The 70,608-nt window shown below is 38.3% G+C and overlaps 6 protein-coding genes across 10 annotated transcripts; 1 reads left to right on the forward strand and 5 right to left on the reverse strand.

Annotated features, from left to right (window-relative positions):
• Window positions 1-1,214: 1,214 nt before the first annotated feature.
• On the reverse strand, window positions 1,215-4,931 carry LOC126625876 (protein IWS1 homolog 1-like). The gene is made up of 11 exons (XM_050294991.1): window positions 4,788-4,931; window positions 4,296-4,701; window positions 3,915-4,034; window positions 3,442-3,662; window positions 3,227-3,356; window positions 3,078-3,140; window positions 2,916-2,993; window positions 2,436-2,527; window positions 2,237-2,293; window positions 1,943-2,096; window positions 1,215-1,472 (listed from the first exon to the last, which is right to left on the reverse strand). Exons 1-11 carry the CDS (start codon window positions 4,805-4,807, stop codon window positions 1,374-1,376), a joined length of 1,440 nt encoding a protein of 479 aa, XP_050150948.1. The 5' UTR covers window positions 4,808-4,931; the 3' UTR covers window positions 1,215-1,373.
• A 9,455-nt stretch (window positions 4,932-14,386) lies between these two features.
• LOC126625872 (ATP-dependent zinc metalloprotease FTSH 11, chloroplastic/mitochondrial) lies at window positions 14,387-31,184 on the forward strand. The gene is made up of 17 exons (XM_050294987.1): window positions 14,387-15,265; window positions 16,139-16,292; window positions 18,057-18,149; window positions 18,370-18,455; window positions 18,560-18,683; window positions 19,146-19,265; window positions 19,703-19,753; window positions 20,415-20,476; window positions 21,184-21,241; window positions 21,940-22,065; window positions 22,580-22,660; window positions 26,078-26,207; window positions 26,338-26,486; window positions 29,181-29,462; window positions 29,656-29,745; window positions 29,825-29,878; window positions 30,774-31,184. Exons 1-17 carry the CDS (start codon window positions 14,601-14,603, stop codon window positions 30,924-30,926), a joined length of 2,478 nt encoding a protein of 825 aa, XP_050150944.1. The 5' UTR covers window positions 14,387-14,600; the 3' UTR covers window positions 30,927-31,184.
• Window positions 31,185-33,664: 2,480 nt separating this feature from the next.
• Window positions 33,665-39,419, reverse strand: LOC126625877 (uncharacterized). Its single transcript, XM_050294993.1, has 5 exons — window positions 38,689-39,419; window positions 38,102-38,138; window positions 37,439-37,675; window positions 37,212-37,259; window positions 33,665-34,330 (listed from the first exon to the last, which is right to left on the reverse strand). The coding sequence occupies exons 1-5, from the start codon at window positions 39,027-39,029 to the stop codon at window positions 33,878-33,880; spliced, it is 1,116 nt and encodes a 371-aa protein (XP_050150950.1). The 5' UTR covers window positions 39,030-39,419; the 3' UTR covers window positions 33,665-33,877.
• A 19,979-nt stretch (window positions 39,420-59,398) lies between these two features.
• On the reverse strand, window positions 59,399-62,399 carry LOC126625878 (S-norcoclaurine synthase 1-like). 2 transcript variants are annotated; one of them, XM_050294995.1, is made up of 4 exons: window positions 61,925-62,399; window positions 61,488-61,735; window positions 59,940-60,264; window positions 59,399-59,786 (listed from the first exon to the last, which is right to left on the reverse strand). In XM_050294995.1, the coding sequence occupies exons 1-4, from the start codon at window positions 62,177-62,179 to the stop codon at window positions 59,541-59,543; spliced, it is 1,074 nt and encodes a 357-aa protein (XP_050150952.1). In that variant the 5' UTR covers window positions 62,180-62,399; the 3' UTR covers window positions 59,399-59,540. The 2 variants fall into 2 exon arrangements, with proteins under 2 accessions (XP_050150952.1, XP_050150951.1); XM_050294994.1 differs by having other exon boundaries at window positions 59,940-60,306.
• Window positions 62,400-62,533: 134 nt separating this feature from the next.
• LOC126625879 (peroxidase 20) lies at window positions 62,534-64,074 on the reverse strand. Its single transcript, XM_050294996.1, has 3 exons — window positions 63,797-64,074; window positions 63,450-63,641; window positions 62,534-63,284 (listed from the first exon to the last, which is right to left on the reverse strand). The coding sequence occupies exons 1-3, from the start codon at window positions 64,016-64,018 to the stop codon at window positions 62,688-62,690; spliced, it is 1,011 nt and encodes a 336-aa protein (XP_050150953.1). The 5' UTR covers window positions 64,019-64,074; the 3' UTR covers window positions 62,534-62,687.
• Window positions 64,075-65,104: 1,030 nt separating this feature from the next.
• On the reverse strand, window positions 65,105-70,008 carry LOC126625873 (type I inositol polyphosphate 5-phosphatase 2). 4 transcript variants are annotated; one of them, XM_050294988.1, is made up of 11 exons: window positions 69,774-69,977; window positions 69,521-69,644; window positions 69,332-69,418; window positions 69,120-69,207; window positions 68,917-69,021; window positions 67,361-68,204; window positions 67,043-67,227; window positions 66,744-66,852; window positions 66,109-66,257; window positions 65,673-65,900; window positions 65,105-65,506 (listed from the first exon to the last, which is right to left on the reverse strand). In XM_050294988.1, the coding sequence occupies exons 1-10, from the start codon at window positions 69,801-69,803 to the stop codon at window positions 65,687-65,689; spliced, it is 1,935 nt and encodes a 644-aa protein (XP_050150945.1). In that variant the 5' UTR covers window positions 69,804-69,977; the 3' UTR covers window positions 65,105-65,506; window positions 65,673-65,686. The 4 variants fall into 4 exon arrangements, 2 of the variants coding, with proteins under 2 accessions (XP_050150945.1, XP_050150946.1); XR_007624493.1 differs by lacking the exons at window positions 65,105-65,506; window positions 65,673-65,900 and adding an exon at window positions 66,482-66,636 and having other exon boundaries at window positions 66,111-66,257; window positions 69,774-70,008; XR_007624492.1 differs by lacking the exons at window positions 65,105-65,506; window positions 65,673-65,900 and adding an exon at window positions 66,482-66,642 and having other exon boundaries at window positions 66,111-66,257; window positions 69,774-70,008.
• Window positions 70,009-70,608: the final 600 nt, after the last annotated feature.

The following is a 70,608-nucleotide window of genomic DNA, read 5'->3' on the forward strand; positions in this document are numbered from 1 at the left end:
ACCACCCACGGCTCCAGCATCCTCAAAGGCATCATTCGATTTTAATCCAATCTGAAGGAGATGGAGGCCGTCGAGACAATTGTAACTTGTAATGTTTTTTTATTTCAAAATTATGAGTGAAGTCTTTTGTTACGAATTTTTACAGATAACCCTCCAATAAATTTTCCTAGATCCACCATCGACAGGCACGGCTGGTGCAGTTCCAGTCTTAGGTTACATAACTAGAAGCTTTATACAATTCACCAACAATAATAAAGTAGAAGATATTTAACGATTCACCAACAAAAGTAGCTTACTTTGGTTACTTGTTAGAGTGAGAAGACAACTTCCTCTTAAACTTAAGCCTATGTGCGTTGCATGCTCAATTTAGCAAGAAATCTAGCATAAGTGTTTCGATGAACAACCAAACTAAAAGGAAAGAAATGGGAGTTGGTGACTATAGAAACTGGTTGATTGCTTAACAAGCAAGCTCCATCAGCTTCATTATTAATCTTTACTTTTTTTTTTCTTTTTTGTTTTTTAAATGACCAACTGATAGCTTTGCTATAACAATCCACCTTTACGGAGGCCAAAAATACTCACAAAGGCATTTCAACCTCCCATTGACCACTATCGTGCAATTCACCAACAACAGGTATCGAACTCAAGACGTGCCGTGTGGAATACCGTCCTGAAATTCGTTTGCAACCGCTGGACCACCCCATGATGGTTCATTATTAATCTTTACTCGACCTACTAAGAGTTACCATCACAATGAGAAAAAAAAAAAAAAAACCTACAAATAGAGAACGAACGACATGGATTCACAATTCATTGCCCTGATCAACTTGGTTACATGGAACCCGCGTAGGGTTTAATTTTCAAGTCTATCCACGACCGGATACTTTTCCCCAGCTCTCATTTGAATTATCTGCCCAGATAAGTGCTAGATCTTAAAAAGTCCAAGAGATGAGCTAGGGCTTGAAAAGTACAGCATAAACCACTACAAAAGAAAAGATAGAAACAGGGTTTAGTTGACCAGAAAGTGGGGTTTCTTTGAAACCGGTCATTACACTAGGAATGAACTGACCGGAAACGCCCATCATGAGCCCTATACCTGGAGTAAGAGGGAGTTTCTACGCCGCTACACAGCTTTGTCTTGGGGCTAATTACTACCCAATGGATAAATCATCTGGCTTTAATAAAAACTTGAAAAGCGAAAAAGAACTAGAAACTTCGCAGTCAAAAAGATTAATCAATAACTTTGTACCTTCAAGCAAAAGAAATGCGAATATTTGTGACATAAAAGTACGTAGGCACAATGCACTTTGCAGTATTGTATTGCACCCTGGACGGTGGCGGAGTACAGCAATATATCTGAATGTTTGGTAAAATTATAAATACTTGACCATACCACGACCCTCCACGCTTAATCTTGTGGCCTGTAGCTGCTTCTTCTTTGGTGCTTTCAACTGCTGTAACTTCCTATTCATCTGCCAAATAAAAATAACCTTTTCTTCAATTATTATATCAATGAAGATTTTTCAAAGAAAAGTTCAAAACAGAAAGGAAAATCATTTAAGAAAAACCGAGATAAACCAACAAACAAAGATGGGACAACTCCTTCAGCCATTGAAAGAATGAAGATTGAAGCTCAAAGAAAATCTTAAACGAGGGCAAAAGCTCGTCTCCAAAATTTAAACAAATTGGGAGAAAATTACAAATGAAGCTCCATTCAATTTTAACTTCAGCGCAATATGAATAAAAACCTCAAGTACTTACTTCAACCACTAAAATGAAAAGTTTTTATACATAAAAGATTTCCATTTCAGATCGTTGGCAGCACTAGTAAATGTATAGAATAATGCGCACTCAAATGCCAACTAATCAGCACATCCTTTTTATTCAAAATTTTCAGATAGTTACCAATCGGAAAAAAAAAAAGGAAAAAAAAAAAGCGTACCTTCATACGGTGCTGATCTTGTATCCCTTGTTTAGCACGGGCCCTAATTTCATCAGGATCAATCTTGGATTGTGGCCGCACCAGGAAATCCATTGGCGTCGCTTCTGGCCTTGAGGCATGTTGCCGAGAAGATGATTGGCCAGATTTTCTTTCCCTGTACCAAAGTCAAAATTAAAATTTGAAAGAAATGCACCTTAGACAGAACTGGCATAGCAAATAAGCCAGCAATAGAAGCTGAATTCACCAGGATTAGAATGAACACTGAAGTATGCCTAATCTATCCTCAAAATTTACCTTGAAAATTCATCCACATCATCTCTAGATTCCATTCCTGTGCCATTACTCACTGGCCTGTGTAACAAAATACAAAGGATAATTTAAGAAAACCAACTAGTAATGCGCTAAATTTAGAGAAATTTATATTGAGTTCACCATGGATTTGTGTAAACCATAGTAGCAATAAGATATTGTGATGAAAAAAAAGTCTCAGTACTTTTTCATTGTTGGCCTTCTAAATGGAACCCTCTCATCGTCAACATTTCTCATATCCTCAAACCTTGTACTTTTATTAAATATAGGTCGACTCTGCAGTCATGTGCAATAAAAAAAATGTCAAAGTCATTCAAGGCAGTACAAAAGAATTTCATTTTGTAAGCATTAACTAAAAAAGGTATAAGAATTAGAATCTCGAGGCAAATTTATCAACAAATAATGGAAATGGGATCTCCTATATATGATCCTCGGGCAAGGAGAAAAACTATTCAATCACTGCCCCTTCCAGTAGGATATATCAGATTAGAGCCCCACAAACACACACACACACATATATATATATACATATTAATGCAGTGTTACCAAGGAGAATAAATTTGCAGAAAGGGAGGGGGTGATTGCCACATATTTGTAAGAGAAAGATAAAATCGTAGAACAACAGAAGGTAAGTACTAGAGGACATATAAAATTAGTAAATTACCCATTTGTCAACCAATTCCTTGGCAAGTTTTCTGTTGGAAGTTGTTTCTTCATCAGATTTTGACAAAAACATAATGACCTGCCAAGAACAAAGTAAATAAATCAAAATTGACACACGGATTGACAAACCTTTATATGCTTTTTCAACGCAAAATGACCTAACCTTTCCAAGACCACTCTTTTTCAGTTGTTCCCTTCTATCATACTGCTCTAGATCTATAGGGAACTGCACAACAGATACAAGAATTAAGGTCCTACTGTTGACAACCTTTACAGAATTTCACATACTACAAAGGTGACAGAAGTGCATACATCAGTCAAAATCTGTAAAATTGCTGCACGTATATTTATGTTTGGTAAACTTCCATCTGGAAGAGGTTCAAGCCAATTCTTCAGTAGAGTTAACACTCCATGGTCTAAAAACTCTTGTTGAAGCTGCTTCCTGTATGAACAGTAAAATTTAAGGGGATATTCTTACAAATTATACATATATGTGGTGCAAGAGAGATCACGTGCAGCCAGCTTACTTTGACAGGACCTCTGTAAGAAGAGGCAACTTCTTGAGCTTACTAATGGCAGGTTTTCCCTGTCTATTTAAATCTGCATCCTCTTCCGCTGTAACTTCGAGCTCAGCCATGACTTTCTCAACCAGGAATGCTACTTCTGCGGGACTTTTTTCATTCTTCTTCCTTTTCTTACCCATCTTAAACATATCCTTAATTTCATCATCTTCCTCACCCTCTTCAGCCTAGAAAAATTAAAACAAAAAACATATGGGAATAAACAATCTAGTAAACATATGGGAATAATCAATCTAGTCAAAGAAGTACGTGATATGGTAAGTCATCAGTTGTGACATGTGGTATCTTACATAAGTTGAAGGCAAGAAACACTGTCAATTAACCGAAGCTCTACTACATCTTGCATTTAAATTCCATGACAAGGCATTGTTTCATTACATATAGATAGAAGAACAAGAGGGAAAAAAAAAAAAACAAACCTGAGGATGGTGACTAGGAGAACGTGGTTCGTTGTCACTTCCATACCGATCAGAAGGATGCACACCAGTGTCATCTATAAAGTTGTCGTCATCATAATTCCTGACACCTTCTTGATCATCCTATTCCATTGAAGAGGAGAAAACATTTAGGAAGTTCCGATAGGAAGCATAATACAGCTATAAATTCAGATTCATACTGACAAATTGCGTTTACCGCAATTCAAATGGAAAAAATTTCAGTTGAAAATGGCAAACGCAAGAACCAATACATTTTTCTATATAAACAATTAATCTTACAAAAGTGCATAAAATTCAAACATAAAATAAATTAAAAACAAACAATCGAACAAGTATTTAAAACAAATTGCTATTTATGACAACCTCAGAATCGCCTCCGGCGATGGTGTCCCACATCTCCTTGACCTCACCATCCGTTGCCGCCTTGTCAGATGAGGATCTCCTGGGAAATTTGGACCCCCTCTTCTCCCCCTTATGCCTCTTCTCCTTCTTCAACCTCTTCCGATTGCCCTCGTCGCCATCTCCGTCATCGTCCACCAAATCGGAGCTCACAGGCAGTTTTCCCACGTGGCTCTTCTTGATCAGCCGCTTCCTCGGCTTCGATTTCAACGACGATGGATCGTCGTGGACGGGGGTCTGGGACCGGCCTCGGTCGGGCCAATCGTCGTTATCTTCCAGGACGTCATCTTGGAGGGGCTCGGGGGACGGGTCGCGACCAGCTCCAAAGTCGTCGTAGTCCATCAATGGCTCCCCATCTTCGTCACGGTACCTGAAACAATAAGGATAATTAGATGCAGGGAATCGAAGAAAACCCTAACCCAAACCTAATCGTAAGTTTGCGAGAGCGGTGCTTACGGATTGTCTTCGTACGCCATTGTGTGGTGTCAGGAATCAGGATCCCCCAACTGCGAGATTGAGATTTCACGAGCCAAGGAAAAGTGATTACAACAACAAGAACCCCCAAATTGCACTTCCGATCTCTTTCTCTCTGAGTTGTTCTCTCGTGCGCGCACACATGCGCCGATAGAAAATTTGGCTACCGTTAGATTAAAATCTAACGGCTTAGAAGAAAACCGATCATTTTTTACCATGGGCTGTCCGAGCCACCACGGTGCGGGTCATGAACTATTCGGGCCGTCCATTACACATACTTGGATTCTCCAAGCCACCCATAATCCATTCTCCAAGCCACCCATAATCCATTCTGTCAGCAGACCATAACCGGTCGGATAATACTTGGGTACCGTTCCGTACCCAAAATTTACTGACTCCATAACCAGTCGGATAATACTTGGGTACCGTTCAATACCCAAAATTTACTGACTCCCTCCAGACCAACAAAGACATTGCAAATCTTTCACAAAAGCTATTACCCGTCTAATTGAACCCATACGATTTAACTTTATAAAAAAGAGGTTCATGCTCTTCCTTGAGGTTCTTCTTCACCCATTGATTGCAACCACTATGGAGATCCATATTAATTAATGGCACAAAATGTGGCTTCAGGATCTTGCTCGTCGCCACAAACATCACTAGGTTGAGATCAAATGATAAAAGCGACTCTCCGAATTGATGATGACAAGTTGCAATCATTGTCGTTGTCAATAACGGATGACGACGATTGCAGTCCTGTAGAAGAAAGGGATTGGGGTGGGTTGCATGAAAGAGGGATTGGGGTCACCAGAGAAGAGAAGGGTTGCGGGTGCGTCTCCAGAAAAGAAGGGAGTCAGTGTTCGATGTGGGAGAAGAAGAATGTTTGGTTTGCAGAATAAGGAATGTTTGGTTGTATGGTTAGAAACTTAAAAATGGACATGTGTCTTTATTTTATTGGGCTATTAGGAGGTCAGTAAATGTTGGGTACTGAATAGTTAGTACCCAAGTATTATCTTAACCGGTCATGTGGACTCTACATAGTCATTTTTTAGGTGTTTGGTACATATGCGCTCTTGCTAACAATGACCTTCACTTTGACAAAAAAAAAAACAATCACCTTCATGATTATTAGTTGGTAGGACTGCGGAGACTGGTTTGCATTATCAAGGTCTTCCAAGTATGCTATTCACTTCAACCTTTGTTTCTAGCTACCTACTAGGGTTTTTCCTTGTAAATAGCCAAGTCAATTAGAGGAAACGGTAATCGCCACTAACTGCTCAAAACTCTCTCAAGTTTTCTTCTATCTACTACTTTTTCTGACATGGGCATCGGAGATCATTTGGCAGACACTTTGCCCAATTTTTTTTTTTTTTCGAGGGGTTCGTTAATTAAGCTAACGATGTTTATTCTCTTAAAAGTGGATTTTCGTCAATTCAGTTGTGTAAGAATTTGCATCCACAAATTGGTACTTTCATGAAAAATTAAGACATATTTAACGTGTGTTTAAAGATTTGAGTGAACAAACTAAACCCTAAAAGGCTTTCTTCAGTGTTCTTTGTTCGTCGCTCATCGTTCTTGTTCACATCGAGCACCTAAGGTGGATATGCGAAGAACTACGAGTAAGAACAATAATGATCAATCCTCGCAATCTGGGATTGCCATGGAATCTATGAGGCCTCAGAATGTGAATATGGATTTTCATTGATTATTGCCCCTGCCAAAACCTTTTATTCAAGGATTGTAGCCACTTTCACCACGAGACAGGATTGCCACGATTTCGTCAAGACCCAAATGGCCATTACAATTATTAACACACAACCATCATCCTACCACTATCGTGGTTACTGTGGTATTAGCTAGTTTGGCCGACTACTGCCGAACAACCACCTCCAGTTTGGTAACCACTTATCAATGTGCTACCACTGGTTCAGCCAAATTTTTTTATCGAGTGGTTCTAGCTAAATCAATTTCGCAGTCGAGTCCGTTGATTTAGAAACCCTAGCTCCCATGAGCTTTAACACATCATTGCAACCTCCAGTGGATTTTTGCCCACAGTGCATCTTGTGTCTACTAGCAAACTTGAGCCAGAGCATGCCACTTGGGATCTACCCATCTGGAAATTATTTCTTGGCAAGTTGTAGACTTGGCGCTCATTAGCAGACGAGGATTCTCAATCAAATCATTGCTCATCTTAATCTCGTTAGAGACCTTGATCTTAGCTTAGCAAATTAAAAAAAGTTTGAGCAAGAGTCCCTATTTCGCTGAAGTCCAAGAAAATAAGTCGCGGACGACATAGTTCTCATTTATCAGCAACAAAGGCAGAAGCTTAAAGAACATCCAACAAACAGAGAAGGAGATCGAGTAGCGAAACATCCATCAATATTCATTCCAAGCTAGGACTCTGTTCCAACGTGTTGTCACGCCCCAACCCATGATTAAAGACCTAAATTGGAAAATTGCAATCCACATGACATAGAAGGGTAGTCTCCATGCAACCACTCTATCTAAATACTTCATCAATGTTTTCAATTATTACTATAATATTTGTGACATATTCTACGTCTTTTCAGATTTGTTTTACCTTATACAACGATTAAGGTCTTACAAATTTCGAGGACGAAATTTATTTTAAGAATGTTAGATTGTAATACCGGTATTAAAAAAAAGTGTGTGTGTGTGTGTATGTATCAAAGTATTTTAATTTGTGTCCCTAATATTTAATCTACCAAGTTCTTTTCTTCATTAGTTAACTAATACATATATATTTCACTTGATACGATAAACAAAGTAAGATTTCTTTTTGTATTTGTACTGGAAATGTTTATTTGTAGACTGAATTGTTAGGCCTTGTATTTATGATTTACGTGCCAATAAAACTGATTCACCTTACTAGCCTTTTTTGGTCATAGTTTAAAATGTAGTTAGCAACAAGGAGTTGAAGAGTTAAGCTTGAAGTGAGATAATCTAGCTAGAGTTGGTCTAATATTTAACCAAATAGTGAAGTGGCAAGTTGAGTTAATGTATGGTGATGATTCATACCCCAAAATTAGAGAGGTGGGATTCTATATCCCTTAGAGTTTGGATGTGGCCTTTATGTATTTGTCCACATGCATTGTAATGATTATAATCATGATTAATTACTAATGTTTCCAATATTGATGTCTAAGTGTTGCAAAAGAATTGAAATGTGTCCTTAAAGGCTTAATTGAGGATTCCATTTCTTTCTCTATAGAGGCAGAGAGGAAAGAACATGGGAGGAAGAACACACATCAGCAAGAACCTAGTAGCAACAAGAAAAATCTCTCCTTCTCAGACCACTCTCCCCACCATCCCTTCCTTTTACCTTATGTAAAGGCTCTAGGCCATCTTCATTGTATTTTTTGTAAATCTCTCTCATATAGTGAAAACACAAATGCATATGCAACTCTAGTGGACGTAGCTGATTTGGTGAACCACTTAAATCTTTGTGTTCATTATTACAATATTTGCAAGCTTTCATCGTAATCTCAAAGCCAATTCTTCACTTCAAATCCCAAACCATAATTTTGACAAACCATTATTAATAGAATGGTATTGAGTTTCAAAATGAACTACAACTTTATACATAAACAGTCTAGGTAACCAACATTTGCCTTTTCCATCTTTTCACCTGTGTCTGACCACCACCATGACACAACAACTGCTACGTTTGGCCAGTCACACTCACCAATGGCAGCCATGATGAACGAGATGATGGATGACACCGTGACTATGCTTCCATGAGAATGGTTCCATGTGCCTTATCCATTCCTGCCAACTATCACCACCTTAGTTATGCAATTTTGACATATTGAGATGATGAGAAGGAGATGAGGTGTTTGTTGAGGAGAGAGAGAGAGGACGAGGAAGATGAGGTGGAGGAAAAGGGGGGTCAGGTTGTATAAAAGAAATGAGATGGAAATTTCAAAGAAAAAGGTTAGGCTAGTATGCAATGGTTCTCGAGGGAATGAAAATGAGAAGCAAATGATGATAAAAAAACATTAAAGGGTAGAGTGTTGGGTGGAAGGAATAGGACAGTCGGGTGAAAGAAAATGAGCAGGTTTGTGAGTAAGAAAATAAGAGAAATGAGATGAGAAGAAGAGGAAGTGATGGATTGAAATAACAAATAAAAAATGAGGTTTGGAAGGGGCTAGAAACATGGTTTCATGCATTTGTCGCTTTTGAGACGTTTATTTCACTTTTGATTTTCTTCACTAACATGGACGTCTAATTCTTGTCTAAATAATAACAAGTAGTAGATAAACGAAAGTGAACAAGACAATGGTAATTCTATGGATTGGTTAATGATCAATATTTTAAATGATAGCATCAAATATGATTACATTGGTTACTAATTAGTTTGTTCTATGCTAATATTCACATGTGGTGAGTAAGTGATTATCAATCTTTATGTACAGTACATATACAGATTGTCACATCCCGGCCTGGGCCCCCATCATATCCCGGGCTTGACTCCACCGTAACACGATATTGTCCGCTTTGGGCCCCAACCACGCCCTCACGGTTTTGTTTATTGGAACTCACACGAGAACTTCTTAGTGGGTCACCCATCATGGGATTGCTCTCGCGCGAATTGCTCAACTTCGGAGTTCCGATGGAACCCAAAGCCAGTGAACTCCCAAAAGGCCTCGTGCTAGGTAGAGATGAGAATATACATATAAGGCTTAGATGATCCACTCCCCTGAGCGATGTGGGATGTAACAATTCACCCCCCTTAGGGGCCTGACGTCCTCGTCGGCACACATCAGACCAAGAATTGGCTCTAATACCAAATTGACACACCCCAACCCAAATCGCACCGCGCTTATGGCTACGTCTCCCTCACGTGATGGTCAGCATGCCTCGATTTGGGTCGAGGTGTGTCACATATGCATTGCGAATCAATAAAAAGAGTTGTGGGTTGTGTCAAGTGCTCACTTGCGTAAAGTGTTTGAGTTGAGAAGATATTCAAGGGATGGAGAGTGCCTTGAATATGAATTAATGAACCTTGTATATGTCAGGCGTCGGAGGAATGACTTGAATATACAACAGGGCATCGGGGGAGGTGCCTATTTAACAAAGTGAAACTGAGAAATTAATTACAAAAATTGGGTTTAAGGGGTGAACAAGAGTTAACTTATATTCTAAGGTATTAGGAGCCAAGTGGTATAAGCATGGTATGGGACGTGCAAGCTTGGATGCCTTAAGTGTGTGTTAGCGAGATTAGAAGGGAGTGAGTACATTCATCCATATCATTTGCATATATTTTATGTATTTGAAACAATTTTTACAATTTTGTTATTATTTAATTGGTAGGTTTTATTGTGAATTAATTTGTGCACTATTGTTATTCCGCTACGTATTCTACAAATTTTATGTAAGATTTTGTTATATGATGTATGGTGTAATTGTTATAATTTTATTTTATTTTCCACCATATGTTGGTTGTAGAATTTATTTCTATAGCTAAGATATAGCTCACACCCTAGCTTGTGAATAGTCCTTATTCGCGGGTATGGGCGTGACAGGTGCCTACCTTTCTTAAGTCCATGGCAAGTGTCCAAACTCAGCTCGATCTCGAAGGAAATGTTCATAATAAAAAAGTCTCAAGTCATTGAACCATCTAGGAAGATGAGGTAGCACGTCGGTTCGGTGGAAGCAAGCTCTACTAATTTTCTAATCCAGCAGTATGAGGAAGCAAAGCGCAGACCACCGCAAAACTGCAGAGCGACATAGATGTAAGCAAGAAGACAACCCATCTAATTTGAAGACATATAACAGTTGCTTGATGAGTGATTCACGGACTTCAAGCCATAAGGACACTTGGAAGAGTCATGAAGGAAAAATTATGTCCTAAGTAAAAACATCCAAAAGTATTGGCATACAAACATACATATTAACACCTTAAAGTAGACATGCACTCAAAACAATTATATGACTCATGACTTTCAAAGCCTAGTGAATGGTGAACCATAAAACTCTTTACCAATTAAAGAGAAGAGAGAGTTAGAGCTTTCATTACCCTTGAAGCTTATCCTTGATTACAAAAGGGATTCACCCAAGTGGATGACCTTTAAGTTCACTCCTAACTCCTTGAATGTTTCCTTGTGTTTATGTTCTCTCTCCTTGGATGGTTGCTTCTTTGCTTCTCATTTGCTCTTTGAGGATTTGAGGAAAGGAACTCTAAAGTTTGCAAGGTTGCAAATCTCTAAGTCTCCACACCAAGAATGTGGTGTGAAAAAAGATGGATTACTTGGATGAGCTTTGATGCTACTAAAACTCCTCAAAGTGGCTGACCCCTATGTAGAGAGAGAATGTTTCACTCTTTGCCCTAAAGAAACCTTAATGAGGGAAATGCTATAAAGTCACTTTTATACCTCCCTTCATTTGATTGGCAAATTTGTAATAAGTCTACTCCTCTTACCTTGGCTGACATCTTTGTTTAGTTGGGCTAATTGCTCATTTTATTTTAGTTGTCATACACGTTAACTCTATGTGCTAAGTGTAGCAAAATCCGTTTAGGTCTTGAAACCCTAAACTAACTTAAAAACCTATACAAACCTTTCATATGATTAATTAGCTGAGTAATTAATCTTGAGCATGATCAATTAAACTATTTAATTGCTTATCCAACTCATATTTCTTCACATTCATCCTTCCTCGATGTAAAATTCATTAGGTCCCAATTAGTGAGGCAGTTTGTGACTATAACTCTTAACAATTGATTGTGTATTGAAACTCGATAGTTTGTTTCATGTCTACTATCCAATGTGATACTTCTCTATATGATTCTATTGAATGTGATTTGGAACGTACTTCCTAAATGTCATTTATATGCCTAGACGAAAGACTTCTAAATCATATCTCAAAGTATTATCCTTCTACCATGGAAGGTTAGAGATATTTTGTTGTGCATTCACATGCCTACATGATCAGGTAGCTTAACCCCAATAATGTCGTGGTCATTCTCAATGGAATGCCTTTGACACAATCAAAGATCAAGGACCTAACCACTAGACAATTATAAGGCCATCTTCAACTAAAAGGGCTATGTTTAACCTTTGTCCATATTATAGCCATGCAAAAAACTATTTTTTAATGAACATTGCCAAGCCATATTTATATACCATCTCCAACCGAAATGGGCTAGTTTTTAGCCCCCTCAATAATTTATTATTTTAAGTTTGTTCTTTAAGTTTACTGGTTAATTGAATTAAACTACCATATTAAAATAATGTTTCCAGACATATTTTTAGTACCACTTGAAGATGTGGTCATTTGAAAATTATTGAAAAGAAATTAAAGGAAAGATTATTGGAAGAGGTAAGAGAGGGTGTAGGAAAATAGTGTTTGAGGTGAATAGAATGTGAAGAATTGAAATAAAATGAGGTAAGATAGTATGGAAGGGTGAAAAGGATGTGAGAAATTGCTTAGAAATGTCTTAGGTTTTTTTAGGAAAAAAATAGAATTTTTAATTTATTTTTAAATTTCGTCTTTAAAAAAAAATCCAGCTGGGCCTAACTGAATGGGCTGGTTGGTTGGCTAAGAATGGGTAACCCGCTGGTTATATGGCTGAATTTTGGTCCAATGAGTCCTAATGTTTTTTGACCCAGACTTTCATTGGAGATGAGTTTTGTGTAAAAAAAAGCTATCATTTGGTCTATGGCCGGCTCGGTTGGAGATTGTCTAATGCCTTAAGTCAAATAACTACTTTGCATTATTGCAACTTATGAGTCATTTCTTGACATGTATGTTTGAACTCTCTCTTGATTGTTGTTTAGTATACTCAATACCTTTTTGAGCATCTATGTGTTTGTCTTAATGTCTAACATGTAATGATTTGATACTAGTCATACTTTCGCTTGAGTTAACATAACACATACTAACGTTAGCGAATTGTCAATGCCTAATTGACAATCTTATGGCTAGGAATGTTTTACGAATGAACATAAGAGAAGTGTCTCGTTAATCTAACTTACTTAGATCACTTCTCTCTTAGGTTGAATGCATTTTTCAGATTATGTTATTGCTTAAACACATGATACAATAAATAATGATTAACAATAAGTTTTGCCTTTCCGTTAAACAATAAGATTTTAACATTATAAGTATTTTGAAAGATATTACATCAAATGAGTGGCTTTAAGAGCTTACTTCCAACAAGACAAACGACCACAATAAATGTTTCATCACTACATATGAGTTCAAGCATACGCGACTTCTCTAGAGGTTCTCACACAAACCTTCATGCCTTTCAAGGGAAATTTGGACATGAAGCACTATCAGAGTGTTATGATCTTTCTCCTTTCACTACTCATTTTCTACCTTTGAAACCTCATCCAACCACCACGACCAAAAGTGCAACCCGTACTAAAATTTCTTACAAAGTCTTCTTATAAATTCAAGTTTGACTACAAAGAAAACTCATGCACTCTCATTTGCTAAACTTGTGGATCTTTAACTCCCACACTTCAAGCTTTCATGAGAAGCTCAATTATTATAAATTACAAAATGTGTCAACTTTATCATCTTCAAGCCGCCGCATGAATTATTTTAATTCATGCGGGAAGCTCTTCAATCTACAACTGCCCCATCATAAGCATTCAACAAAATTGACAATAACAGTTTAGAGCCGCTAGAAGAACAACATAGCATCCCGACAGAGAAAAGCGTTGCCTAGGACTTGTTCCCTAGTCGGGATGCTTTGGGCCTGGTTTTTGGAAACTCATAGCAGGGGGCACGAAAGCTTCATCCAATTCTTTAAACAAGTCCAACAAAGCCCTCGAACAAAAAAAGCATAACAACTTATTATTAAAATGACTAATTTATCCCTAATATATTTAATTGCTTATTCATTAATCAATGGCAATTTTGGAATTTTCAAACCATTATTAGGATGACTAATTTGGCCCTAATATATTTAGTTGCTTCTTGTTGAGATTTTTATTAACTAGGGACCTTTTGGGGTTTTTCAACCATTTTGTCTTTTTTGAGCACAAAGATATTTTACACTAAAAGGAGGAGAAGTTCGTCTAAACCACACAATGGACAACGTAATTTGGTATCAAATTCGCCATATACGAGATTCGAACCTAATACTTCTCACTTACAAGTAAAGAGGAATACTGCTAAACCGTTATACTAAGTGACAACATTTTGTCTTTTTAAAGAGTTCTAAATCTCTTTCAGTTCATAGGGTAAAATAAAAAAAAAAGTGTATAAGTGACATTTAAAAAAAATCCTTATAGATTAATATCACAGTGGTGAGTAACTTTCATGGAATGATCTTACCGTCCTGTAATATGTTAGTGATATATCAACCATTAGGATGTTAATGAGTAGCCATTAACAATAGAAGTTTTTCAGCCCATGACCTTGTGACATAATATAGAAGTTATATTGCTAGTAGTGATGATAGTATAAGATAAAATTAAACTAAATAGATTTTAACGAACATTCGTTACCAACTGAATAGGTTTTGTCACATAGGACAATGTCATAGGCTGAAAATTGTTGTCATTGTTACCGCATGAGACGAATGGACTAGAGGGCCAGCCGTCCGACCAAAAACAAAAGAAGACGGCGCCAATTTCAATCCCAAAGATAAGGTTCTTGCGTTCTCTCTTTCCCTCTTCTAATCCTCTCTCGCGCAATTTTGTGGCTCTCAATCTCCTTCCTTCATATACCACCCACACCCTTCTGTCCTGAAGAGAGAGAGGAGAGAGAGGGGGAGAGAGGGGGAGAGAGAAACAAAGCCATTCTGATAAACCCTAAACCATGACTACTCTACAAGCTTCGCTTCTTCTCAGCCTTTCACTCTCTGCAACCCCTTCTTCTAAATTCAAACGCTTTCAGCTCTCCCGCTCCTCCGCCTCTTTTACTTGGACCCCTAATCTTTATCAAGCTGCGCCTCCAAGTTGTCAAAGTTTCGGATTTATCCATCGTACTTTATCGATTTCTTGCACATTTCACCCTGACAATGCCAGTACGAATCAAGAATCGGACTTGGCGGTGAGTTCTGAAGTCGAAGAATCGAGTTTTAATGAATTTAGTGGGGGGAGTAGCTCGGTATCCAATGTGGGTAAGCAGGAAACTGAGGAATTTGGCGGAGAAAGGTTGGATTTTGAGGTGGAGAGTACGTCTGGGGAAATGGGTTTGGAGAATGGGGACGGAATGAGTGAGAAGGTGGCGGAAACGGAGGGAAAGAGTGGGAATTTGGTTGGGCAGAAGAATGGAAATGGGATGCCATTGGTGGTGTTCTTGATGGGGTTGTGGGCAACTACAAGAAGTGGGTTCTCGAAGGTGTTGGCTTCCGATTGGTTCAGTTGGTGGCCATTTTCGCAGCAGGAAAAGCGGTTGGAGCGTTTGATTGCAGAGGCTGATGCCAATCCCAAGGACGCTGTAAAGCAGAGTGCTTTGCTGGCTGAGCTCAACAAGCACAGGTTAAGCCATAGAGTTTAATAATTATACTTTGTGTTATAATTTCTATTAACTCGGGAAAAGATAAGTTTTCCATTTTCTAAAGTTTATAATGTTATGTTGCTGTTCGTATATAATGGGATAACCAATTCAAGTGAACCATACGACTGAATTAGTCTCAGTCAACTGTGTAAATAATCTCATTAAACTACGAAAGTTCAAGAGCTGTGCGGTTATGTCCCTTCTTTGTTTGGTGTTCCTTTGATGGTTTCATATTCTTTGTTGAGTGGCTATGCTCATGGAGTGGAGGTTTTGTGAAGAGGAATAATAGGGCTGTTGGAGGTCTTGAAAGATTATCCTCTTGGGTACTTTTTGTACTCTCATTGGTTGGAAAGCAGTAGGCATAATTTTTGAAGTGGAAGTTTCTGACTGGGAGTTAACTTAGACTTAATCAGTGTTTTGAATTTGTTCTTTCTTTAGGCATTCAATTTTTGAATTTGTTCTTTATTCATGTTTAACGATTGATAGGAAACTTGGTAAAGGAAAAGAGAATGAAGTTCTTAACTAATTACTAAAGAGGCTTCAATTTGATTTAACTTTTCATTCATATCTCTGGAGATTAAAATATAAAACTTTTTTCTTTGTTGAATTAATAGGATAGATTTTCAATTTTTGGCAATCCAAAGATGATTTCATGTTTGATTCTATCAAATAGATTTGGTTTCATATTTCAATATATATACAAAATACTTATGCATAATATGTAATTTTTCATCTTCCTTGGAGGACTAACACACGAGCAATTGGTTTGATTTATTTGTTAGTCAACCTTTGGGTATTGTCCCCTCTGCCTAGCACTGTTCCAGTTAATTAATCTTTTGGTATTTTTCTTTCAGTCCTCAGTCTGTCATCAAGCGCTTTGAACAAAGGGATCATAGTGTGGACAGTAAAGGAGTTGCTGAGTATCTTCGAGCTCTTGTGGTCACTGATGCTATTTCTGATTATCTTCCCGATGACGAATCTGGAAAGCCTTCTAGCCTTCCTTTATTGGTAATCATGTTGCCCTGCATTATTTTTTTGTTGCTCTTCCCCGTTCCCTATTAAAAGAAAAAAAACTCTTCTTTATTGTTTTTATCTACTATAATATCACATCCTTTATCTTCCTGTTTTGGGTTCTTAGTTCTTACATACTGATCCTTCAGTGTCACTTCCTTTCGTGGTTTAATAAAAGTCCAAGTTATATGAATGAACCACTAATATGCTAGAGGAGAAACAAAAAGAGGCACTAAGGCCTTTCACAATAGTTTGAGTGAGTGTGATAACTATATATAGGAATCAGGCAGCCTGAGTTTATACTTATAACACTACTGCTACACTAGTGCAAGTTCAATAACTGTAAGAGTCATATTCTTTTTTATAAAATTAGATTTTGCATAATTATAAGTATCACACTCATAAGATTAGTATAATGATCATGAGTTCAATACATTGGTATCACACTCAAATTTTTTGGCCAACTGTAGGCAGTGATTCCTATATGAGTTCAATATATTGGTATCACACTCACTTTTTTTGTCTTAATGTGAAAGGCCTTAGACTATGAAATTAATTCGGATCGAAATATTTAATGGGTAAGTAAATGTCCTGATGGTTATGTAGTTGTAGATCCATATAATATAGTAGGCTACCTAAGAGTGTTTAGTCTAGTGGTCTGGCCCTTCATTTGCTCCCAAGTGGTCTGGGGTTTGACTCTCTCCCATGGTACCCACCTAGCAAATGCTAGAGTTTCTTGCTCCCCAAATGTTGTGGGGTCTAGCGGGGGGCCTAGTGATTAGTCGGGTCAAAGACTTGGAGGCACTAGTTTCAAAAAAAAAAAAAAAAAATTAGGGTAGGCTTGAAAAGATTGGAAAATGGGTCAAGGCATATATAAGCTCATTTCATTAATGCGGAAGTAGGATTGTTATTTTAACCCCAGGAGCTTCCCATGGACACTTGCTATTCATATGGTGTTCCATGCATTCAGATTCTACGTGAGATGAGTGTGTGTCGCCAAAATAAAGCACTGCATAAACTCAGTCATTGTATAAGAATGATATGTACAGTAACTTGTCTGTACATTTTAGTTGGAATGTTACCAAGACAAGATCGTAATGGTTCTATGTCACTTCCTGCACAATAGATAGAATTAGAAGCTCTTGATGCACCGATATTATGACTGGAAGACCGATTCTTTAATCACAGTAGGAACAGATTCCAAATGATAAGCATCGGAAATTAGAGAGATTAAAGCAATACAATCAATGCAGAGTAGGTCCACACAACAAGCATCTTCTTCTTGTTTTCAAGAAATAGTTAGATATCTTTATTGAACCTCAGTAGAGACATTTAGGCAAAACAGAAAAGATGTGATGAAACTTTTTGTTAACTACGTAATGTCAATTGTTAATAGATCTGTTAGTTGGTTTTCTGTTCTTTGTTTTTGTTGTGGTGTTTGGGCTGGTCTGCCGGACCACCCTCTCCGTTTGCCTTTTTTCTTTCTCCTAATAAAATTCTCTCTTTATCAATTTTTTTTATTAGAATTGTACTCATATTTCCTGCTGTACTCGAGTAACCTCAGGGAAAAAAAGCTCCCACCACCTTTCTATTACTCTTAACTGTGCTCTTGCAACATTTAATTTCTTCCTAATTTTTATTTTTATTTTTGTGGCATATTTCCCTTGGTTTGGTACTTTCATTCTCTGGACATGCCTTTATCTTCCTTTTGTGTCCCCTGTGATGTAGTAGTTTTATTTGAATGAGTGAGTATATATGCAGCTGCAAGAGCTGAAGCAGCGTGCATCAGGCAACATGGACGATCCCTTTCTGAGCCCTGGCATAAATGAGAAGCAGCCATTGCATGTGGTGATGGTAAGTTTCAGTTCGAACTGTAATCTTGGTGCAGACAAAGGTTGTCAGCGTTGTGTTCTTTTGTACTGGTTTGTTTTGTTTTGTTTTGATTTTCATTACATACTCTCTCTCTCTCTCTGTCTCCCTCTCCCTCTCCCTCTCCCTCTCCCTCTCTCTCCCCACCCCCTTACTTTTCTTTTAATCCTTATTCCTGAATCCTAATATACATCTCATTTATTAGGTTGAACCTAAAGTATCAAATAAATCTCGTTTTGCACAAGAGATTATATCAACTATCTTGTTCACAGTTGCTGTTGGATTAGTGTGGTACAAACATTTCATTTTCGTAGTCTCTCTCCCTCTCTGTGTATTTACTGGTTGCTTGCATTTAATCTCAAGTGCTCATGCTCTTTAATGTGGAACTTGGTAAGGTTCGTGGGTGCTGCTGCTCTTCAAAAGTACATAGGGAGCTTGGGTGGGATAGGTACGTCCGGTGTTGGCTCAAGTTCTTCCTATGCCCCAAAAGAGTTGAATAAAGAAGTGACTCCCGAGAAGGTAGATGCTTAATGTTCTGCAATCAGATTATTGATAGTATCTAAGACTTTCTACAATTAGTTTCTCTCTCTCTCTCTCTCTCTCTCTCTCTCTCTCTCTCTCTCTCTCTCTCTCTCTTCTCTTCTCTTTTGGTTCTATGAATCAGGAATTAATGTTGTATACGCTGTTCGCTTGAAGTTTGCAAAGAAAATTTAACATAGAATTTAATAAAGAGAAGCCAACCTTTTAAATGGGATAATTAGTCTCATGTTGTGCTGCAAGTTGTGTGCTATTTAGTAACTAGATTGGTACTTATCAAGATCAAGACAAAAACGAATGCTCAAATTGTTACTGTCATGATTTTGCAGTTAAAATTTGGTACTCTATGCATTACTTGCAGTTTTCTTCTTGGTTTGGAGGGGCCTATGAATCAGTCATGGAGTTCAAACTGGTTGACAAACCATTTTCATTGTTTTCTTGCAGAATGTTAAAACATTTAAAGATGTAAAGGGTTGTGATGATGCAAAGAAGGAGCTTGAAGAGGTTGTGGAGTACCTGAAGAACCCAACTAAGTTTACTCGCCTTGGGGGCAAGTTACCTAAGGTTTGTGTTAGATTTGTATGTTTCATTCTTCTTGGTAGATATACTTTTATATTCTTTGCTACTCAACAGCTGCAAGGAGAATCTTCTTTCCTTACAATTACTGTATTACATTAGTATTTGTCCCTCCAACACACACACATACTTTTTTCATGTTTTAACTAAAATCTCATACTTTGTTGTTGTTGTTGTTGTATTCTAATTTTGCATGTGTCATTGATGAATTATTGATTGGTTTAACATCCGAAGTCTTATTCAGGCCCTTCATGCTTTGAACGAAAGTTTCATTGATGTCAATATTTCCACTGATATATCTGTGAATTTCGACCCATATATATTTCATCGACAATTTAATCAGGATTATGTATGAGTGATTTTTATTTATTTATTCATTTTTTGCTTGATATAACATACGGGTCTAAGATATACTTAAATTGCAGGGAATTCTTTTGACAGGAGCCCCAGGAACTGGAAAGACTTTACTTGCTAAGGTAATTTGATTTATTATCCTCAATTTTCTTGAAAATTTATGGTTGGAGTTATCAAATGTTATATTTGATCTCAGCAACGCTTTTTGACGCTGTTATAAATTAATAAGCTCCTTAGAATTCATATCCAAACTTCTCCTGCTGCCAAATGACAAGCATTTTGTTAAGATGTTTTAAATTTGGTTTTAATGTAACACATGTTAGCACCAGAATAAAGCTTCTAGAGTCCCATATTGACCGCAGACGAAAACAGGGGACTCTCCTCAACTATAAAAGGAGATCTTTCTCCACAATTTACCCCAGATGATCTTATTCTACTTAAATCCATTATTAGAACTCACTAAATGATGATGATGTCTAAACCCCTTGTTTCATGTAAATTCTACATAATGAGAACTCCTCTATCCTGGTGGACATAGCCTAACTTAGGGTGAACCACATGCATCTTGTGTTTGCTTCCCTTATCTCTTATCTCGTTACATACTATCCTCACTAGGTGACTGAAGCAACCTAGCAAGGGTCATATCTTGACACTTTATGCTGTTCCAAAGTCAACTCGGTTTTGTGCATCAACACCTTTCTTAAATGTTTATTATGGTAGTTTATTTTTTTTGTAATGTACAAATTTAGTTATGTATAATCTGATTTGTGTTGGACCTTGAAGGCTATTGCTGGAGAAGCTGGTGTACCATTTTTCTATAGAGCAGGATCCGAATTTGAAGAAATGTAAGTCATCTTTGACCTTTTTTTTTTTTTTTTTTTTTTTTTTTTTTGGAAAGAAAAAAAAAAAATCTTTGACCTTTTTTTTTTCATAAAAAAATATGTCAACCTTAAGTGTGTGTTTTTTTAAGCTTTATGGTTTCCCATATTTCTTTTTCGGTGTATCCGACACTTTTTCTCTGCTTGGGTTGTAGGATGCACTAAAAAGTGTAAGAAACAATTTTCTTTTATTTACATAAGTAGGTTTGCTTACTATTAAGCTAGATTCTGCTGAGAATAATTAGCAGTACTGGTGTAATAATTTATACTATTTATTGGAGATGGTTAAAATCAATTATCCTATGCAGTACAACTCATATGTTCATCATATGTTATTTTCTGTCATCTATCTCAGGTTTTTTAAAAACATAGTTTCCTTGTAACATTTCTCACCAATGAAATACCATATATCTTATAAATGTTTTATATATTTATTTTTAAAATTTCATCTCTGTAAACCTTTTCCTGCACTGTTTGTTATCTAACCCATTATTATGACGTCAGTACCTGAAAATTGAATTGTAGCCCTTGCTCATTATTTAAATTGTCCAGTACTTTTTTTAAGTATGTTTTTTTTCTTTCCTTAGTTGTCTTGTGTGAACTGATATTGCTTTGATATGGGAATTACTTAATATTACCATGTCCGTATTGATCTCATGTTATTTGAATGACAGGTTTGTTGGAGTTGGTGCTCGCCGTGTAAGGTCCTTATTCCAAGCAGCCAAAAAAAAGGTTTGTGGTTGATGAGGCATTCTTTGGTGAAAATTTGGCATGCATGGAAACCTTGTTTGTTAGAATATGGATTGGAATTGATTCAGAGAGTAAGACTTTTAACTGAGGCAACTAGTCATCATGAAAGAACCGCAACAAAAAACATGAAATAATTTGACATGCATGCACATACATAAAATAGAGACAAAATGATCACAACTGTGCCTGTATGGTATTCCCTGTGTAAATCGGGACAGGTTAGGAAGGAAACTATGAGAGATTAAGAGAAGAGACTACAGAGATGGAGTTACAAGCACTTAGAAAAGGATCTTAGTATGGTAGGTAAGGCTTCTAGAGGTGGGATGATGAGAAATGAGAATCACATAGCAAAATAAATGGATAAGTTATTCCACGAAATTCGACTGATGGCAATGTTCTTGATTCTCAACACAGTCGTTGCGAGGGCCCGTAAAGGAGAGAAGAGGAACCAATCCAGCCTCAGCCTCCATAATGAAACCATAAAATATTCTCATGCTCCTCGTCATTTAACCCCCATTTCGCTCACACAATAGTCTTCATTTTGTTTTCATAGGGTAATAGCATTCCCCAGAATTTGTTATTATTATTTTCTAAAATTGTGCACACTTCAATACAAATGATTTGTTATGTTCTTTGCATGTGTTTCTTATTATTTATTGTAAGATTTCAAAATGTCACAGGCTCCTTGCATCATCTTTATTGATGAAATAGATGCTGTTGGGTCCACTAGGAAACAATGGGAAGGGCATACGAAGAAAACGCTGCATCAACTACTTGTAGAAATGGATGGTTTTGAGCAGAATGAGGTATATTAAAGCACTGACAAGCAAAGTTCAAAGTTTAATAAATGAAGTCTTTCTAGTTTATATAAGTTAAAGGTAGTTACACATTTATCTGCAGAATTATTGTTTTGGGTTTCTCTAGGTGACAAGATTAATGTATAAGGTGTCATAAAATATGTCTTCGAGTTCCTAAGTGTATTAATGTGGATATGTCAGAGTTCCTAAGCATATTAATGTGGATCTTTCCTGTTTCTTACCAATTAGCCTAGAAAAGGTTGTAAGCTTTTAAATTTTGAATTAGTAAACCAAGGTCTGTTATTTCCTGCTTGTTTGTGCGGCATCAGTTGACTTGGAGTGATGCCGTATTTTTTCTAATTTCTGTATGGAATTATTTTGATACACCTTTGGTGATGCCAAAGGCTGGAGTGAGTCCAAAACTATATTTCTTCCCATCTCTTGTTACTGTCCTACATCAGCCATGACCTGTATTGATGGTTTCATTTCTGATGTATCTAAATTGTTATAAAATTTTGTGAAGGGAATAATTCTGATGGCTGCAACAAACTTGCCTGATATTCTTGATCCAGCATTGACAAGGCCTGGTAGATTTGATAGGCATGTAAGTTATTTATATTATCTATCGATTACACTATTTTATTTTTGTGATTTCATTTCATTTTATAAGCATCAATTCATTACACTATCTTTTATCTTGGGAAATGGCTGTGAAGATTCCAAGTGCAGATGAAAGCCTTTTGTTATGTTGGCATTATAGTACTTAGATCACTTAGGGATAGCTCTTTCTTTGAGAATTTTCTGAATTTGAATATACCTGTTGTTTATTGTTTGTGGTATTCTTTGCTGGTTTTCTTTTTGTAATTAAGGTTGGTGATGCAGTTTGGTTTCCTGTTTTAGAGCGTCCTAGATCTCTGCTCCGGTAAACATGTTGTCCATTATTTCTACCATTTCCTTTAAATTTGTAGAAACTGAAGCCACAAAGATTAGTGAGCAACAAAACTTTCTTCTAGCAACGATCAAGGTCTCCTTGCTAATTTCCACTTCCCATCACCTATATGGTGTTGAAAGCCTTGTTAATCAAGACCACTTAGACACTAGGTTGACACGCAAACCAGAAACATGGCTCGTAAATTCGTAATCCTTCAACATCAACTTGTAACCAAGATCTCTCTAGAAGTACCAATTCCCAATATCTAACATATCGGAAAATATAGGAACGCCATAGAGCAGCATCAAAACCAAAGAACACAACAAATTTGAATCCATCATATTAATTAAACTCTCAAACTTTGTAATGATGGACTGGAATTTGAATATTACAACAGAAAACTAGGCTTTTAAAATGCCACCATAACCTAATCCTTCTTGGTAATATAACAAGGACTGTGAAATTGGAATGAAAAATCCTAATTAGTAAAGGGGAGAGAAAAACCAAATAGGAAAAGGAAAACTAATGAAGTCTTTTTAGGATAATCATCCCAATCGAGCTTTTAGTCCATCACCACCTCCACTAGGGAAAAGCTTGACCTCAAATTCTCTTCTGCATACAATGGCATCCCAATAATATGGCAGGTAAATGACATAGGTATTGTCATTAATCTTCCTGAGGATTTTGTAAGGGCCATAATTACTAGGCTTCAACTTATTGTAAGTACCAACAGGGAATCTCTCATTCCTTAGAGGAATCATTCAATCATCACATAGTCCCTTCAGTGAACACCTTGGCTTTTTCATATGTAAATTTGGACCGGTTTCATACTTTACATTCATGTCCTCTTAACTTCTTTTTAACATCCCCTTGGATTACTTTTACACCTTTCCAAAGGTTTTAGCTGTCAAACTAAATCCATGGACATTGGGAAGCCTCATTAAATCTACAACATGCTTAGGAACAGAAACATAAACATAAACTGGTGATGTTATCGGTTTTAGGTGCGTAATGCCAAACACCTTCCATAAAGTAATATAGAAAAGGCCAAGAAACTTTTTATCATGACCAGATGTAATTGAGGAAGTCTATGTAATATTTTTTTTTTTTTTTTGAGAAGAAACAATTTTATTAAAAGAATAAAGAACAACACAGAAGTGGATAAGAGTCCACTAACTGACAACAAAGAAAAACCCATTAGAATATGACCACTACTCAAATGAACAACCTTGCTATGTTTGATGTATCAACAGTCTTTCTATGACGAATAAATGTGCAATATTCAAATACCCATTAACCACCGCAAGAAAATATTCTACTCCTCTTTGTGTACCAGGCAGTCCCAAAATCACTGCTATGTTATTTTGTACAATTCGCCTTTTGGGAACACTTCGTATGGAGATGAGGTGGAGATCTCACATTTACACTTTGCAGATGACACTATATATTTTCTACTTGCGAAGGAGCAGGAGTTTGGAACTTATTCATGATTCTGAAAATTTTTGGTATATTTTATCGGATGAAAATGAATAAGAAAAATTGTTCAATTGCAGGGATAACATACCGGAGTTTTGGTTTATGAATTACCATTGTCTTTGGTTTGTGTTATGGGAAGATGGCATTATAAATACTTTGGTCTTCCATTAGGGTGGAGATGGTGAAATTTTTTTCTTTCTAAAGGTGGAAATTTACCATTGCCTTTGGGTCGTGTTATGGGAAGTAGCATGCCAATCTATTGTTTTCATTGTTAGGATTCCGATAAATGTGGCTTAAAGGCTTGAGTATTTTTTTTTTTTTTGAAAGGAAACGAAAGAATTTTATAAAACGAAAGAATTTACAAAAGAGAAAAAGTAAACCACGTGGAAAAGATATCCACCTGGAGCTAGAAGAAAACTAGCAAGGACCCCTAAAGAAAACTAATTGAACAGAGGAAAAGCTAGACCGAATCAATTAATGGCTGGTAACAAATCCCTAAAAATAGAAGAGAAATTGTAATCTCTAAACTCCACTGAAAATTTTCTGCGGGATGGGTAAATGAAAGAAACAAGGATCATGTGGTAGCTCAAGTAAACGATGGGCGTCTTAGGGGTGGGAAACTTGGCGAAGAGGATAAAAACTATGCTTGGAAAAAAAGGCTGAATCTTTTAATACTTCCATGGTTAGTTTGTATTTCATCCCTTTTCCTTTATCTTTGGATTTGGGGACAGTAATTTGAATGACAGAGCAGGAGGAGCTAACTGAGCAATTTTCTCTATGAGAAATTATTGTGCTGATCCATCTAGACAGGATAAAGAATGAATTGGAATCTCAGATGATTCTTCTTGTACGTCAAAAGCTAATGGACAAGGCTAAATTACCACCTGAGGTCAAGATTCTAGTTTGGGTTATTGCTCAAGGGAAGGTGAATACCTTTTGGTATTGGTGAGGAAACCTTATTGGTGTCTTTATATTCAATCAAGTGCAACATGGAAAAGTGATCTGAAATGTTTGAACCAACCACTGCTTCTCACTTTTGAGTTGTGTTTTCGTTGTGGTTAATGTTAATGCTGCTTCGGAGGCCACTTTTAGTTTGGCAATTCCATCTACTTGCGATGCGTTATTAACTGAAGAATTAAAGTTTTCTTGAGGATAGAAAAGGGGTTTGGTGCTAGGAAGATAGGCTGCGCTGGCAATACATTGGGCTGTTTGGTAGGAGAGGAATAGGAGAATTTTTAAAGTTGTACAGTCCAGAACTTGAACAACCAATTGGACAGAGTTCAACTATTGGCATCCTTGCTGCATTGGGTTTGTTCCATGTTCAGGAACTAATCTTTTCATCTGTCTCCCTCCTTGCCCTTAGCTTTATTGAAATGCTGCAGTAGATTAGCTTATTCTTAGTTGTTGTCCAGGCTTACTCTGATATGCAAGTTTGGTGACAGTTTTCATGAGCGCGTATAATTTTCATCTTTTCTCAGTAAAAGAAATTCAGTCTGTTTAGAAAATCAGTTCATGACATTTGTTTTAGATTTATGTAGGTTTTATAATCAATTTATCTGTAGAAATTTTTGTTTTGCTTTGAAAGATAGTAGACTGACAAATAATATTAAATAGATTGTTGTTCCTAATCCGGATGTGCGGGGTCGTCAAGAGATATTGGAGCTCTATCTACAGGACAAACCATTGGGTGATGATATAGATGTTAAAGCTATTGCTCGTGGTACGCCAGGATTCAATGGGGCAGGTCAAGACCTTTCATTCTATTAAATTAGCATTTCTTTCATAGAAAATTGTGTTTTTGTCTCAAAGTTTGTGTCTGCTGGCCTGAACCTCTCCATTTCTGTATTTTCTTTTTTCATTCTCTTCTTGGTCAGATCTTGCAAACTTGGTAAATATTGCTGCCATTAAAGCTGCTGTTGATGGCGCTGAGAAGCTGACTGCTTCACAGTTGGAGTTTGCGAAGGACAGGATTGTTATGGGTACTGAAAGGAAAACAATGTTCATATCTGAGGACTCGAAAAAGGTAAATTGAATTTCATGTTACAACCTCCGTATCAGTTTGTATTGAACGTTTTGTACATTTTGAATTTATGCTTGATGATCGTTTGTGTTCTTAAGTTCAATTTACACGTGCGTGATGATAAAACTGTGTTCTTAAAGTTCAATTTCATGTTGAGAATCAGTTAAAACCTGTTCTGCTTTTGAAATCATTCTTGAAATCTGGGTACTCTGACCACACATGTGATTGAAAAGACTAGAATACTATAATTGGAAAAGATCTAAGGACACAGATTTTCTTTAGGAGATATGGCATATGATAGCGGTAACAGTATGATAATTTATATGAGTAGAACAAGGATAAAGATTATTGCCCGAGCATCACACATTCACATGTGTATGACAATCTAAAACAGATCTTTGCTTAGGACTTGCTTCTTAACTGTTGGGACATGGTTTATATTTTAGAGTGTGGGGACCGTCCAGTGTTAGGCTATACTTTTTACCTCGACACTCACAACCCAACTGAACCCTAAGCCTAATTGGGCAAGGAAAAAGAAGTGCCTTTTTGTTTATTGGTTTTAACATTCTTTGCACTTTAATTAAGGGCTGCATTTTATCTAGTCATGCTTTGAGGAAAAAAAAAAAGAAGAAAAAAGACAGTGCTGTTTTTGTTTACTGTAATGATCCAGCTCCTTTTTCCCTCTCCCATCTGATAGAGAACCAAGCCCACAATTTAAGTGTTTCGAAACTCTATTTTCTCTTGAGACCTCCCAGTTCATGCCACCTATATCTTCTCTTCAATGTTTCAGTCTGAAGAAGGCAGTAGCTTGACATACATTTTGACACACTTGCTTACGTCATACAGCCTAATGTATTTCAACAGCCCAACGGTCTATCTTTTAGATCTATTTCAGATCATCTCTACTAATAATAAACCTAATCCGAAACTAGTGGCAGCCATTTTCTTCACTACAAATGAATGTCTCAATGGTTTTGAATCTGTCTAATTTTTTGCTAGGATGATCTTGAATGATGAATTGTCCATTATGGAATGGAATGGGAACCACTATATATATATATATATATATATATATATATACACGTGATTGGGAGACATTTTTTGACACATCTTAACAGACATTTTAGACTGTTGGATTAAAGTACTTTCAATGGTTGAGATTGAACCCATTGTCATAAAGTAATTCAAATTACCATAACAATTTGACAGTTGATATTTGCATTCTTCTCTCTTTTTCCTCGATTGCCGTGCCCTAATTTTACCTGTCTTAATTTTTCTCTTCTTGTTTCTCGCTTTTCTACTTCAACTTCCATTAGTTTCCCTAGCCATTGTTATACTGTTTACATAGATTTAGAATCTGATCATTTAAGTATTAACTCAAGAAGTAAGGTCATCCAAGTGAGGGAACCTCAATTCACTGTTACAATAGAATGAAATTTTTGAAGCCACTGAACCTGTAATCTTTCACATTGGATAATCCCTTGAAATTTGAATAATTATTTTAAGGGACACCTTGTCACCTTGTGGGACTCACTCCAGATTTTATTTCAAGTTTCAACAATCTAATTTATTTTTTAGGTATCCCCTTAACGATGAATCTTGCAAATATCCAAAACCACTAAGCCATCTATTTGTACCCCAAAAAACATAGACAAATAAGGTATTTCAAGAACCCTGAAGGACAATCATCTAATTAAGTGGGTTAATGGTTTCGGAGTTGAGTGATTTTTTCCAAGGATGATCTTTGGGGGAAGACGTAAAAATAGAAGGTTCAAATTATTGAAATACAATATAGATGGGGACTAGTTCTGGGGTACACTCCATGTTCTTTTACATTGATGCGAACCATTTATTTTTCAAATCTCCATTCATAGATTATCCTTGCAAGAAATCAAATCAATTTGAAACCATTACCTTTTTTATTCTTATGAGCAAATTTGAATGTTTCTTCGAACACAATGTTCGTCAATTTCTTTGAGCACAATTAGATGCCTCAGTCACATCTGATTTTGCTAATATTTGCAAGGGTGTTCCGTGAAGTGAAACTTGAATAGACAGTTTGGATTGTTGAAATTCAATGTGGAGTGGCCCCACAACTAGTCTCCCATATCTTAGAAAATATGTATGTACATAATGTATATATTTGTCCATCTTTGGAACGGACGTGCTTCGACCTTATATCGATAATGCATCAATAGCGTGTCAATGGATGCATCAACATGTTGATATGTTATGTTGGTGACAATGATCATGACAAATTATTGGTGCCAGCTTTAAATAAAGAACGGACAAATGTTACATAGACGGAATATTAGCAAGGGTTGTCAGACTTAGGTGAGAAGAGAATGAAGTTGGATGAACAGATAGAATTTGTGAGTTTATTCATATGTTGTTGTGGGAATGGCAGTAGTGAGTCAGTGATTGTGATAGCAGCTTCCTTTTTCTTGGTTTGGTTTTGTCAGTGATAGTAAAGAGTTTATGTATATGTATGTAGGTGATGTAGTCGTATTGTCATTTAGGATCTTGAATTTTAAGAAGCATGCATTTCTTATCTGGCTAGAGATACGTTTTGCCTCTATATCTTGTGCATCTTCTGATTTGGACCATTACTTCTAGAAACGTTTTAGCTATTACAGATAGTCTGCTTACAGTTTGACCTTGCATTGTTATTTGCTAATATGCTTACCTGTCATTCAGCTCACAGCATATCATGAAAGTGGTCATGCAATTGTTGCTTTGAATACTGAGGGGGCACATCCAATTCACAAGGCAACAATTATGCCTCGTGGGTCTGCTTTAGGAATGGTCACCCAGCTCCCATCAAATGATGAGACATCAGTTAGCAAGAGGCAGTTGTTAGCCCGTCTTGATGTCTGCATGGGAGGAAGAGTGGCAGAAGAGATCATCTTTGGTCAGGATCATATCACAACTGGAGCAAGCAGTGATCTTCACACAGCTACAGAGCTTGCCCACTATATGGTATTTCTATTTTTCCTCTTATGTAAAAATTCATATTTGTCAAATCCAGTATTCAGTCCCTTAGAAGTATTGATGTAAACACGTTAGTATTCCTCCTAATTAATTTTATCTGCTCCTTGGATAGTTTTGCAAAGTTTTCAGTCAATGCAATTGTATGTTAATCGCCTAATGCTGTTGTCAACTTTATGATAAGGTATCAAACTGTGGCATGAGCAACGTCATTGGGCCAGTTCATATCAAAGATCGTCCGAGTCCAGAAATGCAATCTCGTATTGACGCTGAAGTATGTTCTCGGAATCCTGGGTGATCATTATGAAATGATATTAGTTTGGGACCTAAATTTGGTTTAAATTGTTCTACAGGTGGTGAAACTGTTAAGAGAAGCATACGATCGTGTAAAAGCACTTCTGAAGAAGGTTTGTACCATATTTTATTGATATATTTTGCACTAGATGCGTAGAACAGGATATGGGATACGGTCCCATAAAACAATATGGAACATCTCCAAAAACTGGAAATGTCTGTCTGTCTCTGTATCTCTCTCTCTCTCTCTCTCTCTCACACACACACACACACAAATGGTAAACCTGATATGAAATTTGGATATATCATCAAGAGACGAGGCTTCCAATCTAGAAATTCATATCAATCAAATAGATGCAGATGGCGCATAAGGGAAGCAAAAAAAAAAAAAAAAAACAAAACAAGTTGATTGATGATATTCAATTTTATAGTTCAGACCCTGCCTCTGGTTGCCTCTTTCGTTTTTGGTAGAAGAGAAGGGGAGGAGAGTGGAGCAGAAAGAAAGAAAGATGGACAAGGAAAGGAGGTTGTAGTGGGTGGATTGGGTGGCCGTGTTTGGGGGGGGGGGGGGGTTGATTTCAGTGGGTGGCTTTAACAAGGGATATGGATAAAACAGGAATTTTGATGATATTTTGTAGGTGGGGAATGATTTCAGGAGATGTAGAGGAGTCTATAGAGCTTCCTTTAAAAAAATTGCGAAAACCCTTATGGTATCCTGACTGTATCCGTCATGTATTCTTCTAGTTGATTCCTAGCGATATTTGAAATTCTAATATGTCAAGAAGTTACATGGCATATATCCAGATACTTCTTTCGGGGAACATTTTATCTGTACAAAATCTTTTACGGTGCAGTCATTCTGTTGCCTAGGCACTAGAGACGTTACCGCACAAGATAGTTTGATGCGTTAAGCATATTATGTTGCCTTTACACTTGAAAATTGCACCTCTTGTTTGTTGCTTTGTTACTTGGACTTGACTGACTGTCCTTTTTTTTGACATTTTTCAGCATGAAGAGGCATTGCATACATTGGCAAATGCACTTTTAGAGTACGAAACCCTTGGTGCAGAAGAAATCAAGCGTATTCTTCTTCCATATCAGGATGGCCGGCTACCCGAGCAACAAGAAGAGCAACAAGAGGGGGATCTTGTACTGGTTTAAACTTCATACCCTTTTCTTTGATGTAATTTTATCCTCTTTTTTTTTTTCGGGAAAAGAGAGAGGGGGGGGGGGGGGGGCAGAGGCGGAGCGGCGGTTGTATAGTGTATCTGTTGCATTACACGGGTGCTTACGTAACTTTTCCGATAGCATCCACTCTGCGTTTTAGGAATTGTGCCCATTTAGTTGGAACATCACTTTTGCTCTCGACTTCAATTGAAGGAGGATACAAATAAACACAAATAAAGAATATTTCTACCATCTTGGCAGAATTGTTTTTATACTTTAAATTTTGTACAATGAAATGCATTATTTTGTACCATGCTATGTTGATTGCCTTGGATGATTGAGAATACAATATGTACCGATCTATCTGGATTATATTGTATCGATTGTATTCTCAATCAATTGCTTTGGAACAATTGAGGGTAACACATAGTAAAAGAAGGGTCTGTATCACCTGAGTTCATATGGCTTCACCACCTCATAGTGAGAATGATAACTCACTACTCGAGGATATTTCACGACTATGAGTAACACCTAGCTGCATATCTTATTCCCCAAGTTAATGTAAAACAAGTACAAAGAACCTATTCAATTGAAATTATAATGCAATACGATTCTTCTTAATAGGTGCGGATAATAATATCAAACCCCTAATGTGATTAATCGCTTTATTTTTATGATTCAAACTTAAGTCAATTTGATAATTATTACCGAAAACACTTAACGTTCTGGTCGAAGAATTTCAGGATCATAGTAACGAAGTATTCAACCTTCTCTTATCGAAAGTTCGATATCCCTTTCCGTAATTCACATATCATCATAGATAAGTGGATGACCTGACACAATCCTTCTCTAATAACCAATATTCTTAATCTCATTAACAAGTACGGATAATAATGTCAACCCTTAATGTAATTAATAGCTTAACTTTCATGATCAGAATTTTAGTCATTTGATATTTGTTACTGGAAACACTAAACACTCCGGCCGAAGAATTTCAAGATCATAATAACTAAGTATTCGACCTTCACATGTCATCACGAATAAGTGGATGACCCAAACGATACACTCGATAGCCCACTTAGAGGTGTAGTGCATAACCACAAAGTTATTGACTTATCCGTATGGCAGACAATGATGACTTAGGTTTGAGAATTAATTTGCATTAATGCAACTTGTGAGTTTAACACTTAACCATGTTGAAAGAACTCCAAGCAAGAACTTGGCTAGTTTGATTGCGTTTGGTGTACTCAATCTCCATTGAGCATTTACATACTTATTTTAGTGCATAATACTAATGGTAAGAGACCCATCATTCTTTATTCGAGAGGATATAGTACGTACCGATCTATCTGAAATAAAGATATCCACAAATATAATCCTATCATCGCCAATAGTTTAGGATTACACATACTTAAGAGGGTCTCTTTCACCAGAATTCCTATGAGTTCTCCTCCAACTGAGTTGGACTACCTCAATTACGTGTAATGTTATTATGGATCCACTATTCCGTATTAGTTTCTTAATCTCCAACTAGCAGAGAGCACACATTTTGTGTCATCCCACGTTCTCCTCAAGCGCAACCGCTTCAATTCATTCAAACTATAAAAAAAAACATCATGATTTCACTTACCTATATGAAAAAATTTCGATATAAAATTACTATTTTGCCTTCCTTATGTAAATATTGTATATCAAAAGTGATGGCAAAATAGGAAAAAAAGGAAAAAAGTTCAAAAGATATAAAATTACTATTTTGCCCTCATGTAACATTGTCTATTCAAAAGTAAGGGTAAAATTGAAAGAAAAGGAGGCAAAAAATTGACCAGCCCTTTCCTCTTAATAGAATAGATTGGTCATTTCGGACCACATTATTAATTATGATTGTTAAAGGTTTATCGTTTGATGATTGACTTTTAGGCATACAGCCAACATGGCCAACAGGTTGTAGTACGACTCGAGCCGAACAACCCAATGCCCACCCCCAACCACCCCCCTCCTTTTCCCATGTAATGGAAGTGAGGGACCTACGACAATTACAGAATGTACCCGTTTGTCAAGCAGAGTCTCACAAAATCTTCCCTCTTTTCCTTCAATTACATCTGAAAACGACTTGTAAACCTTATTATCTCCGTTCCAAAAATTTCTACAATAAAATTAGTTAGGTCACTAGTATAGTTCCCTATCTATAATTTTGCTATATACTTGAATATAAAATATAAATAAATTTACTGAAATATTAGAGGAATCCCTTGGATGGGTAGTACATACAATTTTGAATGTTTTGCTTATGTGCAAAGTAACAAATATTATAATTGATTCTTTTGACCACTTTTTAGTCATTCATTGAATGATAAAATGAAATTATTCAAGAATAACCATTGAATGCTAATATGTTGTTCATCTAATTTGGGTTCTCCCTTCCCAAACACCTTAATTCCCATAATTTACCGATTCATCTGATGCGAATAAATTTGAACAAACTCACTCAGCCACCATTGACATGCGGATGTATAACATATAAACTCCCAAAATCTCGAGAGAGGACACAAATCAACTACTCTTTGGTCTAGTCGTACTTAACTTCCTGACGTTTAAATAGGTTCTAAGAAAGTACACATAACCAACTACCTTTTGGTCTAGTCGTACTTAACTTCCTGACGTTTAAATAGGTTCTAAGAAAGTACGCATAACCAACTACCTTTTGGTCTAGTCGTACTTAACTTACCGTGACGTTTAAAGAGGTTCCAAGTTCGTCACCCTCCGTCATTGATCCAAAAATAAGTCTATATAACGTCTGAATTCCAAAATAAAATAAAAAGACCCGAATCAAGAGACAATTACTTGTACTACCAAAACCTGACAGCTACTTGCTCCTGTTCCTAACAAAACTGCACAAGAGATGGGGTGTTAGCAGTTCAGAAACCTATACAAGCACATTGTTACCATCATCCATCCTGCTCGCCGTTTAAACCGCTACCACAGCACCGCCAGTTAACGTTTCTAAAGCAGCAGCTTGATCCTGCACATTTTGGGCATTTCGGACGCCAACAACATTTTACGCACTTTGGCTTCCAGCATGGAGGACATTTTAGACACTTTGGCCTTGAACATTCGGGGCATTTAGGTCGGCAGAGTTTTATACTACAACACATGCTTGCACACATTGCACACGATCTCTTCTTCTGCAAACGCATATTCTGCCGAATCTTTTTGAGACGGATTTCTGTGGTCATGTTCTCCATTTCTAGGATAAACCTGCAAAGATGGCGGATGTAATCAGGGTAAAGCTCCAAGTTGCAGTGTCCACCTCCTTTAATCCACAAAGGCTCATACGGATCCCTTGCCATTTTCCACAGCGCATTGCCATGTAACCAATTCACAATATCATCGTCTGTACCCTGGAAGACGAATTTTTCGACACATTTCAAATTATAATCATAATGAAACAAATCTGATAAGTTCAGTTGAGTTAGAGCACTAGTTGGATAATCATATGCGGCACACAAATAGTGAGAAGCTTACTTTAAAAGGTACAAAGATTGTGAACATATACGAGGGAGCCAAAACAGAAATAGCAGACAATCAAAGAAAATTCAGTGGAGGAATGTATGCGCGAGGGAAAAATCACTGAGGGTGGAAAAAGTCACGAACAATGACCAGTCTTAGATCCGATACCACTGTTAAATGTAGTAACACAAGTTAATACATACAATGGCTTTGGTTCTATATACCATCTAAAATGAAAAGAAATCACATCCCTTTATGTCTAAGGGGAAAAGCAAAAAGCAAATATCAAATACCAAGTAAATTTGGGGACAAGCCCAATGCTTGCACTCCATGCTGAGTCGCTGACGTGTCCCTTGTATTCCCATCCTTTCATCTGCTTAACCCAAATATATCTAGAATACAAACGTTGTAAAAACCCAAGACCTAACCGAAAAGTGCTAGCTGGAGGTGACTATTAAACTCGTGGACCTTACTTAAGCACCAATATTTCATTTCCGGTACAAGATTCAGGGTATCACAATCACCACATCTTGAGAGCTTGGGATCCTCTCCAAGTTGTCTTAACCACTAGATGGACCTTTCCGATGTGGGAATAATTACTTATCTACATACGGATCACATCATTCTAACCACACTTTCCCTGTATATTATCAACACAGTAGGAGTGTAGGACACACAGAAGCATCTCCTTCTTCATTGGACACTCATTTTTTGCTTTAAACAAACAAGTTATAGTGTTCTGATTAAAATAGAACCCCAAGAACAGGTCCAAATAGACATGACATATTAATCTTAAAATGGTCATGTTCACTTGTTTAATCTGCTGGTGATTTGAAAAGCTTTTTTTTTTTTTTTTTCAAGCAATTCAACAGTTCCGTTGAGGAAACGGAAAGGAAGACTAATTGGACATGTTTATTTGGTCCTTAAGAAGCTAGGTTATTTAATCGAGTTTTTAGCATATTTTAAAGAGAGAAAATGTAAGAAACTCGTAAAGAGAAAATTATCACACATGGCCAAGGATCAGAGGTTACATAGTCGTTGAGGAAAATAAAGTCTCTCTAAAACCGGGTAATTGGACTTATCTGGAAACGCCCAAGGTTAAAGGAAAAATCACAAGTCAAACTCCATGAAACTTCTTCGATAAAAAATGGGATAACAAGTAAAAGTCTCTCTAAAACTAGAGGATAACACTCTAAAGAGAATACAGACTCACTTGAAAGGAGGCTATTCTGTAAAAGGCTCTACACCTTCTCTTTCACAACTCCATCTCTCCATTACTCCAAAGGAACTATGCAGGAACTAAATAAAGATGCAATTCATAAAAGGAGCATGATAGAAGAGGAACTACAATTTTATATACATTAAATAATACTCAAAGCATCTAAATGAAAAACGGCTCATAAAATTGGATTTCTTGAGAAGTTTTTAAACTCCTGGAATAAATTAATTCTAGCTTCCATGTTTTGCCTTCTTAAGTCCTCAAACTTCATTGAGCACTTACTATACTGTCCTTCACAGATCATCAAGAAATTGGATTTCTCAACTTATACCCCCAAAACCCTAAGTGTTTGATGTGCCTAACTGCAGTAGATCACTTTCTTATATGCTAAATGCTGCACAGACTTTCACTCAAAATTGTCCCATTACCTCTAATAAACTTCTTATCTTTACCAAAAAAAAGTTTTGTGCATCTTCAGTTAGATGAGATCACGAGAGCCATGAGGACACATAATTTCTATCTACAAATTTCTACCTCCCATGCATTCCCTGATAGTTCTCTATTAGTCCTGTATGCCAGTATCAGACCCATGCATCGTATCTGAACCAAAGCTCTGTTGGTATTGAATATTTTGCAGGTTGCCAATCAAATCTATTATCTAATGTTCCATATAACTATGACTAAATTTTAATATATTTTAATATGCCCACAAACTTATCTCAAATACATTTTAATATCAACTAACTGGGGCTGGCTCTAGCTAAGCTGTTTAGAGGTTGTTTGGTATTTCATTTATGACGAATTGGGTTTAGGATGCAAGAAGGATACCAAACAGGCTTTTATTTTCTCAGAGCATTGTCAAAGGAGCTAAGTTTTGCACTGGCCTATGATGTATAAAGTACAACGTCCTTCATTCAGGCTTGCAACTGTTAAATTTAAGCCACGACACACAATGAAGAGGTAAAAATCTGAAGTATACAACTAAAAGAGTGCATCTTTCCTTAAATCAAGAATCACCACATAAAGCCAGAAGTTCAGATTATACCAAACAATTTGACGATCTGATTCTGGAAGAGTCCTACACTACCAAGAAGAGTGGTTGACCAGCCAAATAGGGTTTTCCAGGCCCAAAAAACAAGGCAGTGACATATTTGCTTAAGGGGAGAAAAGGTCCATATTTGCTCGAAAGCATTGACATATTTTCTTAAGGGGAGAAAAGGTCCTTACTCAGCTAAATGACAATGGGGTCAGAGGTCAGTGAGGTACTGGCATATAACCTAATTTTATTTTTCAAGTAAATGATGGTGTGCTGCAAAATATGCAAATACAAAAAAATAAAAAAAATGAATAAATTCAAGTGGATGGATATTGTAACTTCAGCGGGCCAGGCCTTCAAAAAAGATCTAGCTTACTACTGTTTTAGGCACACGAACAATATGCATTCACATAGTTTTGTTTCACAGAAATTCAAACAGATAAAAACAATGGAAAACTGAAAGGGATCTTTGATTAATATAATTTTTGAACATTTCAAGAAGACAAGAAATACTTACATGTATTACTAGCACGGGGCACTTCACTTTCTTAATTTTATTGATGTTCTGCACACCATTAGAATAGTGAACAGCTTAGAATAAAAACAGAACGAGCTTCAGCAATACATAGTATTAAATCACTCTAACAGTCTATGAGGACGTCACCACGTCAGCGAGTCATTATAATAAGTTAAAAATAGCATGGTTGATAGTTGATAGACTGTTAAGCAAGATATAATCCGTACCTTGTAAATGTCAAAGCAGAATTTGAATTTCACATGGCAAAGAACACGGAGGCCGGAAAGAATTGCACTGTGCAGAACTACACCCCTCAGCCTTGGCAACTTAGCTGCCAAGTGCAATGTTGGTCCACTTCCAACTGACTGCCCATACAAGATCAAATCTTCCTGGCTGACTCCATACTCAGTCTCAAGGCACTCATATACCGCCTCTATGTCAGCATATGTATTTTTTTCACTAGGCTGGATTACATTTGTAAGAAGAAACATAATTAAATATTTGTGCTAACAAACACTCAACGAATATGAGCTTTTCGGGATTTATATAAGATGACAAGCAAATCTAGAACAACTGAACTAACAAAGCCTCATCTCACTAAATGGGGTTGGCATAACCCATAAGTTCCAAAGACAGAAACAAAAGCATAACAAAATCCAGAAGATCAATCCACTCTAATACATCAATAGCTAAATATTGTGGCTACCAACTCTCATGTATGCATAAATATAAATAATTGAATGTAGATACATATACAATGCAACATTGCTAAGCCATATTAATGATGGTGACAGAGAACTGAATCCCAAACTGTTTTTGGAACCATTAATATATCCGATTCCTTGGGCGATAAATGAATCCCAAACTGTTTACATAAATGATTGCCGTACCTTGCCAGTAGAGGCTCCATAGCCAGAATAGTCATACCTGCATCAAAAAATTACATCGATCGGCGATTAAAGGAAAAAAAAAAAAAAAAAGAGTTGATGAAATGGGCATTAAAAAATCTGAAAATCCCATCTCTCACGGTCTTATAATTGCGAAGAAAACGCAGATAATTCGCCAAGAAAATCACAGAAAGCAATTCCCTTTTAACAGAGAGATTAAAATAAAGAAACCAATGATATTGATGGATCATATATCTCAAGTGCCGGAAAGACAAGGCACAAAAAGCCAAGAAGAAAAAACCAGTAAAGCTGGCAGCTGCGTCTCCATCCAATCCATCCAAAGAAAACAAATTAATGACTTTATAGAAAGGGAAAAGGTGATAGCTAGAGATCTAAAACCCCATCCAGAAATCACTCCCAGAAAAAAAACAAAAAAATTATTTACCCAATGGAAGTAAATAAATTTGATTGCAGGAAAGGCAGGGCAGTAAATAAAAGTAATTGATTCAAGTGTTATTGTTGTTTTAGCCTCAAAATAAATAAAAACCCCACAAAAAGTGAAGAAAAAAAGTGTAGAGAGAGAGAGAGACCCAATGAGATTGACGCGCAGAGAGAGGCTGAGCTGGAGAAAGAGGTCATAGAGCTGGCCGAGGTCAGCAGCATTGCCATGGGAGTAAAGCAGAGTGAGGCGGGCGTAAGGGTTTCGCAGATAAAAAGCAACGATCTTGTTCCCCCGCTTTGTGTCAATCACCAACACGTCCAAGGATTTGTTATCAGGCGGAACAGCCGGCAACGACGTGGTGTTGGTGGTGGCCGATGCTGCTACTGCGCTGAGCTTGCCGTCGCGCTCCCGCTTTTGGATCTTGTAGGTCGGTGGAGATGGCGGAAAGAAGGCAAATTTCGCTGCTACCTGAGACAACATGCACCCCATTCCATTCAACAATATTCCAAATTCCAATCACAATCCCCCCCCCTACCCTCCTTACTATGAATCTAATCCAATCCAATGCATGTGTGAAGAGACTCCCACCCACCCAGGTTCTATCTGAGCTAGTTTTTGAAGCTAAGGTGGAGAGGGAATGAGAAAGGCCTAAGGTGGTGGAAGTGGTGGTGGGTGGCGGTGGTGGTAGTGGTAGTGGTGGTGGGTGGAGGTGGTGGGGCAGTACAAAATAGTGCAAACTTAGTTTGGGGGGGGGGTTCTGTTTGATACAGTACACAACACACTTGAGAGAGAGAGAGAGAGAGATGAAGTTAAAAAAGCTGAGTCAAATTAAATTGCATGACTTCATTGCTTGTCAGCTGGACACTGTTGTCTGCAGTGGCAGCGAAAGAGGTCAAAATTGTATCTCAACTGGTTTGCTTGCTCGCTACACGACATCTCGTTTTTCGGTCAATTTTGAGGACTCGTGCTTATTCTCTCTTTTAAGTTGACACGACTCCAAGCATTATATTGTTTTGGTGATTAAAGTCTTTTATTTAATTTACTTTTTTTGGATTAAAATTTTTTTTCCTTTCCCTTTATTACTCGTAAAAAAATAATTTGAAAAATTTACACCGTTACCGTACTCGTTATTGTTTGTTTAGATTTGTAATCCTTTTATCTAAGGTGACAATGGTGACCGCCTACATTTTTATTACCTTCTCGATATTTTACTGAAAGAAAAATATTATGATACTTCTATTATCTATCGCACATTTAACTTATTTATATGATTAATTTATAATTTTGTACTATTTAAATATAATTTTTGGAATAAATTTATAAGATATATATTTTTAGCACCTATCGTTAGAGACAAATATTTTATATTGACATGTGTAACATTGAGAGCTATGTAGTAAGATTTCATATAAAATTTTAGTCCACGTGGCACATTTTTCATAAATTGCATCTTTATCATTTATGTAATGACCCAAAATAATCGGAAGCTAATTATGGGGATAGACCAAACATACAACCATGGTTAACCTTTAAACTATTAACCACAATAAATTTTCTTATTTGATAATTATTCATAAAATTTATTTCAATTACTTTATTGTTGTATCTAACCTTTTTGTTTGGCTACCAACCTACCCTCAAACAGGATCAAGTCATTCGAAGTTCCCAATTATATTTAAACCGTTTATCACTTAAATATTCAAGTGGCGAACTTTTACAATACAAGATTCAAACAATCGAATCACGTCAATCGAACATTAAATATGAAATAAGAATATCAAAATTAGCTTAAAAGGCAAATTCAACTCACCGGCGTGCGGTAGTTTCCAGCAAACGGAAACTCAATTTTCCGATTAATTCCAAAAATTACCAAATTTTACAGGATTGTAGAACAAATCAAGGGGAATAATTTTCATATTTGGGCCAAAGTTCAATTTGGCCGGGAAATACTTGAAATTGCCCTTGATCCCTTGAAAACCCTAGAAATGGTTGTTCCCAATTCAACGCCAAAACGAACTCCAACACCTCAACTAGTGCATGAGCCTTGTTCCTGAGGTTGAGGGAGTCCTTTGGTGGTGGTGATCAACGGTGAAGGTTGTAGGTACGGCGAATCGCCGCCATGAAACCCTCGGAGCCACTGACTCTGTTCTTTTCTCAAAATGGAAGCCAAACCTTGTTGGGTTTGGGTGGAAATGGAAAAGGGAGGGTTGTGGGGTTAGTTCCAGGTGGTGGCTTGGTGCAATTCACTGGAAATTGGCTCGGGAAAATGTTGGATTTCATGGCTACTGTCGGGTCAAGTCGCACAGGGAAACGGGTCGAAAGTGGGTATGGTTCCCTCATTCTCCTTTCTTCACTCCTCTTCCCACTGGGCAGACCACTCTCTCATTTCCCTAATTTCTCTCATCTTCTTTCCATCACAGCCACACACGTGGCGCCCTAGATGGCTGTTCCAGCAAAGTAGCATCCTTCTAGATTAATGGTCAAATGACCATTTTGCCTTTACCTTTGCTCGTTTATATCTCTTTCGTTATAACTTCATTTGGCGAACAGTTTTCGCTTACGTGCTCATAGGATTGACTTCTATCCAAATATGCCAAGAAAAACGGCAAAACATATAAGGATAAATTACGTCTTCGTATAATTTTGTTTAGCGAACTAGGGACATTTTCATCTTTTTCACTTATCGAACAAACTTAAGCCGTAATATAAATGCATCGTAACTCCGAATACGACTACAAAATACTTAATTTAATTAGGGGTGGGCACTTGAAACCGAAAACCGAAACCGAAACACAAACCAAATCGAACCGCACTGAACGGTTTGGTTTTGCGGTTTTGAAACGGTTTTGGTTTTGAAAATGTAGAAAACGGTTTGGTTTCGATTTTGGCTTTTGAAAACCACATCGAAATAGAAAACCGCATAACTTTATTAAATCTTAAATTCTAATTGGTTATTTCATTGAGTTTAGTTCATGGCATCGTCAGAATAAAATCTGGGGCATTGGTTACACTGTAAGACCTGCATCCATCTTCCTCATACTTTAAGCAATGAGCTTCGTTATGAGTAACCGGAAAGTAAAACTTCCTCCCTTCCCATTTTTATCGGTAGTTTTCTGTTGCATCATATAAATTGATTGTGTTCCTCTTTTACTTGCTTTCCAATCATCTGTAACAAATTAAATCCCTGAGTTTTATTCAGACCTTCAGTTCTGAAATTTTCATAGTTTTAAAATTGGAAGGTTCAAAACGTGTAGATTCAATTCTTTGATATCATAAATCTCATAACTCTACTTATAGTGGCTTAATAGGGTACAAGTAATTTATAGCTAACGTTGGTTCTGTTGGTCTTGCGGATAAGGAAAACTTGCCTCTCACATGGTCAATATCCCCATGTTACTATAGCTCTCAATGCACTATGCCACATGATGAAAGCTATGTGAACATGAGGATATACACCCCGTTACAGGGGAGTCCTTCTCCATGGGGAAGAAAAGAAAGATGAATAGAGGTTGAGTATATCATACGGAGCATGTAGATACATAGTTTCAGCATTTTCGATGCTGTGAGTCTATGACAACATTGCTCGGAACAATTGTGGTTTGATTTTGATATTGTTAAATGACCATCAAAATGGTAGTGTGTTGGAAAGGATGCAGAACTATCCAAGAAGATATTCTTGAGGCGAATGTGGCATCTTCGATTGGTTTATTGAGGATGATGGATATGGCACATTGGTAGCATGATGTGCATGAAGTAGACAATATGAACTGAGTGCTTTTCTTATATTTATTCTTCGATATCATTAAGTAGCTTATGAATTAGTATCCTTTGCTTTGTTCATAGGTTACAAGATTATTCTGTAAAGACAACATTTGCCACAATTGTCAATAAAAGTGAGAGATTAAAAATCGATAGTAAACACCTTCAGGAGCTTAGCTTTCAAGTTGGATCGGTTTACCAGTTCATCGGCGAGCTGCTTATTCAACCAAACAATGAGGTTAGTGGTAAATTATAATTACTTTATGTTTGTACCATACTTGACCAATCCCGGAACTACTGAGCACCGGTCAACGTTATACCGTCAAGGACCCAGAAGAGTTTCCCTCCAACCAAGAATCTCATCACAGCGTGACATGTGTTGACATCAGAAGCCAATCATAGCGCAACACGTGTCAACATCAGAAGCCAATCACAACACGACTCGTGTCAATGTCAGAATGAAACTAGAAACTCTCTTCTATAAATAGAGATAATTCTCTCACAATATTTCCTAATGTCATTTGTACTAAATCATTCACTAGTACTCACTAAAGAAGAGCTTGAACCTATGTACTTGTGTAAACCCTTCATAATTAATGAGAACTCCTCTACTCTATGGACGTAGCCAATCTGGGTGAACCACGTACATCTTGTGTTTGCTTCCCTGTCTCTATCATTTACATACTTATCCACACTAGTGACCGGACTAATCTAGCGAAGGTCACAAACTTAACACTTTATGTTGTACCAAAGTCTTTACTGATTTTGTGCATCAACATTTGGCACTGTTTGTGGGAACGACACTTATTCCCACTCTCTTCAGCTTTGTTAAGCTGGTTTCCACTATTCGTACACTCTCTTTTGACCAGGCATCCCTTTACAACATGGGGAGCGAAGGAAGCCACAACACACAGAATGACACCCCCTCGCACCTGGTGTGAAGCAACGAAAGAATGAAGTAAAGAGGGTTGCTCTTCAAGCTAAAGTCGATAAGCTAGAAGCTCAGAACAACAAGATAGCAATGAAGAATGAGGTCCTCCAGGAGCAGTATGAAAAGCTCTTTGAGACACTCCACGAAACTAGGCGTACTCAAACACACGAGCTCGTTACCCCTGATGACATCAACCATCATTTGGGTGCCCCCAACACGGAGGGTCACCTTCCTTCGACATGGGTATCCCTGATGAGGAGCGAGCTAATCATCAAAACATTGATCAACATGAGACTTCTCTCAACCCAGCTGCTTCGACCCGAAGTAGGAGAAGTGGAGGAAGACACCTCCTTACAGAAGAAGTGAAAGGATCGAAAGCCGTCTTTCGCGATTGTCGAGATTTCCTAAAGCAACGTCGAGACAATCTCATCCATGTAAGCTCGAAGATCAATAACCCAAGGGTCTCTGAAAGACTTAGTCCCCTTCCATGTCCCAGGCCCGCTACCAATTTGGGAAAGGGGCAACAAGTCCTAGAGAAACACGAAGGTATAAGGGACTCAGAGATGTTTCGACAGACATACCTTGGAAGTTAGTACGACGAGTCCAGGGAAAAATCACATGCTCTTGATCAAACCTTCATACTTCCAAGAGGAGATGGAGATTTATGAAAGAAAGCACTAGTGGTACATGACTCCACTCAGGACCCTTTTGTCCTACAACTTTTTAAGGAAGTAAACAAGTTGAAGGCCGAACGACAAGCTGAGATACCTGATTGGAACCAACCTAGGCTTGACCCTCTTATAAGGAGGATCCTCGACAACCCCCTCCAAGCAAATACAAAGCAGAAGCTTGGCTTGCAACTCTATACTGGAAATGAGGACCTGATTGAACACCTTAACCTTTTTGAGTCCACCATGGCGTACCGGATGCACACCGACTAAGAGCGATGTCTTCTCTTCCCCTCTACCCTCTTTGGTGCAGCTCTAAGCTGGTATTGTCGTCTTCTACCTGAGACGGTAGACTCATTTGAAGAATTGAGGAAACTGTTTATTTCTCAACACATTTTTCAGACCGATCGCTTGCACTCTGCAGATGACTTGTACACTATTCGCCAGAAGCCAGACGAGTCATTAAGTATGTATGCTGGCCGCTTTAGCCATGAGTATTCCCGTTGTGCCGAGGCAGACGACAAGACTACCCTCAAAGCCTTCAGGCAGGCCTACGTGACTATTTCTTTAAGTACATGATCAATGCCAACACTTAGAAGACTTACTCTGAGGTGATGGCACAGGCTTACAACCATGCCTCCGCCAAGGCAAGGACATATAAAGGGAAACCCCCCACAACCACCCCTTATCAGCAAGTAGGGAGTGGAAGCCAGATCTAACCAAATGAGAAGACCTCGACCTTCCAAACAGTAGCGGTGCCTCTCCCTGCCTTACTTAATACTTTGCCAAGTCAACAGACATATCAATCTCAGGGCAAAAGGAAAGATTTCCATCCTCACCAGTCTCATTTTAGTAAAAGGAGTAAGGGACACTACCGCGATAACCAAGGGTATCGCCATGATAATCCTCGACCCTAGGCAGTCAACACAGTGGGTCAAGCACGTGTCAGGACAACCCCTACCCCGAGGTATGAGGCATACACACCTTTGAAAGCCATATGCGTGGCCATTTACCTCAGCATATCACACTTGATACCGAAGCCAAAGTTGAGGCACCCGGATTACAAGCCCACGAAGAACATGGGCACGTTTTGCTGCTACCACGAGCATAACGGCCATGACGACGAGAAGTGTATCACCCTTCGTAATCATATTGAAGCTTTGACACGTGAAGGAAATATTGATCAATTCCTCATTCACCCTCCAAAGGGTAACCGTAACCAACGGCAAGTGAATGTGATATATTCCATAAGTGGTGGCACACCTATATCTAAATCTTCCAACAGGGCCATGAAAAATAGTGAACAAGCTTTAAGGTCTAGCCACCAAGTGTTTCACGTGGAAGACATCAAGGGAGGTAAGTATCAAAAGCCTAACTGGGATCCAATATATTTCTACCCTGAGGAAGAAAGAGGTATCATCTACCCTCACAACGACCCACTGATCGTGGAAGCTCACGTAGATAACTTTAAAGTATGACAAATCCTGGTAGACACGGGGGCTTCGATCAATATCATGTTTGCTGAAGCTTTCAGGGTACTTAATGTAGCTGAACACTTGCTCGATCGCTCAATTTCCCCTTTGATAAGCTTTTCCGGTGATATCGTGCAGCCTTTGGGGAGCATACACTTACTTTCACCATTGGTACAGGCCCTTACACAGTTACCATTACCACTAACTTCTTGGTGGTTGATTGCCCAACGACATACAATGTCATCTTCGGACGCACATGTATCAATGATTTCAAGACCATGGTATCCACACATATGTTGTTGATGAAATTTCCAACCCACTATGGCAATGGTTACATCAGAGGAGATCAACTTAGTGCACGATTATGTTACAACACTTCGGTCAAGCAACAACACCTGTCTGTGCCCTAAGGAAACCCTTTCTATACATGACCAAGTCATAAAGACCAACCCAGACGAAGCCAACTTGGATCTTTACGGTGGCAACAGTCAACCCGACGATCCTCGATATGACTTTTTCACCCAGCAATCACAACCCACTGAAGAGTTGGAGAAGGTTTCTACCTCAAAAGATTATCCGGATCGCATGGTGAAGATTGGTACCACCTTGTCACCACCCATTCAGTTGGCATTGATCTCTTTTTTTACAAGAGAACACTGAGGTCTTCGCCTGGTCATACGAGGACATGCTAGGCATCTCTCTCAGTATCATCTGTCATGGATTAAGTATTGACCCCAAAACCAAGCTAGTGAGATAGAAGCGAAGATCTTATGACGCTGAAGGGTACGAGGCAATGAAGGCAGAAGTTGAAAAACTCAAAGGCATAGGCTTTGTCCGCGAAGTTAATTATCCAACATGGGTAGCAAATGTTGTCCTTGTTAAGAAGAATCCGACCAAGGAAAGTTTCCTGTTCCAAAAGGTCTTGTGGAGAATGTGTGTCGATTACACCGATCTAAACAAAGGATGCCCGAATGATAGCTTTCCTCTTCCTCTCATAGACAGACTTATAGACTTTACAGCACAATGTGAACTCCTAAGCTTTATGGATGCTTACTCAGGATACAACCAAATCCTTATGAACCATCCGGACCAAAAACACACAGCCTTCATTACTGACAAGGGACTATATTGCTATAAAGTCATACCCTTCGGCCTAAAGAATGCAGAAGCGACTTATTAGAGACTGGTCAATTCAATGTTCACTGAACAGATTGGGAAGAGCATGGAAGTTTACGTTGATGATATGCTAGCCAAGAGCAAACATGTTGACCAACACATTACCAATCTATCTGAAACTTTCATCGTTCTGAAGAGGTATCGAATGAGGTTGAACCCCAACAAATGTGCCTTCGGCATAGGCTCTGGTAAATTCTTAGGCTTCATGATAAGCCAACGAGGCGTTGAGGCTAATCCCAAAAAGATCAAAGCAATCATCGACATGAAAGAACCAGTAACTTCAAAAGACATCCAGAGCCTTACTGGCAAGGTGGCAGCCTTAACTAGGTTCATCTCTAAGGCCACAGACAAATGTCCTCATTTCTTCAAAGCACTTAAAGGAAGTAAGAAGTACATTACATGGACTGATGAATGTGCTGAGGCATTCAAGAACCTCAAAAACTATATGAGTAAAGCCCATATGCTCTCCATACCTGAGGTTGGTAATATTCTCATTATCTATCTGTCGGTATCAGCTTTAGTGGTAAGTTTTGTTCTCATTCGAAAGGATGGTAATGTCGAACGGTCTGTCTACTACACTAGCAAGGCCTTATAAGATGCGGAGACACGATACTCCAACATTGAAAAATTGGCTCTAGCATTGGTCATGTCTACTCGAAAACTTCGCCCTTAATTCCAAGCACACTTCATCATCGTGCTTACCAATCATCATATTCGACAGATACTCCAAAGTCCTGACACTTCTGGGCGAATGATCAAATGAGCGATAACATTGGGTGAGTTTGACATCTCCTACCAACCAAAGCCAGCTGAGAAGGGCCAAGCAGTGGCAGACTTCATCGCCGACTTCACATATCCTGTTGACATTGTTTCTACGCCTAAAGAAGTGGTTTCATTACCCTTGAAAGCTCATAAGATAGAACCAACAGCCCCAGCATGGAGTCTATATGTTGATGGCGCGTCCAACCAACAGGGTTGTGGAGCAGGATTAGTCCTTACAACCCCTGACAAAGTGGTGATGAAGTATGCTCTTCGTTTCAAATTTAAGGCGTCAAACAATAAGGCCGAATATGAAGCCTTCCTAGTAGGCTTACGTTTGGCCAAACACCTTGGGGTTAAACGAATTGATATATTCAGTGACTCCCAATTGGTGGTTAACCAGGTCACCAACAACTTTGACGCTAAGGATAGCTCCATGGCAGCATATCTGGCACAAACACAATTGTTGCTCAAGCACTTCCACTACCAGATCACCCAAATTCCTCGAGCGGCAAACAGTCATGCAGATGTTTTGGCTCACCTCGCCTCAGCGGTGGAAGACAAGATTGGGAAAAAAATTCAGGTCGAATTGTTGGCAGCACCAAGCACCATGGCTGCAGAAGTGTGCAACTTACAACATGGGGATTGTTGGATTACCTCGATTTATAAATTCCTTACTCATGGCACCCTTCCAAATGACAAAGTCCAAGCTAAGCAGATTCGATACAAGGCTACCCGTTACTTGATCATTAATGACCAACTCTACAAGCGCGGTTTTAACCTACCATACCTAAGATGCCTTACACCCGCAGAGGCGGAAACTGTCATTCGGGAAATACATGAAGGAGTCTGCGGAGATCATGCTGGATCTCGATCCCTAGCACACAAGGCTTTTCGCCAAGGATATTACTGGCCAACACTCCACCAAGATGCCATCAAAATATCCCGCTCATGTGATAAGTGTCAACGCTACGCAACTATTTCTCACTCCCTTCCGGAGTCGCTAACTCCTATGATCAGCCCTTGGCCCTTCGCCTAATGGGGACTTGATTTGATCGGCCCAATGCCTACAGGCAAGGGCAAGGTTTGCTATGCAATCATTGCAGTTGACTACTTCATAAAGTGGGCCGAAGTAGAACCCTTGGCAATCATTACTGAGGCAAAAATAGAAGACTTCGTATGGAAGAACATCTTTTGCAGATTCGGCATTCCCAATGTGATAGTCACTGACAACGAGCGATAGTTTGACAACAATAAGTTCAGGATGTTCTACTCTAAGTTCAACATCAACTTATGTTTTGCCTCCCTAGCTCATCCCCAGTCTAATGGACAAGTTGAAGCCATCAACAAAATAATCAAGCAAACTTTGAAAACCAGCTTGGACAAGGCTAAAGGTTGTTAGCCAGAATTTGTACCCCAAGTTCTTTAGTTATATCACACTTCGTATCGGACATCAACAGGAGAAACCCTATTCTCATTTGCTTTTGGTATAGAGGCAGTTATCCCAGTTGAGCTTGAGCAAGTAATGTTCCGAGTCCAGAACTACGTGCAAAGCGAAAATGACAAACAACTTACCCTCAACTTAGATCTAGTCAAGGAACATAGAAACCAGGCTCACTTGAGGAATGTCGCCTACAAGCAGCGCATCTTCAACTACTATGACTCAAGGGTCAAACCTTGTTCTTTCAAAGTGGGGGATTGGGTATTGAAGAAAAGATTTCTCTGCGACAGAGTCCCGAGTGAAGGAACACTTAGTCCAAACTGGGATGGACCGTTTGAAGTTGTTGGCATCAGTCGCCCTGGCTCTTACAAACTTAGAAGCTCCGATGGCAAGACCCTTGGCCATCCATGGAACGCTGATCACTTGAAGTACTATTACAAGTAAACTCACATTGTACAAGTGTTAAGCTTCAGCCGTTCGGCATCCTATGTAATGAAGACTATTTGGCATGAATTCAATAAAGAGGTGATTTAGACAACTCGGTCCTAATCCTCTTACATTCCTAGCAATGAAACACTCGGGTTCAAAGCTTCAACATGAATGCTTCCAACATGAAACAAAGTTTAAGTATATGTCAATAAGACTATACAAATAAACGAACAACTTCACAGTATATTTGTTCAATCATACACTCCAACACATTCATACATAAGCCAATTGTGCTTTGAAGGGGTTCAACATACTTTGTGTCATTCGACACTTGCTACAATGTGCCTAGACACCTTGCCCTTAATTTCACCATCCAGGTGATGAAATGTAAAAAAGGAACTCATATTCATGCTACAAACCAGGTGATGAAATGTACAACCCGTACTCTCCTTCATGCCACCAACCAGGTGATGAAATGTACAACCCATACTCAAATATCATTTGGTAACTTGCCACTCATGCCACCAACTAGGTGAAGAAGGAACTCATCTTCATGCCACCAACCAGGTGATGAAATGTACAACCCGTACTCTCCTTCATGCCACCAACCAGATGATGAAATGTATAACCCATACTCTAATATCATTTGGCAACTTGCCATTCATGCCATGAACCAGGTGATGAAATGTACATCCCGTACTCTCTTTCATGCCACCAATCAGGTGATGAAATGTACAACCAGTACTCTAATATCGTTTGGCAACTTGCCACTCATGCCACCAACCAAGTGAAGAAGGAACTCATCTTCATGCCACCAACCAGGTGATGAAATGTACAACCCGTACCCTCCTTCATGCCACAAACTAGGTGATGAAATGTACAACCCGTACTCTAATATCATTTGATAACTTGCCATTCAAGCCACCAATCAGGTGAAGAAGGAACTCATCCTCGTGCTACTAACCAGGTGATGAAATGTGATGAAAGGTGATGAAGGAACTCACCTTCGTACCACCAACCAAGTGATGAAAGAAACTCATAATTCATTCCACCTACCAGAAGACGAATGGTACAACTTGTACGTGTGAACTCCTAGCATTCACAAATAATAAAAAACCCTCAAGCTTGACAACTCAACTAGGGGAGCATTTATGTCCAACAAGAGTTATAGTCACCAACAAAGTCTTATTGCAAGCCAACAACAACTTCAGTGCATGGCATACGAAGATCAAGCTATTCAGCCCTCTTGCATCTGCTTCAGACATTTCCCCTCTGTAACAATGCAAACAATACAATTCTCAAAAGCTTCACACACTCTTGATCAAGACAGTGTGAAGCAAAACCAATTTATGGTGCCAACAAGAGCTTCATCAAAGGAGGGCAACCACAATTCTCAAAAGCTTCACACACTCTTGATCAAGATAGTGTAAAGCAAAACCAATTTATGGTGCCAACAAAAGCTTCATCAATGGAGGGCAACCACAATTCTCAAAAGCTTCACACACTCTTGATCAAGACAGTGTGAAACAAAACCAATTTATGGTGCCAACAAGAGCTTCATCAAGAGAGTTCAATCACAATTCTCAAAAGCTTCACACACTCTTGATCAAGATAGTGTGAAGCAAAACCAATTTATGGTGCCAACAAGAGCTTCATCAATGGAGGGCAACCACAATTCTTAAAAGCTTCACACACTCTTAATTAAGACAGTGTGAAGCAAAGCCAATTTATGGTGCCAACAAGAGCTTCATCAATGGAGTTTAACCATAATTCTCAAAAGCTTCACACATTCTTGATCAAGACAGTGTGAAGCAAAATCAATTTATGGTGCCAACAAGAGCTTCATCAATGGAGGGCAACCACAATTCTCAAAAGCTTCACACATTCTTGATTAAGACAGTGTGAAGTAAAACCAATTTATGATGCCAACAAAAGCTTCATCAAATGAGTTCAACCACAATCCTCAAAAGCTTCACGCATTCTTAATCAAGACAATTCGAAGCAAATTCAATGTATATGGTTCATCCAAACATTCGACTACTACAAGGTGTGGCTTGCATCACAATCTCTTGCTCAACAGTGTGGAAGCAAAATTTGTATATGTTGTCTCTCCCACATTTTCAAATTTCTAGTTTCCAAAAAAAAAAAGGGGAAATTCAACGAAGCTTCATCAATGGAGGACAACAACAAATTCTCAAAAGCTTCACACTATCTTGATCAAGATAGTGTGAAGCAAAATCAATTTATGGTACCCAACAAAAGCTTCAACTCCAAAGCTTCACCTACAAAGCTTCAACTCCAAAGTTTCACCTACAAAGCTTCAACACAAAAGCTTCACCAACAAAACTTCAACTCCAAAGCTTCACTTACAAAACTTCAACACAAAAGCTTCACCCACAAAAGCTTCACCCACAATAGCTTCATCTACAAAAGATTCACCCATAAAAGCTTCACTAATAAAAGCTTCACCCACAAAAGCTTCACCCACCACAAAAGATTCACCCACAAAAGCTTCACGAACAAAACTTCAACTCTGAAGCTTCACTTACAAAGCTTCACCCACAAAAGCTTCACCTACAAAAGATTCACCCATAAAAGCTTCACTAATAAAAGCTTCACCCACAAAAGCTTCACCCACCTACAAAAGCTTCACCTACAAAAGATTCACCCATAAAAGCTTCATTAATAAAAGCTTCACCCACAAAAGCTTCACCCACAAAAGCTTCACCCACCTACAAAAGCTTCACCCATAAAAGCTTCACCCACAAAAGCTTCACCCACCACAAAAGCTTCACCCACTACAAAAGCTTCACCAACAAAAGCTTCACCCACAAAAGCTTCCCCCACCACAATAGCTTCACCAACAAAAGCTTCACCTACAAAAGCTTCACCTACAAAGCTTCAACACAAAAGCTTCACCTACAAAAGCTTCACACTATCTTGATCAAGATAGTGTGAAGCAAAATCAATTCATGGTACCCAACAAAGTTTCAACCTCAAAGCTTCACCTATAAATATTTTTTTTTTCGAAAATTCGAAAATTCAAAAATTTGGAAATTCGAAAATTCGAAAATTCGAAAATTAAAAAAAAAAATCGAAAATTAAAAAAAAAATTGCCTAGACCTCATCTTCTTTGGGCCTAACAACTTTCATAACAAATATATATGAATAAGGAGTTTTGGGCTACCACTTAGAAAGGAAAATGGTGAAGTTTTGTTACTTTGGAAACTTGGCTACTAGCAAGACACTTCCTTCGTCAACTCCCTCGACCGGAGACTTGGGGGACTCCTAACATATGCTACTGCACCTTGATACTCGGAAGTCTCACGACTACTCAGTGACTTGGATTTTTTCAAGTCTCCAACCGAGAAGTTTTCCTCACTCAGGAAATTAAGGGAGCACTACCCCAACCTACATGCTTCACTCACAAAGCTTCAACATACAAGTTTCAACAAAAGCAAAAATTCAAAGAACTTAGTGAAGAAGGCCTTGGTGTATTTAACACAATACGTTAAAATGAAGCAAAGCTTGTTTATTGATATCTCCGATAAGTTACAAATATGTACATATACATGAATCAAAATAAACAAACAAAAGGGAGCCTTCACAAAAGTTGCTCAGGAGAAGTCTCAGCAGTCGACAGAGCCCCAGAAAGAAGAGGCACCAGAAGATGATTATTCGAAGCTTCAGTACTAGGCAGAACCCCAGAAAGAGGAGGCACCGAAGGTTGATCATTTGGAGCTTCATTACGCGGTACAGCCCCAGAAGACGAAGGCAATAAATGCCTTTGGAACAAACCCACAAACCTCTGATGATCAAGTAAAATCTGACCATTAGATTCCTGCAGCTGGTCGAGCTTCCTCTTCATGTTTGTAGCATAGTCATGTGCGAGCCTGTGCAACTGTTTATTCTCATGCTTGAGCCATCTGATCTTCTATTTAAGACTTATCACTTCAGCCGCCAATGATTCAACTTGGCAGGTTTGAGCAAATAGACGTTGGGCCATATTAGACACAGAACCTGCACACTGAACACTGAGAGCCAGAAAATCCTTAATAGCCAACTCATCAGACCGTTTGGAAAATAATTTGTTATCTTTGAGAGTGAGAAGGTTCCTCGCCACCACCACAGCGGTCATATCATTCTTCATCACAGAGTCCCCAACGGTAAGAGGACCAGTAGGGGATAAGAAGGATGGGCACCATATGTTGTCTTGAGAAGGCATGGCTGCCTCTCAGAAATGATGAAGGAGAAATGAGGTGCAATAAATCTCTAAAGTACGGGGAAAATTCCTACAAGCAATAACTCTCTGAATGTACTTCTTGCACACAATTGGTGCCCTTATAAAAGAAAGGGCAACAGGGCTGTTGGTTCAAAAATCGAAGAGGCACCACTCTTCGGATTTCGAATAGACACTATTTTCCACACGCAACATCAGCTCCTCGGGTACCTCAAAAATTGAAGAGGCACCGCTCTCCGAATCTCGAAAGCCAGACTCTTAACAGGATTACGTGCTAAAAAATCGAAGAGGCACCGCCCTCCGAATCTCGAGAGTCAGACTCCTAACATGATTACTTTCTCAAAAATTGAAGAGACACTGCTATCCGAATCTCAAGAGTCAGACTCCCAATAGGATTGCTTTCTCAAAAATCGAAGAGGCACCATTCTCTGAATCTCGAGAGCCAGATCCCTAATAGGATTGCTTGTTCGAAAATCGAAGAGGCACCGCTTTCTGAATTTCGAGAGCCAGATTTCCTTGGATAAAGCTTATCTGCAATCTTCACACGCAACATTAGCTTTCCAGATACCACATACCACTTTTTCAAAGTGCTCTAACAAAGTTAAAACACGTGAAGCTTGTAGCTCCTACTACATTGCTATGACCAAGAAGGGTAAAGGAATAGCACTACTACTTGTTATTAGGGAGACTCCTATATATGTTGACCTCCATCCTCCACAGTCAGGCAGACCTGCAAATAAAAAAAATGCTCAACTTTTCTTCACATCTGAGAGCGCACTCTCAGCAGAGTCTCTCGAAATACTCAGCTTCTTTTCTTCCCGATAATACCTCTACAAACAAGCCACACCAGAGCAAGAGTATCTCATATCATCATGGTTAAAAGTAAGAGTATCCCATATCATGCTTTTTCCCTATCTTTTCCTTTGGCTTTGTTCTTACCTGTAAGACAATAAGAAAGAGAGCAATCAGTTAGCACTTAGAATCAAGCTTCCAGTCAGGAACTGATTGCCTGGAACCCATTGCCTGATTACTTACCTATCATTGCTCTCGAGTACTTATCTTCAACATCTTATGCTTCTAGAGAAGATACCGCATCTGCCTGAGGACTAGATAGGGCAAGTGAGAAGGATACAAGGAAGCATGTGGAGACAAGCGTAACAGAACACGTGCCGATATATCCACTACTTTGTCAACAACAAAAGTATCCCATATCATCAAGGTCGAACGTACTCTAGATTGATGGATTTGTTTTGACCCTCAAATTCTTGAGTCGGCCTTATACTTTGGAGGAAACCAGAAAACCCTCCAGCCCAGTTCAAGAATAAGCCTATGGAAAGTTACTTCTTCAAAAGAAAAAGTATCTCATATCATTGCTTCTCCATTTGCTTCTCCTTATCCTTGTTGCTGTTGATGACACAAGGAGAATGAGAACAATCAATTGGAAGCCGAAGTCGAACCTCCGATCCCAGTTGCTTGCTTGGAAGTCTGATTGCTTACCTTGTCTATTACCTCATTTGGCAAAACTCCTCGCTCGACGACTTGGGAGACTCCTACTATAGGGTTTGTATCGCACTTGACCAAGCCTGAAACTACAAGTAAGCTTCAAGTGAAATTGATACATTACCTTGTGCATCTTTATCGATTAAAGATACCACCTCTGGATGGAGGAAAAGTACTTCCAGAGAAGATGCCACATCTACTTATGTGACAGATAAGGCAAGTGAAAATGATACCACACTTCGGTACTTAGAAGTTTCATGATTACTCAATGGCTTGGATCTTGCAAGTCCCCAACCGATGAGCTTCCCTCACTTGGGAACTTAGGGGAGCACTATTTGTACCATACTTGATCAATCCCTAAACTACTGAGCACCGGTCAACGTTATACTGTCAAGGACCCAGAAGAGTTTCCCTCTAACCAGGAGCCCAATCACAGCGCGACACGTGTCGACATCAGAAGCCAATCACAACACGATACGTGTCAATGTCAGAATGAAACTAGAAACTCTCTTCTATAAATAGAGATCATTCTCTCATAATATTTTCTAATGTCATTTGTACTAAATCATTCACCAGTACTCACTAAAGGAGAGCTTGAACCTATGTACTTGTGTAAACCCTTCACAATTAATGAGAACTCCTCTACTCCGTGGACATAGCCAATCTGGATGAACCATATACATCTTGTGTTTGCTTCCCTGTCTCTATCGTTTACATACTTATCCATACTAGTGACCGGAGTAATCTAGCGAAGGTCACAAACTTAACACTTTCTGTTGTACCAAAGTCGTCACTGATTTTGTGCATCAACACTTTCACTTGGTGATTTTTGGTGTTGTTTTTTTTACAAGTCATGTAATACCTTGAAAACTTAAATATATGAATTATATATTCATAATTATGAATATAAGGAGAAAATCGAAAAAAAAATTGATTTATGCTTATGAAAATAGAATTGGGAAAGTTTTATAATTTACGAAGTTTAAAATTTGGAAATTTATTATTTAAAATTCATAAACCTTTTGAGGTCACAATTTATATTTTTGAATAGAGCTCGATCTCACGAACGTGTAGGCGCAAACCGTTCGTGAAATGGAGTTGTAACGAAGAAGTTATTAACGATTGAAGTTAGAGATAAAATGGTCGTTTGATCAATATCTGGAAGGCTCCAGATTTGCTGGAGCAAGGATCTGTGAAACCACATGTGTGGCTGTGATGCAAAGGGAAGAAAGAGAAAGGGAGAGTCACAGGCCAATCAGAGGGGGAAAATGAGGGAAAAGAGGGAAACAAGGGGGGGAAGAAGAAAAGAAAAGGAAGGGGAGGGTGCGGGTATTTTCCCGACCTGATGCGGCAAGAAGGACCGATGCCCTTCGTGGTGTTTTACAGCGAGATTGCCACCACCCATCACTTGGGAACACTTACCCTTCCTCCCCTCTCTCAAGTACACCAAAAAACATAAGGGTTTTGGAGATGGTTTGGTGATAAAACACCCGTGTGTGTTGCGGCCACCCTTGTCCGAATTCCACCAATTGTAAAATGTTTCCCTCAAATTACCACCATTACTAGACTTCCCTTGAGGCCTAGAACAAAGCCCAAACAACTGTAGGGGCGGCGGATCACTGGAGGTAACGATTCGAGGCCACACATGTATAGGGTTTTCAGCGGGTCTAGGCCAAATTGGACTTGGCCGCAGGTATAAAGTTGCTCTACTCTTTGAGACCTTCATTTCTGTAATTTTTGAGACTTTTTAGAAATAGTTGAATTTTTCCGACGAGTCGAGGTGGCCGACCACCACCAGCAATGGCGGGTGCGGCGGCGCACGGCCAGGGAGTCGACATTGGCTTTTTATGCGAATTTCGTTATTCTAATTATGCTTTTGAGATCTAACTGTTGTGGGTTGAATATTAATACGATTGTGGTATACGTTGGATTTAAATGAATATATTTGGTTATGGTTTGAATTTTGGAAATGTGAACTACAAATGACTTGATACCTGTTTAGGGTACGTAGGCAGTCTAACGAGACGTTAGATGTAGCCATAAAATAAGTGAAATTAAATAACCGAGAGTTAATATTTAGTTGGAGTCTTGATGTAAGAGAATAAATTGGGAATAAATTGGTAAGATAATTGAATAATGGTATGTTTGGTGAGAGAATTATGGTTTAGACCATTTTGTGGAATTAAGGAATTAAAAACAAAGAACCTTAACCTTTGAATAGAAAATTATCAAAAGTTTAAAGTGGGCCTATTATCAAAATTATTATTCGAAATAAATTATTCGGGGCTGGGGTGTTACAAGTCGCAAAGTAAGTTGAAACATCAAAACTTTTTTTATTGAATTGGATGAACAATTTATTTTTCATAATGTCATAATGCATTACATAATAGTTTTTTCAAACACCAAAACTTTTTTATTGAATTGGATGAAATGAGATACAACTAGGTAACCATAATAGCTTTTTCAAACAATGAAACCAAACCAAAACTGTTTAAAATCAAACCGAACTGAACCAAATGATTTGGTTTCATTTCGATTTTAGCCTCAAAACCGCACCGAACCAACCAAAACCGCACTAAACCGAACCGTGCCCACCCCTAAATTTAATAATAAAATCCGGGGACGAGATTTCACATTTCCTCTTCACTTAGATTTCATAATCATCAATTAATTTGAATCTCATAACTAAATCACATATTTAAAAATAATCACGGTATTACAATTTATCAATATAATTTCGAGTGACACGTGCTAGTTCATGACCAACTTTCTAGATTTCCTATTTAGATTTTGTCGACATGCCAAATCTTCTCCTTTTATCATTTTTCATATGTGATTTAGGGTGACACATGTCAGCTCATGAGCAACTCTCTGTATTATCGATTAGATTGTTATTGGCGTTGTACCTTTTATCTTTAGCGTTACATGTCAATTTTCATATTGTTGATGAAACAACAATCGGAACTAAGTAAAATAAATACAACAAATTATACAAATATCAACATGTTAATACGAGATCGTTTTAAGATCATTAAAAATCAATAAAGTCCTGCTCTGAGCAATTAGACCAGCACCACAAAAATATATAGAACACCACTTCAACCCAAGCAAAGCCCCATGAGCTAAAGAACAAGTGGCCGGTTTTCTCGATGAGTCCCGATATAAGGATGTACCTCGAGCGCTAAGCCAGAGTGTTGTCCTAAAAAGAGATTTTGGGGTTTTGGGGTTGTGTTGGTGTTGGATTGTCGGCCTTAAATTGAGTTTTATTGATATTGGGCCTAAAATGTTGGTATAAGATAGGTTTAAATTAATTGAATATTAAAATAATAACAAATAAGTAATACACGGTTTATACAGTTTTTACAATGTATGAACCGGGACTGAAACCGATTTGAATGGTTTGGTTCTTGAAACTAAGTTGAATTTTTTTTTTTGTCAATGCAGTTTTTTACGCTTTATTTGTTGCGATTCGATTCAATTCGCGGTTCCATGGCTTTTACACCCACCCCATTGGTGGGTGACTCCATGGCGAGAGGAGAGATGAAAGTATAGGTCTTCCCAGTGAGCGATTTGGTGCAAATAGGGAGTGGACAAGCTAGGTTAAGAGGGACTGAGAGGAGGGGATCAGAGAGGGGGGAGGATGGAGGAAGGGACTAGATTTGTTCAATGATAAGGAACAAAGAAGAAAAAGAAAAGGGACGGAAGAAAAGAGGAAAAACCCACCACTGGGTGGAGGAACTATCACCAAAAGGATGGAGGAGGTGCCACCCCGCAGGGCAGCAGAAAAAGCCAGCAAACGATCACAAGAGAGGCCTTTTCCTTTCGTAGCAGTCAGTGGAATTTGATTAACTTATGTATTCCATATAGTTTGAGATTAATAAGAGATCAAAGTGGCACGCAGCACGAAATGAAATGAGAAGAGGTTTGGCCACCCTCAATATGAGAGAGCAGTTTCCTTATATTTATAATTCTTTCGTTTCCTCCGATGTGTGATTGACTATTTGATAAGTTTTATACAGTTTACCTCCGGACTGTGGAGTGTGGACTAACGGAAAGATTTGTAAACCCATATTACGGATCGAATACAACCAAACCATAGAAAATTATATATATACAGCAGAGGATGATAGAATTCATATACTGCGGCATTTATTAGTGCATGCATATTAGGGTTTATAACTCTAATGGAGATCACTTACTTGTAGTAGAAGACATCGAAGCCATGATTTTGTCTCCTCTTCTCTTGGATTCGAAAAAGGATCTCAGACTAGTATATCACAGTAAGAACCAACAACCCCGAGAAGAGAGACCAATCATATACATATATATGTATGTATGTATGTATGTATGTATGTATGTATATGTATATATGTATATATTTCATAATTACATCTTCCCTTCAAAGATGCGGTTGCCACCAGTTTGCTTGGGTTTCAACTGCTGTAGTTTCAAATCGATAACCACCTTAAATTTCCCTCTAATATGGTATTAATCCGGTGTATTCCATATTATTGAGTCCATATAAAATACAACCTTTTTACTTAATATATTTACATCTACATTATGGTTTAATGACACTCAAACATAAGTCATTCTTACCGTCGATTGTTGTCTTGATCAGTATGTCACACCTTCAATTTCATATGTTCCAGTAGGTTTTTACCGTCGAGTTTGCTGGTTACGACGAGTTTAATATACTCCTCGCTGCTTACAGTCTTGTAGTTTGCTGCATTATCCTTGACAAGATCTGGCAAGGGACCAATTGCGGTCCTCAGATTTGGGCTGTGAAATGCTGCAATTGAAAGCCGTTCCCTTTCTGTGTTCACCACAGCTCTGTGCTCTATGCTCTTATACTCTCCATTACTCATTATCTGCAATAACAAAGTAATATTATCTGCTAAGTGAAATCTACTCGTTAGATCAGTAGTTATATATTCAGTTACACATAACTCATCATATAATGCAGTAAAGAAATGTGTTTCATGTGTCGTATAATCGTATTCCACTCAATATTCATCGTATACCTCAATGATGTCGCCAATGTTGACGATGAATGCACTGGGTACCGGTTTAACGGGTACCCATCTGCCATTTTTCTTGATTTGTAAACCTTGAACTTCGTTAACTTGAACTAATAGAGTCAAACCCACAGCATCTGAATGTGGAGTGAGACCCATAACCCTGCTAGCTTGCTGACAGGGTGGATAATAATTCATCCTTAGACCTTGCGTTCCATCCTCGAACATGCTTTCCATCTCCTCTGAATTGAGCCCCAGGTTCTTACATATCAACTTCCATATATAGAGTGTGACTTGTTGAAGTTCCTCTGAGTACTTATCCAGTGTCTCCCTAATGTTAGCAATGTGACCAGGAAGAAGTATGGCTTGTTTACTAATCAGTAATCAAAATGAGAGGAATTGAATTGATGCAGAATTGGATTGGAGAGGAATCAAAATCAAATTCCTATGAAAGGTGTTTACTAAATTGTCAGGAAATGGAATAGGAATGATGTTGGTTTTATATAAGTTGTTTACCAATTCATTTTTGAATTGGAATCAAAATCATTTGATTACTAAACTCCCCTTGGTCTAAATGAATTATTTTATGTGATAATTAGTATAATTTAATTTCATACCATCTTAACCCATAAATGATTGAATTTCTATCACTTTATAAACTCATTTTTTTACTTTTTTTTTTAACCTTTTCAAACCTAATTTTTTTACCCACCCCCACCCCCCCCCCTCTCCCCCACCAAAAAAAAAACTTCCCAAGCCAGCAGCCTAAGTTTTCTACCTTTTGAAACCTAATTTTTCACCTCTTTTCTCTTCTCCTCAGTATCATTTATCAGTCCTCACCAACCACTACCGCCACCACTTTCTCCCTCCCTCTCCTTCATTTTATTTTCTGTGGATCTTTCATCATCATTTTTTGCGCATCCATTGATCTCACTCACGCGTCGCACCTCCATCCCCACACGACTACAATGCGACAACCAAAGAACAACTAGCTCACTACGATATCTGAAGACGCCCTAGGATTCTTGAGATTGGTTCACTGTGGCACGGGGAGGTGAAGAAAATTGTAATGGGTGTGGGCTTGTTGATTTGAGTGGCAGATTTGGAGTTTTTAGGAATTACATGGGGTTATAATGGGTAGAAAATTGTATTCCAGATTCCTCCCTTGTCCCAGAATTCAAATGACACCTCCTACTCAGGAGTTCAATTCCTCCAAAATCAGGAATTCAATTCCTACCTTTCGAGTGGACCCCACCCATTTTGATTCCTCCAAATTTTAGTAAACACAAGAATAATCCGTAATCGGAATCATACTCTGACTTTTGATTCCGATTACAGACACGTAAACACGCCCTTAGTTCAATGGATAAAAAAGGAAAAGTAAAAGAGTTGAATGTTCTTTTGTTTCAGGTTTTGAAGTTGATTCTTAACGAAATATAGATGCAAGTGGCTCGTAGCTCAAGTGGTTAATTAAGAGCATTTACCACTACACTAAAGGTTTTGTTATTGAATGCTTGATTAGGTCAAAAACGCTCGTAGATTTACACGATTTACCTGAAAGAAGTGGGGAGGGTAGGCCAGAATGTGAGATTTCTGAGGGAGAGTGGTTGTGAGAGAAGGAAGAGCATGTCTCCCCAGTCAAGTTTTTGGTCTTCAGAAACTACAAAGGCTTGGCCATAACCTTCAATATGATTTGGCAGCTGTGCATAAGCCTTCTTTACTTCTAGTGGCAGCTGGAAGAACTCCTCGGTGTCACTCTTCATTTTCTTAATCACTTCTTCTGGTACATCATGATTGATCAACTGCATCAACGATGCAATTTTATATCAATGTATTGAATTGCGATTGTAAAACCTTATGAGTAATACAAGACAACTCAAGTTTTGATTTTAATGGAGTATTGAACATATGATCTTAGATGCAAGAGTGAATGCTTTTCAACTACTTGCATCATGATGAATTTAAAGATGAGAATTGTAGAATATGTATACCTGAAAGAAACCCCATTCCTTACAAGCCAAATGAAGTTTGGCTAATTCATCATCGTCATCATCATTAAGCTTGTTCGTATCGACAACTGGAATTTGAAGCGAGTCCTCAACGGAAGCTGGCTCATGTTGGATTTCAGGCCGGATGTATCGGGGTGGTATTTCTTTTAAGGTACTGGAAGCAAGAGCTTGAACATTCTCAACTGGTAGAGAACCGCCCAAGTCTTTTCTGCGGAATACTACCTGATCAGTTTCCATTCTCACACCACTAATCTGAAACTCTCAAATTCTGTTGTGTATATAAATTATGTACTTTGTGGACGGCATTTATAATTTATTTGATCTTTTTATTTAATTTGTGAAAGCTTGTCTACATATGGCCTGCAATTCGTGGATTGCTAGTTTATTTTCATGAAAGAAACAAAGATGCTCCAAACGAAAACAACATAGAAAAAGAATCTATATTCGGCCAAAAACGACAATTTCTCCGGCCTCAGTCTCTTTCGCAAACACATACAACCCCAACATTTTTGTTAATTCGACCACACTTATGGCAGCGTGGCAATATATTTCTTATTAGATGACCCTACAAGTCGGACCACACGATTGACATCATTATAATTCGAGTATTATTTAAATGTTGTAAGGGGCTAAGAAGTCATAAACACAGTCATAGATCAGCATGAAATAGTAGAAATACAACATAAACTAATATTAAACACTCAGAGTCTCTGAGCTCCCTCAACCTCCATGCATTTCTTATTAATTAGGTGTTGACAAACCTACAATTCTTTCTGATCTCTCCATGGCTTCCGGTGAGTACATTGATATTTCCCATCTTGATCATCGACTCTGCAAATGAAGCGAAGAACAGTTTCTCATTGGATGCGTAAGCCCACACCAGCTTCACTATCTCCCCTTTATCATCTTGTGTGACCAACACATTATCAGACCCCAGCAAACCCTTTCCTTGGAGTAAGTTGATGTAATAATGGTTGTCAAATCTGGTTGGTGTTTGATGATCCAGCGGTGCTAGTTCGTGGTCCCTCCCCGATTCAGGGCATATGGACCTTAAGATTCTTCGAAAGGTTGTATATCGCTTGTATTTATCGTGCAATTCATATTCTCCTCTCAGCTGCACATCATACACCCTCTGCCGGAAACTCAAACATTGTGCCTCTCCCATTGTGTGGCTACCTGATAAGGCAACCAAGTCTCTTATATCAAGGCCCTGTTGTTTGAAATTGGCAATGAGAGTTTCTAGAGAGGAATTCGGAGGAGGGATGAACTGGTTGGCACCGTTGAAGCTTGCTTCCAGTGAGTCTCTCCTGCCTAGCCACACATTCCACCGTGGTCCGCCTCTCTTTTCATGAGAAGAAAAAGGAAAATGTGTAACGAAAGAAATACAGTTTGAGAAACAGTGTAATGCTACATGTACCACATTTACTGACTATATTTTTGATCGATCACACTAAAATTTACTGCAAGTTGTTACATATTACAACATTTGTTCAAGAGAGGAACGTACCAGTGCAACAGCATCACGGGCAGCCAAGGCTAGAATGTCAGCACATGAAACTGTTCCTGGACAAGCCTCTTCCAGGAGATACTTTATCTCATCAACAACCTTAAATCCTCGTAAAGACTTGCGGTTGGGGCCGGCTTGTTTCTCACTTGTTATGCCTCCATAGCTATCCAAAAGAACAGATGCATCGCACCCCTAAAGAATCGAAAACATAAACGAAAAATGGAAAGAAGGCAAAAAGTACGTAAACATTTGTTTTTCCTTATGCATGTAATTTGCTATGTCTCTCATCACATATATTTAACTCCGCAAAAGAGATGGAAAGAGGGAGGAAGAGAGAGAGGTGTAACCATGACGAAACAATCATGAAAGTGCAGTCGAAGGAGCGAAGCAGCCATTCGAGGATCTTTAGCCACTGCAACCGCAACACTACGGCTCACAATCTCTTCCGCCAAAGGGCACTGTTCTCTATAGTAGTCAAGAACAAGAGGTCCATCTTCGTCACTCAGCGGTTCAGTGCCCTGCAAAACTACTGCTGCCAGTACTAAACTCAAGAAAATCCTCCACATCATTGAAAAAAACAGGATTAATATCAAGTAACATCATCTATATGCATATATGTATATATACTAGCTTAATCGGTAGCTAGGTCTTTCAGTGACGTTTTACTCTACTTTGCTTCAAAATGTTTCTTATCCATATTTTCAAACCAACTTTAACATAAAGACATTCCCTTTTTAGGTTTTATTAAAAGTTGATGCAACTACTCTACCTAATTATATCTCCATAAGGTTTTACAAATTTCATAAGGCAAGTTGTTTCAAGGGTGTTCCAAAGGTCGCCAAGGTCTAGGTTGCACGGACACGAATAAGGATATTGTCTCACGCAATACGGTGATACGCTAAATTTCAAAAAATAAGGACACAGACATGGCTAGGACACTGTGAATAAAATATAATAAATATTACATATACTCAAAACAATATTTTGAATCATAACATAACAAAGTAAATAGAGAGAAATAAGATTGAAGAGAGGACTAAAAAGATGACTAGACAGAGGACTAGAGTGGAGGCGCCCGAGAGAGGAAGACTAAAAGAGGATTGAAGTCTAGAGCAAAGGTCGGGGTAGTCTTTAAGTTTTAGAAGTTTTGATATTTATAAAAATGCCCAAAATATATTGTTAATTTTACAAAGATGCCCCTGTTGTGTCTTGACAGTGTCCAAACCATGTTGGGGGTGTGTTCAAGGCATGTCAGGGTGTTTGACACTCTGACACTTCGGGGTTTTGGAGTGTCCGTGCAACCTAGACCGAGATTGCTTTGTATTTTAACTTTTTCACATGACATTGTGTGATTAGTTTAGAACACCGCCACCTTTACGTTTTCACTTTGGACTATGCCTAGATCCACCAATTAAGTTTAAGCCCACTAATAGCAAATAGTACGCGTGGAACACTAGCTCTAGTTCTGCCACCAGAAAGTAGCCCTTTTGTGCCTGATTGAAGAGAAGCATGATTCTTTACCGACTTGTAGCTCAAGTGGTAGCGAGTATTTACCCCTACACCCGATGGTCAAGTTCGAATTTCCAGCTTCTCCGTTGACCTCTTACATTTGGGTGATTTGAAAAGCCAAGGTACACATCCAAAGCGAAAAAACATAGTGCAACTTCCATGTTCTATTAATCACAACCCAAATGTTCAAACTATACATAAACGATCGAAAAAGAGAGAACAAACAAACATCCGCAGACAATCTGTAGACCAATATACAAAAAATCGAACAAAAAAACACCACTGTTTAAGTTCAATATCTAAGAAAGAAATACGCTTTTTTTCTGTTGATGTTTGATGAATATATCTGTAACTTGGTGTTATCCTAGCTATTGTTTTACTTTTGCACACTGGTATGACAGTAACGGTGTTTGCGAGCAGCATCTTGAATCCAGTGTGTCCAAAAAGGTGTCAACTTTTCAACCTCGTCAGCATGATCCCCAATTTCCTCTCGAAAGATATGTCTGTTAAAATGGGCATGCAACACCAATGACATTATGTTTCTTGTACTGCCAAAAAGAAAGAAATGAAAAATGTTCGGTCAGCAACCATTCGGTTAAAACTTCTTTACCAGTTTACACAACAAAAGATTTTAAGTATTTCCTTGGTTCATATTGACCGAGTTTCCAATACTCTTCAGAAAAGAAGAAAATAAGAGATTCTCGAGCAAGTTACCTGGTTTCTTCTAATTAAGATTCTAAATCATCATATTCGTCCAGGAATATCTCAGGATGTACTGCTACGCTAGTACAATTGAGAGCTCGTTGCAGCTTCCAGTGATCTAGGACTTCAACTTCAACCATGAAGGTTGAGCTAACCGGTCGATGATCTGAAAGCTTTAGTTCTGCCCGCTTATAAGAAAGTTGTTTGATGCCTTTTCCCAGCCATAGTATGCGATCACACCTTTCGAATTATACCAAGTACATAATAGGAAACACTCATCAATTGTTTGATTCAGAATAATAGTAGGGTCTTTACAACGCCCCCCTCCCCAACGAAAAGAAACAAGAAGGAACAATTTCGGAAGCTAAATATATGATCAGAATTACAAACTGTATGAAATATCCTTAAGAACTATGTGTGCTAGAATTTTGACAGAAGTTGTACTTACCATGCTGGTGTTCTTTTCTTCTCTCCTTCTTTTGGATTCCCTCCAAAATATCTGTCAGAGTTGTTTTCATACTTGTAGGTTGGGGGAAATTGTATCACTCCCTCTTTCCATCCTTCGAATACATGCCCGCTACGAAGTTCTGTGATTAGCTGCACATTTAGTGGTTGCATCAAGGGCCAGTTTATTATACAAGAAACTGGGGCTGTTTCTTGAACGTTCAAAAAATAGAGAAGACAGAAGGGTGTGGAGCTTATTCATGAAAAAAACTCTTGAGCAACTTCAGAAAATACTAGAAAAGAGAATGTATAATGTTCATACGTAGTAGAGTCTTTATCAACCCTAGAAAGTTAAGTTCATATGTGGACAACTTAACTGTTAATGTCCCATGAACATCAGTTTGCAGTATGTCACAGATACGAAAGAGGAAATCCACATTTCGACTAAAATGTTGGGAAACTATCTCGTATTTGGCTCAGAAGACATCAATCCCAAACATTTACAGAAACTGTTGAGTTTTGGACACAACTCCTGTATCTTTGCCAGGGTAAAATGAATTCAGACGTTTCACATACTGGGGAAAAATGAACTATGTTGGAATACTGAACATGATAGTGTAAAGAGAATGATGAGCACACCTGATCATTGTTGATAAGTTCATCCCATCGTTTGAGAGCAATGAGCCTCCTCGCCTCTGTGTCCGACATATTGAGCCGATAGTTCAAATCCCCAAACCAGAAAATCTGACTGCCAACAAAAGCACCCCGATCACATCAAATCACGGTTCAAGCACTTTGTGACGCAAGATAAGTGTATAAAGAGATTACACCAAATTCACTATCAAGAGATGGCATAAAAAACGTGTGTGTGCTTCTTTTAGATTGACAAACAGAAATGTCATGAGGTGGCATATTCAGTGGTTAATCTGTGTGCTTACTCATGAGATGGAATTGTCAGTGGTTGATCCGTATCAAAGACAGATGAGAAACAGGTACGCCGTACAATTTCATACACATCTGAGTTCCGCCTTTGCTCAGCCCCCTCCTTCTGACCAGAGGTCAGATGAGAACAAACAAAGCACATTCGCGATTGGTAAAGTGACATGCTAACAGAAACTGATCCCTGCTTCAGCAACCATGAATTAAGAAGATGGTCAGTTGCATTAAGGCAAGAACATTCAACATTGATGCAACATGATGCAATCTGCTCCAGATTTTTAGTGATCGAAAAATAAACATAAGCAGAATGGAACTACCTTGTTTCCCATGTAGCCCATTAGACCAACCCCAACTGGAGATACTTTCATATTGTTGATGTGTCTCCTCAACTTCTTACGTACCCATACAGACACATATATCCCTACCATTTGCTTGCTCACAATTCGCACATACGTAGAAGGTAATTTCGCGCCCTCATCATCGTCAATAAGTCCATTTTTCTCTAGTTCATATGGTAATTCATGAAAAGTATCATCATCTTCCTCTTCCGCAAAACTGTCAGACACATCAGACAGAGTGTCAAAAAATGGACGCATCTCTTGCTGCTCCACTGAAATTGACCCCAGCAGGTTCCCAGAGCTACCGTGCCATCGTTTCAATCCACCATCTTTTGGTGCAAAACCTTGAGGACTGAATATTAAAGGATTATCCACCAAACCTCCAATTCTTGCGGAACTGCTCAGCACCCGCCGCAATTTGGAGTTGGTTAAGACAACTTGAGGGGTTGCATCTAACGAAAGCTCAGGCCACTCTAGTCTACTGTCACAATCAAGGCCATAAGTTCTCTTCCAGTGTAAACTCTTTCCAATACTGAGTGCTCTGGTCAATTCGCCTTGTTTCAAGTTGCTACCATCAGTAGCTCCAACATATTCCTTGCCCAGCAAGCCTAACGGATGAGCGTTGATCACATCCACAAGCACATCAGCGACAGAAGAAGTTTTTGCAACCGGAGAATGTGGAGCACTGTAGCTTATGTGTTTACTTTCAGATTCCAAGGATCTGTTCAGAGTTCTTCGGATGATTGTCTCCCATTTTGGTATTGGTTTATTATCCTCTGCTCCCAGTACATTCCCAGCATTCAAAGGGACAACCTCTTGAAAACTGAACGATGATTAGTACCAATCAAATTGACATTTAAATTTTCTCTGCAGCAAAAACTTTTTGTTATAACTGCAGCATTAACCTTCAGCTAGGCTGCAATTTTGATATCAAATATATGCAAACTGTTTTCATGCTTAGACAATAATTGGCAATAGAATACACGATGCACATACTATCGGAGAAAATGAACATGCAGATAGAACAGAACAGGTGAGAGCCTGCCACAAGCATGTACCAGGCAAACCACTTATCAAAAAGAAGAAACCACCGGAAACCTATGCCAAACATTAGAACTGCGACAAAAACGAAGAAAACTGACTAGAGATTTAATGCTGAAAACGCTTAAGGATGTACGGGATCAGTAGTTTCACCAATTCTGCTCTACTGCCATTTCATTTATCACAAATACCAGGAATTTGAAATGCTAATAAAAAGCTGAATTCTTCAATCCATCGGTAGCTGCTGATTAGCAGAATACATATATTTTAGGTGTGGCATGTTGTTTTGAAGCATGCAATTTACGTTAAAGTGCTACTTCCAAGAACTTTAGACAGCGTGTCACCAAATAGATGCAGAAAAATGCAGTTGTTGGGGATGGGGTAAAGAGAGGAAAGATCCCTGATGCAGCAATACATAGAAAGTATGTGCCTATGAGGATATATGTCAAGGACGAACGAATGACTTAGGGCCAACAAATTGAGAAAGTACTCACCCAAGAATGTAAACATCTGCAGATTCTTCGTTACATAACCAATCATCAATATCAAGATCTTCATCCGGAAGTCTTCCACCAACATTCCAAGTGCCTATTGTCACCCTACACAAAACAATGTCCCCGGAGGTACATTCGAGTAAGAAACATACTGGTATCACTTCTAGGCCGATGTTCCCAGCGTATAAGAATAACAGCCGAACCTCACATCCTTTGTGTTTATGTACTGAGCACGCACGGTTTCTGATTTTCCTCTCCGGTGTTTTAACTGATAACCCATAGACGGTAGATCTGAGCCAATCAAACAGTGGTTAAATTCTTGTTGAGATTATGAAAGTATGAAGCACAAGGCACAGATTGTAGTAATTATATACTCATAACATGAACAATTTACTGATAGAGCGATAAGCATTACCTGAAATCGGACTTTGGCCAAGGGAATGCTTCTCCCGAAGGCCATGATCGTTGCGTGTGTGCGTTCTTGCATCTCTATGAGAGTAAGCTGGAAGAAAAGAATAGCGGCAAAAACATGATTAAGCAACCACAGGATACTTGAGAAACATATATAATGTTGGAAGTAGGAAGCCGAAGCCAGAAACCATACCGTCATCTTCGCTTTCAGTTTCGGTTTCAGTTTCAGTTTCGGTTTCAACCTCGTCTGCACTGAAGTCATATTCCTTAGGCTTGATGTTTAACCATTTCTTCATCATAAGTGAAGGCCAAAAGGCCTGCAACAAAAATGCAACTCAACGAGATCAATAACTCGATTGAAAACCATGTCCTCGATCTTGAGATTCATAAAAGTATATATTCAACAGCAGAAAAAAAAAAACAATTTGTTCATGAGAAAAGCATACCTCAGAGGGCTTTCCTCTTCTACTTTTCATGCTTGCCAGCTAAAAAACCTACCAATGACTACTTATATATACTTACTACAGACTTTGAAGGCAGAAGCACTTATGGAAGCAGCTTGCTTTCAAACGGAATCCAAGTGCCTCCTTTCCTATATATATTAATACTAATTATAAAAATACATAAAAAATATTTTCAAAACCATTAAAATGTAAAGTAGTTAACGAGTTTGTTTGTTTCTAGGCACAAAACAGGATTACTATCTTTCCAAAAAAAAAAAAAAAAAAAAAAAAAAAAACAGGATTACTATACTCAAAGGTCCTCCCACTCATCTTCTCTCACATCATACCTGTATTTTTTTTTCTTTCTGGTTCCTAAAACAGCAGAATATTTATATATAATATAAATATATATATATATATATATCGTATATATGTGTATATATACTGAAAAATCTTAAATCCCGAAAAAGATACCCACGAAAATGATGTCACTTTCATGATGACAAACTTGTAGTCATAAGAAGACCAACAAACATGCTGCAGCTATTATTTTCAGATTGTAAAATGGGAGGATAATACAAAACAGAAGAGTAAAGGATAGAAAAATAACAATAATACAAATTTTCATGACAAAAAACAATTCATTTAAAAATAAGAAGATGGTACCAAATGATAGAATAGTTTAGTTTATTACAATTGAATTAAATTAAGGTTTTTTTTAGCAAAAATGGTCCCTGATATTTTCATAACACATAACTTTGATCCTTGAGATTTAAAATCAATAGAAGTTGTCTCTGAGATTGTCCATCATCCATTATTTTGATCATTCCGTTAAAAA

This window comes from Malus sylvestris, chromosome 6 (genome assembly GCF_916048215.2).
Source record: "Malus sylvestris chromosome 6, drMalSylv7.2, whole genome shotgun sequence".
Taxonomy (NCBI): Eukaryota; Viridiplantae; Streptophyta; class Magnoliopsida; order Rosales; family Rosaceae; genus Malus; species Malus sylvestris.

Excerpts from the sequence above, each read along its gene's own strand:
- LOC126625877 (XM_050294993.1), bottom strand. The coding sequence starts at position 39,029 with ATGGGGTGCATGTTGTCTCAGGTAGCAGCGAAATTTGCCTTCTTTCCG. Across the intron at positions 38,139-38,688 it reads CTGCGCGTCAATCTCATTGG|GTATGACTATTCTGGCTATG; the intron begins GTCTCTCTCTCT and ends TTTTTGATGCAG. Across the intron at positions 37,676-38,101 it reads ATGGAGCCTCTACTGGCAAG|CCTAGTGAAAAAAATACATA; the intron begins GTACGGCAATCA and ends AATGTAATCCAG.
- LOC126625872 (XM_050294987.1), top strand. The coding sequence starts at position 14,601 with ATGACTACTCTACAAGCTTCGCTTCTTCTCAGCCTTTCACTCTCTGCA. Across the intron at positions 19,266-19,702 it reads TTGGGGGCAAGTTACCTAAG|GGAATTCTTTTGACAGGAGC; the intron begins GTTTGTGTTAGA and ends CTTAAATTGCAG. Across the intron at positions 29,879-30,773 it reads TAAAAGCACTTCTGAAGAAG|CATGAAGAGGCATTGCATAC; the intron begins GTTTGTACCATA and ends GACATTTTTCAG.
- LOC126625876 (XM_050294991.1), bottom strand. The coding sequence starts at position 4,807 with ATGGCGTACGAAGACAATCC. Across the intron at positions 2,994-3,077 it reads AAAAGAGTGGTCTTGGAAAG|GTCATTATGTTTTTGTCAAA; the intron begins GTTAGGTCATTT and ends TGTTCTTGGCAG. Across the intron at positions 2,528-2,915 it reads AGGAATTGGTTGACAAATGG|AGTCGACCTATATTTAATAA; the intron begins GTAATTTACTAA and ends ACATGACTGCAG.
- LOC126625879 (XM_050294996.1), bottom strand. The coding sequence starts at position 64,018 with ATGATGTGGAGGATTTTCTTGAGTTTAGTACTGGCAGCAGTAGTTTTG. Across the intron at positions 63,642-63,796 it reads TTCATGATTGTTTCGTCATG|GGGTGCGATGCATCTGTTCT; the intron begins GTTACACCTCTC and ends TCGATTCTTTAG. Across the intron at positions 63,285-63,449 it reads CCCGTGATGCTGTTGCACTG|AGAGGCGGACCACGGTGGAA; the intron begins GTACGTTCCTCT and ends TCTCATGAAAAG.
- LOC126625878 (XM_050294994.1), bottom strand. The coding sequence starts at position 62,179 with ATGGAAACTGATCAGGTAGTATTCCGCAGAAAAGACTTGGGCGGTTCT. Across the intron at positions 61,736-61,924 it reads AGGAATGGGGTTTCTTTCAG|TTGATCAATCATGATGTACC; the intron begins GTATACATATTC and ends TCGTTGATGCAG. Across the intron at positions 60,307-61,487 it reads ACCCTCCCCACTTCTTTCAG|TAAACAAGCCATACTTCTTC; the intron begins GTAAATCGTGTA and ends ATTACTGATTAG.
- LOC126625873 (XM_050294988.1), bottom strand. The coding sequence starts at position 69,803 with ATGAAAAGTAGAAGAGGAAAGCCCTCTGAG. Across the intron at positions 66,258-66,743 it reads AACTTATCAACAATGATCAG|CTAATCACAGAACTTCGTAG; the intron begins GTGTGCTCATCA and ends CTAAATGTGCAG. Across the intron at positions 65,901-66,108 it reads AAGAAAAGAACACCAGCATG|GTGTGATCGCATACTATGGC; the intron begins GTAAGTACAACT and ends ATAATTCGAAAG.